We start from the raw sequence: 66801 nt of genomic DNA on the forward strand, positions 1-66801 counted from the left end.
GGATGCTGCTGTCGTCCCGGGGCAGAGAAAGCCGCCGGGAGATTTTAGGCCTGGAGCTGATGGACCCCCAGGGCTTCTTAGCCAACCCCTGGACAGGGGTAGTAGGGGAGAAAAGAAGAGGAGAAGGAAGAGGGGAAATTGGGGACGGGGAGGACAGTTTCAAAGGGAAGAGCTCAAGCCAAACTACAGTGGGGCCCTGTCGACAAAACAGATGAAACCCGCTGTTTGCTCCTCCTTTGTCTTTCCATTCCTTGGATCTAAACCCATTGCTCTCCCTCTCACTCTCTCTGTTACCCATCAGGGAGAGAAAGGCTTGATGACACATGATGTCCTGTATTCCAAAACTAAACCCTCATCTTGCTCCCCCTTAACCCCCTTCTATATGTTCGCAGCAAGCCCCCAGTTCTAGTTTGTGCTACCAAGGGGAGTGGTCTTGGTCGCAGTCTGACATTGAGGATTACAAGTGGCCCAAAGAGTTAGGGCCCAAGGGCTTGAAATTTTCCCTGATACCCTCTTGAGGACTGTAACACCTAGAGGAGGCTATGGAAGGTTGTGCTCACATTTAAAGACCAGGAGGCCCAAATCATATCAGGAAGTCCATGTAGGAGCAGAGACATAGATCAAACACACATGGATGAGTCTTATTGCTCTCCTATTTTCTTTTTCTCCATGCGTGCTTGGGTTCACCGAAGTTGAAAATGCAAAAATAGAAGTATCCAAACTGAAATAGCTATCCATGCCAACAGAAACTGTTTTGGTTTGTTTATGTCTCAGAGGCAGTGCAGCAAGTAAGTGGGGGGAGGCACAGATATGGCAGAATATATCAAGGCGGAAGGAGAGATGGGAAGGGAGTAGGCAGGTCATTTGTTTGGCTGGGCAAGCAGAAAGCGGATCTAATGTCCATCTGTTCTGGCAGACGGAAACAACAGGTCCTACTCACTCCGGCGCAGGAGCTTCTGCTGAGATCAGAGTAAAATGCAAGGTGGCAGAGAGTTCAAGAGTGTGTGTTCATATGTGTATGTTTGTGTGTAAGAGCACTGTCTCAGGTATCCAAGGCATGAATTGGATCATCCTCATCACCTATTCTCATCATATCTATGTATGTATGAAGTAGGAGATAATAAGTGTTGACTGATCAAAGGTGTGTGCCTCTGTCAACTTGGCTTTGAGTGGCAGTGGAATACAAATGGATCTTGACACATTTCAGAGGTTATAGCCTTGCATGAAGTGATATATGAAATTGGTTCTTTTTCTTTCTTTCTATCTCCAGCATTCCTCATTCACTCAAACATGAGAAAAATGAGTATGAAAGAGGAGTCGGTTGGATGGAACTTTAAAAACTCCGAGAGGGGAAACGGTATCGTGGAAACGGGGGCGGCCTTGTGTTGCACCTTTAATTATTGTGCGAACCAGAAAATGATCAGAGATACATAATGAAGCGGACTTCAAGCACACTCCCTGTGACATCACTTCCTCTCAACATGCTTTATAATTTGAGATGAATGGACAAAACCATGGAAGTCAAGGGGGACTTTGACTGCATGACGGAGTAGAATTTAACCAAGATTTTTATCTATATACAGAAGTGTATCAAGATGTCAATGTTGGGTGATTACCATGTGATTTCTATTCCACTATTTTTGTAGAGAAGAGAATAGGCACGTGGAAGTGTTGCCGTTACTTTGTCCCTAAACCTTAACTCATTCGATCTCTTTAACTTATTGTCTAGGACTTTTTGTCTGCCAGTGGCTTCCAGTTTTATAAGGCGGGGTAGAGGAATACAAAACATTTTTTTAAGGTGTGGAGAGAGTAGGAAACAACCAAGCAAAAAATTTCAACAAACTTTGTGCGCTGAAGTGATTGTTCCCTCGGGCACACACACACACGTTTGGAAACACTGGTTCCTCTTGGACTTTTTTCAGATGTTGGAATACCAGGGGACAACCAGAGGAGGGAACAGCCATATTCTCTCAGCACATGAGGATCCTTCTAGCTCAAAGACATTCCTGGATATACACAGGGAACTTTGTTTGCTTTTAGCCTCCTATGCTAAAACCTTGAGTAGAGTAAACCATTTGCTGATCTCTTTGAAAGCTTTAATTTGAGAGTCACACCACGACATATCGATTATTGCCACATTAGCGTTCCTTAGCATGGTTCTGGGATTGCAATACAGGATGCTAATTCTTTAAATGATATCTTGATGCACTCATACCCTCTTCCCCCTCTTCGAACACACATCTGTTGTAGCAACACTTTGACACACCATAGTTTGATATCAAAAGCTGTCGCTGTATCAATGAACAAAACTTTGCATCTTTTAACGCAAATTTATTTTGGCTTTTGCCACTTGATTAATTACTCCATCCAAATAGGAGGTGCCATCTTTAAGACTAATTTCTAGTGGTAGACTGTTTTATCGCCAGGGTTTTGATCATTGCCTTATTCTTTTCTGGAAAACAATGGGGTGATGTGGAAACAAAAACCCTGGAGTTTTACGTTTTTGTTTTTTTTTGTTTGTTTTTTTGTCATGCAAAATCACTCTGACGACTGTCTATGTTTTATCACATGATGTTGGATATCGGTGAGCGATACTAAGGGCAGTTGTGTGTGTATGTGTGTGTTTATGACTTCAGGTGAAGTGATAGCCCTTTTCCTGAAGTGTCTTGTTCGTCAGTGAGGATATCTGAGAATATGGGTTGAGGAGGGAAAATACAAAGCAACCTTGAAGGGCTGTTTTAGCTTCAAAGATATATCCTCCGATCTTTCTGAGACAAATCCTTGTGTCAGTGAACATGGCATCAAAGGTTAAAGCCTGACTACACAGCAATAAATGTTTAATGTGTATGCCCTGAGTAAATGATGTCAATGTGATTTTTATCTCCTCCGAATACAACGTTATTCTTTATTATCTGTTTCTGCTTCTGCCTGTCTGAACTTACAACCAATCGGATAGCACCTCTGCCCTCTTCGAGTCCCTTCTGTAAAGAGACGGGCTGCAATTGGACAAGATGAACAAAGGAGGCTATTTGAACTCAGGTCAGGGGGTAAAAACCACTAGTAAAACCTTTCCAACAGATGGATTTATAAAGACTGATGTAAGACTGTACAATTCACATTTGTACATAACTTTGTATTTTGATCTGCATGTGTGCATTGCTGCCAATGACCATGATTATATCATTAAGGAGTACATGCATTTCATAAAACTGTACAAAGTTAAAGGGAATGCCCTAGTGTTTTTTGACTGCTGCTACAAAACCACTGAAATTAGTCAAATCAGCCATAGCCACAAACAACCTCCCATACCCTCAAATACAGTGTTCACATGGCTGTAAAATTTGAAACACTTGAATCACATTTTGCACTGAGGTAAGTAAAACCGCCATTCAAAGTACACCTTGTGTCTAATAAATCCTTTGAAATCCGTAAGTGTTGGCCATGACAGGAGAGGAGAAGGGGTTGATTCAGGACAGAGTTTAAATAAGAGAAGAACACAGACAGGAGTGGGACAGAGAAAGCAGGCTGCGTAGAGTGGAGGTCGGGATAGCGAAAGCTAATACACAGACTGAGGTGGGGAGCGGCTGCTGGAAAAGGAGACTTTTTACAGACAGCTTGTCATCGTCAGCCTTGCCCAGCGGAGCCACCAGTGCGAGAGCGCATTAAGCATGCACGCTGAACTCTGAGGTGTTGTTTACCTCACACTCCCAAGCAGCCTGCCCCTCCGCCTCACCTCCCCTCTCAAAACCAGCTCTCCCCCAAGCCCTCTGTCCTTCAAATGTCACCGCAGGAGGGTGAAGGGGTGTGTGTTGAGGAGGAGGTGTGTGTATGTCTGCAAGAATGTGTGTGTGTGTGTGTGTGTGTGTTGCGGGAGATAAAGTATGTGTTTGTGTTTCTGTGCAGTGTGTGCGTGTGTCAGTGCCTCAGTAATCTGCAAGGACATTTACATCTTTAAATCGAGTGTCCTGTCATCTGAGTTTTTTGGGCATGAACTCTGCTCTCTCTGTCTTTCTCTCCTGAAGACTGTGTGGTGCCCCTTTTACTTTGACCTAAAAATCTGACTCTACCATCCCGGACTTGAGCTCAGTGTAAATGGGTTAATATTTAACATTTTACTGCCGTGTTCTGAATCTTTCAAGAGTTTCGGATAATTATCAGCTTTGGCTCGCATCAGCAGAGGTCTAAAGAAATCACCCATTAATATGCTACCTGCATAGGTGCAATGTTACAGGACATTCTTTACTTTAAAAGCCTACAGGTAGGCAATCGTACCTCAGTATAACTTTAACCTCTGACAAATTACCAATAAATCACCATGTTTTGGATCAGACTGATTTCTGTTAATATTGTAGCTGTAATAAGAGATCACCAGGGTGAAATGTTGGAGAAAACACGGCATTTCAGTCAGGTTGGAGGATTGCGACACCACTTAACACTGAGGTGAAGTATGCATTCAGGGCTTTTGCTAATGGGAATGTCGCCCACTTTTTTAACTGGGTTATACCTGTTGAAAAAACTCAGTGTAAATCGCTTTTGCTTGGTGTAACAGTGGTGTGATTTCTTCACACAGCACAATGCATCATTTCAAATACTTACAACACAGGTTTTGTTTGGATGATTTTGCAAAGCCACCTTGGGTGCAGGAAAGTTCATTCAGTGTAATCAGAAACCATTTGGTTGTGTCACATCTTTATAGTGCCTCTGTAAAGCAAGATAAAGGCTAGAGGTTTGACAGCTGCAAGGAGAGATCCTAAGGTGTTAAAGCTCACTCTCATTTTTGTACAGTTAAAAATTGCAATCAAACATTTCACTTTCATGAATCAAGGAGGATTTTTCACTCGCAGGAATGAAATTGATTAAAGAAGGAAAGGACAGGCTTCTTTTCAAAGAAACATCATCTCATCTCTGTGTCTGCTGAAGACAGGCCGTCTAAAAAGGTAAAAATAAGGAAGATGGAGAGAGGAAATGATGAATGTTAAGAGAATCCCAACCCAAAAGTTGTGTCAAAACTCTTTCTTGTGATAAACAAGGTCAAGACATATTTGTCTCATTAAGGGGTTCAGCTGTGGACACAAGGGGGAGGAACAGGATACTTTTGACAGGATCGGACTCACTTTCATAAACAGATATGTTCTTTTTATTCTTTCCTCGGGGAAGTGTGGAGCTTTTTATTCAAGAAGCGAGCAAATTAAAGGATGATTTTAGTGAAGTATTTGTCACCTAATGAGTCGCTTAAGCCAGCAGAGTGGCTTTGATCTGCAGAGAGGTGACCCAACTGCCGCTTTAACTAGAGAAGGTGGACCATGAAACAAAGATATCAAACCAATGCTGTCGTCTGAATAGGACACGCTCACAGAAAATGACCCTGAGGGTCACTGAGCTTTATGGAAAATGCTCTCCATTCATTCAGAGCTTCTTGTTTCTTTTGGGAGGGCTGGAGCATGGAGATAGATGACTCATTCTACCTACTAATGCAGTTTTATAAGATTATTAATTTGAAGAATGAAAGTGTTAACATTTTGCTCCCCTCTCTCCTCAGATATTTTCTAATTCTCTTCAACTTTATTGCTCTCACCTCTCATTTTACTGCAACACTTATCGTCTCTCTCTCTCTTTTCCCTCTCCACAAACTCCTTCGTTAATCATGCCCTACTGCAAAACCTTTTTGTGCAGCTCGTACCACCCCACACCTGAGGTTTTACACACACACACACACACACTAGCATCAAGGCTGTGTATGGAAACCTGCTTCTGTCAGTCGCCAAGGCTAGGTGCCCAGGGAGTTGTCCAGACCCATCGATTGTATCGCAGGCTCTGGGGAGAGAAGCAGATAAAGCAGGTCGTGAAGGTGACACAACAAAGGGATGAATGAAGGGCCGGTGAAATGAGAAGACTGCATTTGATTTGAGAAAAAAAAAAAAAAAAAACATGTCTGTCAATCTTCAAAACATATTTAAACTGTCAGCAATCAAAATGTTCCACAGATTTGATTTATTTTCTATTCTTAGTCCTTTCTTAGGCTATACTGCTCTCAACACCCCCCAACTCTGTTTTCTCCCACCTCTTTCCAATTATCAACCCGCACCTATTTCACCTTTCCCCCCTCACTCACACAGGAATGCAGCTCAAATGAGGGTTTAACAGAGGAAGTGATGAATCAGACGACCAGGGCCCCTCCACACAGCTCTCTCTCTCTCTCTCTCTCTCTCTCTCTCTCTCTCTCTCTCGCTCTCTTGCTCTCTGTGCCTTCAGAGGCTGAATTAAGTAGGTGTTCACACACATCTCCTGTCCTCTCTGATCTAATTGAAATAGGCAGCTCTCTGGCCCCTTTGAACTCTCACATCTTTTGGGCACCTGTGTGCTCAGGCACACAAACAGACAAAAATACACACAGAGAGATTCTTTTACCCTCTCTCCATCCTTTGCTTCATGTGTACACACACACACACACACACACACACACACACACACTAATTGGAGAGATCCAGCCCCTAGTAGCAGCCAGTGTGTGCAAGCGAGGGAGTGTGTAATAGCTTGTCGGAGGATCAGTGCTAACGGCTGAAACTCATCTCTCTGCAAACTGCTTTTTTCATCTGCCTTTTTCTTTTCCTCCCTCCCTGCCTCTCCCCCCTCCCTCTCTCCCTCTCTCTCTCTCTCTCTCTCTCTCTCTCTCTCTCTCTCTCTCTCTCTCTCCTGCCTCTGCACGGTAAAGCCATTATTAGTGGAAACAAAACCTGTGACAATTAAAACAATTAGGAGCCTTGCTGACACAGCTAGTTTCAGCCTTGGTGAGCTGTTCTATAGGACGGATGATTGATTGATTGATTGGTTACCTCAGTATCTGACCTGCTGCTTTGTAGGATAAGAGTAAAAAAAAAAAAAATATCCCAGTCCCAAACCCAAAGAAATCACAGTAAATGCTGTCACGTCTCTCACTGTATTTCAGATGGCTCTTCACTTTTTTACTAACACAAAAAACAAATAAAATTCCAAAGGATGACAGGCTCCCTTGACAATTCAAAGACGTCGACCCTCTATATTGCCTGCTGAATGGTTAAAATGAATAGGAGTGTGAAGAAGCGAGGGAAATGTTGCTGTCCTCAATATCATCCTCAAAAAAAAAAAAAAAAGAAAAAAGAAAAAGAAACCTTGAAAAGCTGAAAGATGCACTGCAACCCACCTTATCTTGAAATAGTGGGATGAAATTTGACCACAGTGCAGTTGGCTGTTTGCATTATTTGGCATTTCTCTCATTAGCATGGTAATTGAAGGTTTTCATTAGATGCAATGTCTGTTGCTTTGGTTTTTCTTTGACTTTTGCCCGGGCTTGCCTATCATCTCTCTCTCTCTCTCTCTCTCTCTCTCTCTCTCTCTCTCTCTCTCTCTCTCTCTCTCTCTCTCTCCCTCCCTCTCTCTGTCCAATAGTGCCAATATCCCTAGTTAATAATTGTGCCCAAGCACACAGCACAGATTGAATTACTCAGGCGCAGCATGCAAGAAGGCACACAGGACCTCTAAAGATTCACTGCAATTGTTTACAAAGCAAAAATGGGAGAATTCTTGGAGGGCGGGGGGTAAATCATGCCCTTCAAATAAAAGTCACATAAGGTTACTGGATACCGCCTGATGCAACTTCGCTGAATTCATAACAAAGTTTGCGCTGCAGCGAGAACATGGACTGTAAAGCACAGCTAATCTTTTGTCCTCTAAATCAAAGTGCATGAAGCAACAAGGGGAACGTTTTTTTTTTTTTTTTTTTTTTTTTTTTTTTATTATTATTCATGCAATTATTTGGACCTTTAATTACGGCAACCTTGCGAAAACTCCCTGAAGTGCACTTCAAAGCGTTTTTACATGAAAGTTGTTTCAAAGATGGGCGGTGCACAAAACAGGAAACTGTTGGCTGCAGCTTTGTTGACACTCTAGTCATTTGAGCATGACACACAGTTATAATAAATATATAAGTAAAAAACAGTAAATATATAACAGCGTGCATGGTTCAATAAAATAAATAAATAAATAAATAATAATAGTACATTCTGCATGCCCATGGTACTCAATAAAGAAACAGATGTGAAACACTGGAGAGGCACAGAATGGATTTGATGCTGAAGTGTTTGCCTTTGATGCCTGTTGCATCTTAAAATGCCGTGTTTTTAAGGGTTATGATGTTAAGAGCTTTTGGCTGTATTGTGTCTCTGGTGCACGCTTTGGGATGAGGCCACTGAGAGTGAGAATAAGAGGCAGCATATCAGCCTGAACTCAAAAACATACTGAAATTCAAATTACGCATGACACAAGGTTATAGTGAAGGGCAAACTGGGGAGACACTCATGAATTTCAAAGAGCACAGATTCTCTTGCATGTAGCTTAAGTGGAATACAGTCCTGTTTGTGTGTCTGACATGAGTGAGATGAGGGGCTTCAAAAACGATCAGCAAGTCAGCCACATAACATTCAAATCTGTCACCGAATACCTTATGAAAATGTGTTTATTAGTAGCAATCATCAGCATGCATGACTGCATCATACTCCTAAACCTAATATTCATGTTTTGTTTGACGGATTTAAATCACTATCATCAGGATAATCTTAATCTTTTCCAGTTATCTGGCTAACTTGCTAATCCTGCTTTGTAGAGCATCCCCTTGACCTGACCAAGACTCTTTTATTCAGATGCCTGCATAAGCTGTTTGTAAGACTACAAAGAGACTTAACATGTTTTAGCATTACACAAAATATTGGAATAGTACATAATTAATATTCACTTGTCCAGCATGTCACTTTGTGTGAATGAATATCTCAGTCCCGTTCCCTCTTTTATCCTTTTATCTCCTCCGTTGTCTAAGTTATCTATGTCATTCTGCTCTTGTTTTCCAGCTATCTGCCCAGCTCCCCAATTGTTTATGTGGCTTTTCAGATTTGCCTGGCAAAGCCCTGTGTGTCTGGCTTTCAGTTATAATGTGGGAATATTGAACAGAGGATCAAGGCTTTTTTTTTTTTTTTTTTTTCTTAAATGTTCTATGCTGGATCACACTGATACCAATCTAGGAGGCAAATACAGAGAGAAGGAGAGAGAGAGAGAAATAGAGAGAGAGACATTGGGGGGTGGTAGAACAAAAGGGAGGAAAAACAAAAAAACCCATTAGATTTAATTTAATGCTGTAATATTACATTCAATCATGAAATCGTGGGAGCCTATTAGTTTTTAAATAAGCCTTTTAGTGTTTAAATAGATGGTCTGCAGCGCAGGGATCAATGATAAAGTCCCATAATGCTCTCCAACCTGAGCATAAACATAAGACTGTTCGAGCCTATTATAGATAAAAGTGAAGATTCAGTCTCCTTCACAGTTTGAAGACAATGTCATGCATGGCTGCATTCGGCGTTTTCCCTTTAGGCTGCACAAAGAGGTCACACACACTCGAGGTGTAAAGGAAGAAGGTGAAACTTTCTCTGTCTCCTGCAATGTGGTAGCCTGGTATATATGCTGTCCTTAACATGTGCTGTTTGTGCTCATGTATGTTTGTCTGATTGTGTGTGTGTGTGTACAAATCCATACCACAAGTGAATGCAACATGTGCACATATTGTGGGTGCTTCTGTGAAAGTATGTCTGTTTCTTGAGTGTGTGTGTGTGTGTGTGTGTGGCCCATTAGCAACAATCTCCCTCCCCTGGTTCATGTGAGGCGAGTTCCTAGGAGCCTTGCTCTCCTGTCTCCACTATCTCATATTTATCATTGCAATTAGGCACTCTGCCGAGCGTGGTGTCCCACAGAGGCAAACATTTCTCCTCCACCAGAGTGCCTGCCTGCATCGTTTACCTAAGAGCCTGCTGTGCATGTGTGTGTGTGTGTGTGTGTGTGTGTGTGTGTGTGCACGTGTTTGTAAGACAGAGAGCTATATAAAGAGACTTCGCCACCCTAGCTGCAGTGGACATTCAAGCTCCTGCCTTTTGCTGCAGCCTCAAACAAGACGCCACCAGAGCTTCCTTTGTAGCAGCTGTTGTCTTTTGTCCTCTCTGCGCCTGCACTCATGCTCTGACGATATCACTGACAGACAGAGCTAGCTTAGAGTGGAGAGACAGACAGGGAGAGTTAGAAAGGGGCTGTGGATAAAAGAATGGAAGGAGAGCGGGAGGCAAAGAAAAGGTGGAGAGATGAATGAGCTCAAACCAAATAGAGAAAGCACAAGAGGAAGGAGCCAAGAGCATCCAAGAAAGAATCAAAGAGACAACAAAGCTAGGCAGAGTCAGAGAGGGGGGCTATGCCACACTGCTGCACTACAAACTCCATTGGTGAATGAAAAATGTCCATATTTAGCTTCTGAACATATGCTGTATAGCCACAGGCGCCCAGGAAATGCAGATGAAGCCAATATCTCACACACAGGATGCATCCATAGATGGAGTTACATGCTAACCTGGCTACATTGACCTACACCGGCCAGGAGGACAGAGAAAGACACTCAGTTAAACATAGCAGAGAACCAGGGAGGTGATAGTGGAGTAGAGAGAAGAGGTGAGAGGAGAAAGCAAGGTGAAAGGGTAAGAGAGTAGAGAAATAGAAATTATCGAGGGGCATTAAAAAGGAGAAACGGTGGAGACAAGAAAAGAGATGTAGAGAGAGGGGCTGAAAAGGCTAAAAGAGGAAAGAGCAGAGAGCAGATGAGAGGTGAAACAGTATGTAAGAGAGAGGTAATCATCTGTATGCAAAAGAAGAGAACGGAGAAAAATAAACAGAAACGCGAATGAAATGAAAGGAAAGGAATAAGACTCACAGATAGGGCTGGATAGGCAGCTTGGACTTTGTGACAAATACACACAGTAATTTCCACAAAAGACATATCTCTATGTGAGTGTATTTCAATATATGTATGTAGGTGTCTGCAAAGGATCCGTGTGCTTCTGTGTGCATGAATGTCTTCATGCTAATGAAAGGTAAGTATCTGTGTTTGTGGTCATGTCTCACAGGAGCTGATTCATTTCAATCCTGATGACACACTTGGATCAAATGTATCCCATATTACAAGTGTGTGTGTGTGCGTGCGCATGCGCCTATATGCATTATTTGGTCCCACTGGCATGAATGAAGAGATAAGTGCATTGAAATGAGTGGCTGCGTAACACTTTTGATGTCTATGGCTTTGATGTTGGTGCGCAGGGAGCAGAGGTGAGAGCAGATACTAATAGGTTGAGAGACAGAGAGAGAGAGAAAGAGAGAGAGAAAAGGAAAAGAGGAAAGACACTGATGCAGGGAGGAAGGGACACTTCAAGGGGTTGAAATGATTAAATGATTGGCAGAGAGGCGGAAAGATCAATGATAGAAGCTGCAGCTTGAGCCCTGAGGTGTGTCCACTCCATCTTGGATTACTCAAACCACCTTCAAAGACGGGCAGGGATGGATTGGGCCACATCGCATTTGTAGTGTGAGTGCTGGTGTGTCACAATGTGTTCCCAACAGCTCTCATAGATGGAGCATTTGAAAGAGCAGACTGCTGGCATGAAAATCAAATTTGATTTTATGGTAAGATGGTGTATCCGTCAGGTAATCCAAAAAGTAAAGTGGTTGGGCACAACTGTCATATGAACAGGGAAGAGAGAGGGAATAGGATGGATGGGGAATGTTAGGAAGTTGGTGACAACATGGAATATAGAAGAGAGGAGGAAGAAGGGGCAGGAGGAAAGGAGGAAAGGAAAGAAGTCATTCTGATGCATCTGAGGTAAATTACAAATCTGATCTGATGTGTTCACACATTTGAGATGCACAATAATTCCAGGTGTAAACGGCTATCCTCTTGTGATTGGATCATCCTAGACACTGACAGCCCTGTGGACACCACAGAAAACCAAAACACTAGGAGGAGAAAGGACAAATATCTAAATGACAAAGACTTTATCTCTGGCTCACATCTCTGTTCTTGGCTGTACGGATCAGCAAATAGACCCCGATGTGATCGCAGGGACGTCAAGACAAGGGGGTGGACAGGAGACTATATTTGGTTGGCTAGACCTGGATGAGAATAGGTTGCTAAGGAGCAGGAATACAGGGAGCAGCAGACAAGCGAGGGGGTCAAGGTTCACTGAGTGTGGGACTTCTCCCTGTTCATCTAAACTTTTCTATCAGCACACTGATTTCCCATCCTCTTAACCCAGAGTGCTTGCTTTTTCGGATCCAAAGATGACTGTTGAAATCGATTGAATGTTGTGTAACCTGTGTGTAAAATAGTGAGCACACAAAATGGGCAATCAATTTGGAACTTTTGTCACAGTTGAAGCCCAACCAAAAGTAGTATTCACATCATTTTCACATGATCTTAGGCATTACAGTTCAGTAAATATTTGTGCATATGAATATGTATTGCTCTCTCCAAGAGCAATATGCTGGTGCTAATCTGCAATGCAAATCATGGGCAAAAAAAAAAAAAAAAAAAAAAAAAAAAAACAGAGCCTACACTGATGTTGATTTATGGACTGACTGTGGACTGAAAAAAATGTTTGTTTGAACTTTTATATTTAACTGTAATGTTAAAAATAATATGCCCGTTATTATCCCTGCTACAGTACTCTGGTTAGTGTTCACTGTCACTCTGTCCTCCAGTATCTGCAGAGGCTTAGCTCTACTGTTTCCAACCTTGAGAGATGTCTGTTTCATGGTCAAAAAATAGAACTGAAGACTTGACAAGCAAAGAAATTATATATGATTTTGCATAAAGATGCTTAATTGCCTCCCCTGCAATTCCAAATGATCTCCAGATCCATTTTATGTAAACTGTGCAAATACTGTGCAACAATGAGAGATGAAAATGAGAAAATATAATTTAAAATCTCCCATTTCCTATGCCCATCTGGCATTTGCCAGCTGATATATGATGCCCATATTTTCTTAACTTTTAATGTTCTCACCAGATGTCAGGAAATGAAGTCTTTGTGTGTGTATATGAAGGATTACAGTGTTTACAGTAGCAAGTCAACAGCAAAAGAGCCATTTGGACTCATGAAAAGCACAAACAACAGTGATTTCTAATTATCCATGTTAGGTTAAACAATAGAGGGTAAGTCAGAGAAATCTGTGATAGGAGGTTTAGGAGGCTATTAAACCAAGATAAACAGAAAACACAACATTACTGTAGGTGATAAAGTACCTTCAAATTTATGTTCAGACATTACTGTTGTTGAGGGATCAAATATTCAATAAAGCCAATTTGTTATGTGGCAGAAGAAAAACAATGAAAGCATACTGAAGATGTGTGTATTTTTCACAAATTTGTCACTGCCATAAAATCAGACGCTGGGACTAACTGTACTGCAAATGAGAAGCAATGTGGTCTTCTTAACAAGCTCATTCTAAACTGGGAAGAGCACACTGAGCAAAAGGTGCTGGTTATTTTTCTGTTTTGTTTTTACTTTATTAGCTGGCTGATTTCACGTGACACCACAGTCTAATTTCCTTGGTCTGTAAGTTTTACAGGAACTGAAATTGTGTGGTGAGACCCTGTTCTGCGCTCTCAGGGGAGTGCATCTTGTTGCAAATTCACCGTGCTTTTGTATCTATCCTTCCTGTTGTTGCTGTTTTTTTTTTTTTCCACAGATGTTTTTCTCTCTGGCACATATAAAATGCAGTCAACTAAAAAGAGAAAAGTGCATATTCACTCATTGTTCGCCACTCCCCATTCTCAGAAGATAACATTGGGAATAGAAGGACTTTAGTGCAGTGTCTTCTTTTATGTTTTGATGGGTGTCATCACATATCTCATGACCCTGCAGTTTCACAGTTCACATCAAGAGGGTTTCCGTCACTGAAGGCTGTGCTAGGAATTTATTCCACACTGACTCATAACACATTACAGGGTGTAAATTGTCACACAGGCTATATTCTGATGCTTAACAGACCCACTACAAACCCGTGTAAAGTAAAACAAGCAGTGCTTCAAAGCAAGTGAGTCTGTGGTTTTTAGATGTTTGGAAATGTGAATGAAATGTGAAATGTGAATATGAATGTGCACCAGCTTTTAGGGGGTTGATGCTTGTTTGACTTCTGCTGTAATGCCTGGATATAAGCGCATTGTATTTCTAATATGCAGGGAATGTGCCGTCCACATAGCACATACTATGATTCCTTTAAATCCTAACAAGCACCTCATAATGGCTACAACAAATGTATAAGTAGGGATACCTCCAGTGGGTTAAATTTGGTCCGAAATTAAGTTTGGGGTTGAGTTTGACTCTTTGATTTTAGACATCAAAAGATAATTTAATAACTATTTCCTTCTTTTAAATTACAAGTCCAGACAGGCCATGCGGCAGTCCCCCACTCAGCTGGAGTGTGTGATCTCATTATTTTCACCAGGTTCGCTGCTATAATAATAGGGGGCAGATAGCTGCAGCAGTAAAATATGAAGTTCTGCAGTCTTTACAGGCCCTGCTGCTGCCCTCTTGCTCTTGTCAGACAATATTTCTCATTTACACCATGAAAAAAAAAGAATAAAAAAAACATTAAGCTCAAATCAATACTGCTTCTGCTTCAGCTGTCATGGCTGTCAGCTGATGGAGGTGTCTGTGATGGGAATCTGTGCGTATGTGGATGACAGGTGCAGCAGGAACACTCGGCCACTTACGACACTCCCCAGGTCTCATTTATGAAGCAATTCCAAATAAATTTGCAGAGAACCACTGTGGCTAGGCAATATAAAACAACTCAAAAATAAACCATGAGGCGTCCTGTCTTTATGAACCTTTTTACATGTCATGCTTTGAATTAGTTGCCGCGTGTCAGCATCTTTTGAACAGACAGATTGGTAAATTATGCTAATGGAGTTTATAGTTTAATGCCCCAGTATTAACCAGGCTATTTACAGCAGGTGTCATCAGGGTCGGGCTGAAAACAAAATTCAGCCCTGGTAATTTTCATGTGGACCAGCCCCCCTTTTCCCCACTATACACATTTATGAGCTACATAAAGCAATATCAGGCTATATATAACACAAAGGCTAAGCAACAGATATCAAGTTGGCACTCCAACAACAGGTGTACTTACAGGTTTTCATAAAATAACACAATAAATAAATCTCCAAGAAACAGCCTAAAGAAAAAGCCGGCTTACTTATGAGGCGTACTTATTCGTTTGACAATGGGCAACCCAACTCTCTGTGCACTTATGCTGCAATCCCTAACTTAAATAAAAGACATATTATAAAATCATATGTCATGAATATAATCTATGACAAAATGCATTATTATTATTATACAAAAATTAAATAGCAAAACTCAATTTTCACACTGGACAAAAGCTTTCCTTAATGTAGGCCTGTCCTAATGATGATCTGGAAATGTGTCTGGAGTTGGACATTAATTAACAGCACTCTGTTTGGTCAGTCATCCAACGTTGTGTTCGCAGCTCATCTAATGCAATTCACACATCAGGCTTAACAATCAGGATTTCATGCTACCGACACTATTTAAACAGGTTCATTCACTGTTATCGTCAGGCTATGACAAGCACCCTGCATGCGCCATATTGGAGCAGAGCCAGAGAAACTAATCAGCTGAGCCATAATAACTCTCTCACCTTGACAGCATTTATAAAACAGCAGAGCCCAGCGACCCTAAGTGGCAAACAGAATAGAATAACATATCCAATTATTCAATCAGTGTCCAAAGCCATAAGAATGTCTTTTTCTGTAGCCATAAGCATGAACGCTTCAAGATGCACTTGTGATGTAGTACTCCGTAATCTATTCTGGATTAATTTTAATGAATTTATAGAAAATGTGTAAGCTTAAAACATTTTGCAGTATCAGCCCCAAGACTTTCTCTGTTCCACTTTTATGTTTTTTGGACCTTTATCCATTTCAGGCTAGCTTTATTTGCTTTTACATTCCATTCATTCGCTCTTGATTTGATTATTTTCTATTGACCTCTCATTACATGGATGGACACAACCACTTGAAGAGGTGGGGGGAGGATGAGGGTCACACTTCGTACACCTGCCTTATAGTATGTAGACTACTGACAATGTGTACCATGTAACCCTCAGTCAGATTGGCTGTTCCAGCATCAAGTGGGCAGTGCAGCCGGTAGGTCGAATTCTTTTTTCCCATATTTTTTTTTCTCCCCAACAAAATTTTTTCCCACATTTTTGTCCCCACATTACTTGCTATACAGCATTTTGCAGTCTTTCTATGTATATGCAGTTCCTAGAACAGTGAAATTTGTTCTGACTGGAGGTCATCCTTTAGTTCCCATGCATACGAAAGGTTCATCCTCAAGAATCAATCAAGAGATGATCCTAGAGATGATCCTGCAGCTAAACCCTCCTTCCCTGGGAGACTCTGGGGATGATTTCAGCCTGTGTGCTGTCCCTGCAGGGAAAGGACGGGCCCTCCCCGATTATACACTGGAGATGCATTTCAATAAGCTGTAAACATTTCCTTTTCCCAGAGCATACACAGAGAGAAAAAATATGACACAGACAAATATGTCACTATATCATAGATATAGAAAGACATAAAAGACTGGAGGTACCATGCACATGAGCTAAATTCTGGCTGACGATTTCTTTTTTAACACATACCATGCAGTAGTACATTAATTTAATGGCCCTTTTCCATTAGTATCTACTCGGCTCGACTCGGCTCGACTCTACTCGCCTCGACATGGTTTAGGTGGTTTTCCATTACAACTGAGTAGCACCTCGCCGTGGGTGGAGTTGCCGGCGCACTGTCCAGCTCCCTCTGGATTCTTTGGGCCGCCACAAAGCTCAGAAAAGTCTCCACGTCTTTATTTGACCGCGGTAGCGGTTTGCTTGCCATTTTCCGACTTTGACAACTTCACTGACGATCAATGCGCACGGCCGCTGTTGCCGTCTTTTTTTTTTTTTTTTAAATGTCGGGTTTTGTTTTCGTGCGGGAGTCGCTCTCGTCACTCCCTGTTCAATCAGTTGCCTGCACGGCGTTAACGTCACATTTTCAGCTCGACTCAGCTCGACTCAGCTCGCTTGGAACCCCGGCTGAGTAGGTGCTAAATGGGACCTGCTAGCAGGTACTACGACCTAATGGAAAAGCTCTTAAACCGAGTAGAGTCGAGCCGAGTCGAGCTGAGTAGGTACTAGTGGAAAAGGGGCATAAGTTTCAGTAGAACTGGTCAGCTGGCTAAAGCTACAAGTGAGAATAACAAGTTACTTTACTCCAAAAAAAAAAAAAAAAAAAAAAAAAAACTTTATTTAATTGCTCTAATAAGTAGGTTGCACACAGCACTGCTGCAATACTTCCCAGTCTTTGGTTTGTATCATGGCAAGAATTAACATTAGCATTAACATTAGCATTAGCATTCCTTCTAGCAGCCGCTAACAGTTCAATCTTTTTAACTTCCAATACGATGCATGTTCATAATATTTACAACCTAGTGGAAGACACATCATACATAGTCACACAGTTCAACTCCAGAGACATTCATTGAATCCTGCTAAAGAGACCAAGTGTTGTTGTCTGTTTCTTTCAGTTTCTTTTGACTGTCAAACGTGAGGTGGGAGAGTTCACGGGTCTAAACGGTGTGGACTGAGATACACCATGTTTGAGCCAGTACAGAGCGGTGTTGCTGTAGCGCTGAGGGAAATGCTGTTTAAGGAGCTTAAATAGGTTTGCAATCATGATGTTTCTGTGTCAGGATAGGTATAGTGATATAGTAATGTCTGCAGAAATATTTTGAAATATTGCATGTACTGTTTGATTGATTGATCTTAACTTTGGTTTGTCTTGTAGGAGGGACTTCCAATATAAAGCCAGGGAGCAGAGCCTCCTCTCTGCAGTGCAGCTCGGGCCTGGAAGGGCACAAGTACTAGAAGCCTATAGCCAGGGGCCTAGTGTCTGTTGTTTTCTTACGCATTTGACATAAGTTTGTTTTGATAACTTGAAACCTTGTAAAACTTTGTAAACTTTGCAACCATTTTTGTCATTTTTCTTGCAATATACCTTGCACATTGCACAGCAGTGGTGACAGCAAAGAAAAAAAAGAAAAAAAAAAAAAAAAAAACACCAGGTGAAGATTTTGACTCCCTGTCTCCTTCTTCCACCACTCGGCCACGTCTTACAAACTCGTTAGAGTACATTTAGGATACGAACTTTTCCACAACATTTGACACATTTAAACCTTACATGTTTACAAGACAACAACCAATTCAATGCCAACACATCATGTACCGTTGCTGTGTGAGGCTTTCATTTTAACTTCATGGATATAAATAAAAAGGTAACAAAAGTAATGTTTGCAAAAGTAACAGTAACTGACTGCTGAATTAAAAAAAAAAAAAAAAATGAGTTAAGTTACCAATTGGAAAAAAAAATCTGTAATTTGTTACTTAGAAATTTATTAACCCCAACACTGCTAATAAGAAGGACAACTAATGTGGGCAAAAAACTAGCAGTCTGCATTATGTAAAGTCATTTTTCTTATATAATAATCAAGACTTTCCTGTCAAAGTACAAATGGCATGGATATAGTTGTTTTAACATTGGCATTGTCTGCGCCCGTCCCATTGACTTCAGTATTAGCAGCACCAAAGTTTGGCACCAGCGCAAATTTGAAAAGCTGTTGCTATGACGCAGTGTCCTTTCCTTCTTTAACAGTCCTTGTGCAAAGTTGTACTCTCTCCCAATGTACCCAATGTATGTGAAATGTGTGTGTGTGTGTGTGTGTGTGTGTGTGTGTGTGTCTGTGCACACACATTCACACAAGCGTGTGTGTGTGTGTGTGTGTGTGTGGACCTGCTCCCTGTTCAGAGGTTAGAGTCAGGTGTTTGTCAGACCGCACTGTATTTTCCATCTCAGTACACATCAGTGCAAATGTCAGTACTCATTCTTACACAAGACCATTGACTTCACCCCCCAAAAAACTCACACAGCCACACACTTGCACACATTTTGACATCTGACATATACAACAGACTTCGCGTCTCACATGTACACACACCCACAGACACAAATACTTGAATGAATGTATACTCCAGTAGCATTCAAGAAACAGGAAAGCTCTCAGACATCATTTTGATGGACATGCAGACACACAAACACACAGACGCACACAAACATTCACACACAATTCAACACTGCACCACTTATTCTCAGAAGATTCAGCAGCACGGAAATTCTGCTGTTCATGCACGCATCAAACCGCTTGCCCACACAATCATTTGTCTTGTTTGTGTTTGCCACCCACATTAGGATCTCCCTCTTATGACTGATAATGTCTGTCCATGTGTTCACACCACGTGCCAATAAGCAACATGATAACTGGAGCCCAGCCACTGTCTCACAATATGATTGGACTAAATGGCAGAGCCAGGAAGCAGGTCTGCCAGCTAGCTAATGCAGATGAGTGTCGTATGCTGTATTAAGGGAAATGGGCAATTTTGGACGAGGACAAATTTCCAAATGCATCAGAGTACACAGAGAATAAACATGCACACACATCTACTGTTGTATTGCTTTTTTCATTCACCCCCTCCTCGTGTCATCCTCTGCTTTTTTGGACTGTTCTCATCAGTTCATCTCAATTCTTCAGTCTCTCCTTTCTTCTCTGCCTCTCTATGTCTCTCTCCCTCCCTAGCCCTGTAGTGTCTTTCACAGAGACACCATGAGCAGAGCAGAGCAGAGCAAATCAGGCAGGAGGAGGCTGGCCTCGCTCAGTGTCCGGCCGCCCCTGTAATCTCCTTGCTGGGAACGAACTTGATACTGATTTGCATGATTACACGCCGCTGGCCAGCCAGCCAACCAGCCAGCCAGCCAGCTAGTGCCTCACTACCCACCGCAAAATGCACACAGGATGATTACAGGAAGATGATTGACTACACACACACACAGCACCTACATCGAGGCACACATTTATGAAAGTTCACACAAATATGGCATGCTAATGCCAAGTGACACTGTTTGCAGCTGAGCGATGACAGATGTGCTCACACGCACACAGAGACACACAAACAAATGTTACTGCTTTGAATGCTTGAGTTCAAGACACTTAAATCTTTAAGTGTTTCAAAAGCTATCACTCTCTGCCACATTGTACTGGATTAGTATTAGAGCCTGGCTTGTTAAATCGTGCCATATCACTGACTAGCCAATATAATCTTAGTGTTGGGTGAGCATAAAAGAGCACTTCTGGTCCTATAGAGCATCAGTTGACAGGTACATGGCTGATCTTTGTACAAGGAGAGAGACAGGATCAATAGGGAGCCATTGAATTCCAGGATCGATGAAAGGCCAAAGGATTCACAATGCAGAAGCCGCCTCCCAACAGCCTCCCATTGCTTCAGGGTGTGGGAGCAGTGCATTAAAGCCTGAAGAATGTGTATTTCAGTGTGTGTGTGTGTGTGTGTGTGTGTGTGTGTGTTCGTGCATGTATATGTGTGAGTGTGACAAAGAGAGTGAGAGAGACAAAGAATGCATTCTGTCTGGGCATGAATGTGAGTTAATCATCTTTCATATGGACCTATACACTCCTGTCATATGTATGTATGTGCACTCTTGTCCTGCGTGTCTTTAACTATCTTTGATGTGCCAAGACAGGCCACTTTCACAAGCCCAGCATGGATCAATAACTGCTGCGTGAATTTATTGCATAGACAGCACCTCAGGCAGGGGGATTACGGGTTTGTGGGAGATTTACACCTCTGGGTTCTTGGTGCTAAACATGCCTGGGACATGGTGCGGCATAGAGGGAGAGGGTAATGTAGGCTACACACAGCAGCAACACAAGGCTTGGATTATTATGGCTTAAGTTGATCGTTCCACTGTGGGTTAGCGAGATTGCCATGTTATTGTACAAAGGACAGGAGTGTTAAGAGCCTTTTGTCACAATGAAAATATTCTTTGTGATGTTAAAGTAAGATTGGGCTGCATTTTGGATGTGCAATTCGGGTAATAAGAGAGAGACAGTAAAGTGTTTATGTGTTCACACCATCATGTGTAGATCTGTGTGTATTTATACACAAGCATCCCATGTGTGCACATCCTGTTCTAGCCCACAGCCTTCCAAACTATCCCAACCCCTTCCTTCCAGGTATGTGGAGTCGCTCTTTGAAATCACCAAGGCACGGTGTGTGTTTCTCGCAGCCTCTACTCAACCAGCCATTCCACTTTGAAGTCCAACACGAGGCCTTTATCTTGTTATCTTGTTATTTTGTTGTATCCCCCTGTGCAATGCCATGCAACATCCCGAGGGGTACAACAAATACCCAGGGCCCTCCCTCTCATCCATATCACACAGCAGACAACGATGGCAGAGGGGAGAGAGGGGGTCAAAAAAATCAACGGTCCATTTTATGTTTGAACTGGAACAGAGGGGAATTTCCAGTTGACCGTATACTGTAATGACGGGCCTAATTAATCAGATGCATAATTCATGGGCTAGAAAAGTGTGCTGTGAAACGGGACAGGGGGTGAGAGGAAGAAAAGAGAGGAAAAGACTGCATTGTCAGCCTTTTCTTGGAGAGGAAAAAGATGGGAGAACACTATGCATCATGTGCGTGTGCATGTGTGTGTGTGTGTGTGTGTGCAAAATACACATGGAAGCATGAGCTCAGCAACAAATTGCTCATTTGCCTCCAACAGAAAATATCATTATGGGCAAGGCATGAGTTCCACACGTAAAAAAGGATCAATCAAGAGCCATGCTATGACACAATATGACAAAATGTGCTTTACCCACAGACATTTTTTACTCTAAGTCTACTTGTTAAAGGAAACAAAAGATGAATGATGATGTCATTGAAGGTTACCATAATTGCCCCTTGGCCAACACAAGCACAGATAACTGAATAATCTATAGTGTCCTTAGGTCTGTAACCCATAACAGTTACATCAGTGTTTTCACGGTACATATCCGTGTAAAGAGAATGAATACTTTCATTAGCAATCAACAGCTGCTGCCGACAATGAGCGGCTCATCAATACCAATGAACATGCAGAACAATGACCAGTCATGACTGACAGGGGCACAATAGGATGTCATGAATTTGACTTGTAATGAGCAGCCTTTGGGCACCAGAGTCTGAGATCAATAACTAAACACAGGAGTCATTAATGATCCTGTAATGATGCCACAGCTCATCACAGTCCCTCCCTGGGCTAAAATGTCACCCAGTGTTGATTTTGTAGCACAAATGAAGCACGTACAGTGTGGTGATAGCTTATTGTGACATTCGCTTGATCGTAACCTTTAGCTGTACAAGAAAAGGAGAGACATTCAATTGGTCTGTGGAAATAAGTTTCCTCAAATGATTCTCTTTCCATCCTTGCATATTAATTAACTTATTTGTTCACTTCTCTTGCAGGTTTCTCTCCCCTGCTGGTTGTATAGGGAGACACAAAGGCCAGTCCAATAGTTTGGTGTTTGGACCTGCGACTGTTGGCTGTTATAGGACAAATTAGGTGAGGTCAGCTTGAGGTATTGCTACGGAGCCAGGCTTGCACCAGGGGGATGGATCGGCATCTCTTTGGTATTTAAGTATGTGTGTCTGTCTGTCTACATGTGTATGGCCTAGTATGTGTATTTGTGTTTATGGACATGAGGGGAAACAGACTTCACCCATGTATTAGATCCAGTTATTTACCCATAAATAGAGTCTCTGCCTGAGACTAAAAGCTTTTCAAATCACTTACGCAACCCCCTGCCAGACATTCTCTCTTCACTTATGTCCATTTCTCTCCCTCTGTTTCTTATTTTGTAGTATTTTCATCCATTTATATTCAAATATGCTCTATTAGCATTGGGATGAGTTTGTTTGGCATGAACATAGAAAATTGCGCAATTTACATGATTTTATGCACCTGAATCACTCCCCTTTTTTCTGTTTTGACTCCCCCTCTGGCACTATCTTGTTATCTTTGTCTATCCATTCTATTCTCCAAACACGCTCGAAAACCCGGCTCTCGACGTCCACTCTTCCATTTTGCTCTCATTCTGAGTGCTGTAAATAATTTTCTGGCACATTCTCACTCTCCTGTTTTCATTTTATCTCCCTGTCATGCTCCCTCTGCCACCATCCCTCCTTCAGCTTTCAAGGGTGGAGACAATTAGCACCAGGGACTGGGCTGTGTGCAGTCCAAAGCCCACAAAAGGGCTTTGTTGCTGAGGTGGGAGGACTGAAACTCTCTCTGGCTGCCACCCCGGTTCCTGGCTCTGGGTAGCTCATCTGGGGCCAGGACTACAAACACTGCAGAAAAAAATAAATAAATAAAGAGCAGTATAATAAACGGGGAGAAATGAAAGAACAGATAGAGAGGGAGAAAGACAAAAAGAGAGCTGCTGGGCTGTTACTCCGAGTCGATTTGGAGCCTGTGCAATTCCTGTGGTGGAGCCATCTGCTGAGGGAAGGAGAGAGACAGAATAGAGTGCAGTGCAGACACAAAAGCATTATCCACTCTCCAGTTTCTGCCCATTGCATCCTCACACAAGCTCCAAAGGCACTGCAGGGGAGCACATGCTTTCCCTCCATGCATTACAGCCCAGCTCTGTTGAGTTACAGTTTCACCTGATGTGCTATAAGCCCACTCTATCTCTGTAACTCTGTATCCACCGTCAGATATAATGAAAAGGTTAGAGCGAAAAAGATGTTGGTGGCAATAAAAGACATTATACTATGCAGGGGGCTGTTCGTGCCAAGATAAACCCATCCTGTCCTATTCATCTGTAAGGCATGCATCACTGTATAGGTATACAGTGATGCATGCCTTACAGATGAATAGATTGGTTGTAAAGTTAATTAGATTAGCCAAGGAGCCAGTAGTCAATCTCACATCTCTGTATCTGTGCCCTTTTTTTATTGATTATTTTACATATACCATATGTTGAAAAATGTGATGTTGTATTCAAGTGAAGAAGCTTCAAAAGATCTCCTTCGCTGTGATTTGGGCACTTCTGCAATGCCAATGATATGCACAAGTGCCTCCCAGGCTACCTTGCAGCATCAGTGCCATACTTTTAATCACAGGGAGGAACAGCATCTCAGATGGGCCGTTATTATTACAGCTGTGCAGAGCAGCGGAAATAGGTCTAAGCACAGCACTATTAACAAAAGCCTGACAGGTGACATAAGCTGTGCGTGTGTTTATGTGTCGTTGGAGTTTTGATCATTAATCAGACAGCACAGTGACAGGGCATTACTGTGCTTTCTGTGGCACTGATGAATGGCCTTCTCGAATACATAATCTGTGCTGCTTTCTCTCTCGACCTTCACTTGAGAGTGTGTATGTGTGAAGAAAAGGGAAGAGAGGGGAGAGGACAATCTATCTCCATTATCCTTTTTCACTGGTTATTTAGCCTCACACCCAACTAACTCTCTTCATTTCTCTGCTTGTTTTCCTCTCTGTCTCTTTCTCTTACTCATTCTGTCCTTTCACCCTGGTTTGCTGTCTTTCTCTCTCATTTCTTCCCTCTGTTTTTCCTTTCACCACCACTACTAACCTGGGGAAATACTGTTTGCCTAAAGACATGCAGAAAAACGGCGTGCTGCAGGGAAAATGGCATGTTAATGGTGCCTGTTTAAAGTGACAGCGATGATTATATAGAGATGCTTTTAGGTTTCTACTTCATGCGTGAGTTTGTCTTAGAAAGCATGAACACTGGACACACGACATGCATCCACTTTGGTGGGCAGTTCAGTAAAACGTGGGCACACACTGCCTCCTGCTGTTCAGCTGTACCACAAGCACACTTTGGTATGAGAAAAGGTTACTGCATTACACTGCTAACCAAGCCAGGTGAGCTGCTCTCTAAACCATATGTTATTGTCACACAGTCCTCTGATATCTGTTCCAGTTTCCAACACGAATGTTGTGTTTCACTGAATCGAATATCAGCATAACGCAAAATTAAATACACCTCATCATTCATCCTGCAGCGTCTATCCAGTTATTATCTCAGCTGCTGCCAGTTGCTAATCTATCTCCCTAAATGAGCTCTGTGCCTGGCCCTCAAACCAAGGCTTCCCACCACCACAGATCAGTGTTCCACATCTCTGCCTCTGTCCCAGAAGTTAACAGACTGTCCTCAGCCCACCTGCTTCTTTGTTCCTCTGGGACGGGAAGGGAGGAGATGGGCACCATACTTTCACAGTGAGCGAATCCAGGGCCAAAAAGCCGAGGCAAGGATTCAAAGACTGAGCTGTCACCAGAGAGAGGCCGGCTAGCGCAGGGGTCACAGCTGGGCTTTCCTGTCCGCCTAACCAGGCTTGATGATTTATAATTGATGAGCAATTTACTTGTTGGGTACAAAGAAGCCTGAAAAAGAGGCATGTGGTTGTGGCAAACACTATATTACAATGATATATTAATCTAGACACTCCAGCAGGAAATGAACAACATGCAAGACAGAATCCACATAAAAAGTTAATTGGTGTGGCTAAGCTCCAAAATTTATTACAAGTAAGATATTTGCCAGCATTGCAGCATTATTTTCCCCTTTTCCCCATTGACAGCAGGACTAAAATGGGAAATGAAGACAGTCTTTTTTTTTTTTTCTTCTTTCAAGCCTTTGCTGCATAAGAAAACTAGAACGTGTTAATCGTATCAGCTCAGCAGTGCTCTATTACTGTATTTCTGATCATTCTCTATGCCTGGGAAGCAGCTTTGATGTGGCTGGCAATTCATTCAGTAATGAGGGTGGTTTTGCTCTTACTGTCAGCTGTGCCCTCATTTATTTATTTGTTTCAATCCAGCAATTGCAGGTCACTTTATTGATCACACTAGCCTGCCCCTGACATTTCTGAACACAAAGTGCTACCACTGTTTGTACCACTTTACAATAAAACTACCCTTATAAAGAGTTTATGAATTGTTTATGAATGTTATTAATTAGGTTGCAAACACTTTATAAATGATTGTTATATTATATAAGGATGATTTATAGTGTGTATAATCTAACTTATAACCTAATTAAAAACCATTCATAACCCTTTATACCCTTTCTAAAGGTAGTTTTATTGTAATGTGGTACCTGGTCCTTAACGTAAGTCTAGATCTTCAAGGCTGAAGCATTATAGATCTTTTCCGCAACCCATGCTCTTATTCTTATCTCACACACACCCTTTGACTGTGGCCATACTGTGACTGCTGAAACCTTAAACATGACCTTGGACTCTTGTTACATCAACTCAAGTGATTATCAAGGGACGGAGGTGCTTTTAGCGGGGACTGGAACAAGGCCTAAGTGCTCTTTCTTTGGTGTTCCTCTTTTGGCTTGATTCCAGACAGTGGTCTTTAGTGAAGCAGCAGGGAGCTTGTTGTAAATCCTTGTTGTACACCAGCCCGGGCGCTCAGTGGCTATTAATTACACTCCCAATGATGAGATCTGAAAAACACCCAGCGCCTTCTCCCCAGGAGTCTGGTCTGGAAAAGGTCAGCACCATGGCAAAACGTCAGGCTTTGTATGTGGGCAGTGTGGGTTGTGTGAGAGGTAGGGGAGAGTGGGGTAAATAGTGCCAATTTTTACTTAAAGTGCCTTTAAAGTGAGGGGATTACAGTAATGTCTCCAACTAAAATATGCACATATAGTTTAAGATGTTGTGCATCCCTGGGAACAATCACTTTGGATCTTATATAAACTGTTTGAGAAATATAGCTTTTGAAAAAAAAGTGGTTTTGTGGCACAACTTGCCCCCGGTGCGGGGTAAATTGTGCCATTAGAGAGAATACACTGGGGTAAATTGTGCCATTGATAATTGAAGTAAAACAGATCATTTTAATCTCACAAATGATAATGCTATATAAAAGCAAAACAAATTCAATACAAAATTATTTATTAAACATTTATTTATTATTTTAACAAGATCACAGGCCACTTTTCTATAACGAGGCCTAGCGTCACATGAACACATACCCAGAACAAAATAAAAATTCCAAAATGAGCACCTGCAAATCATCTTCATCTGATTCTGAATAGTTTTAGTCATCAAAGGTAAGAAGACAATGTACAATAACAATAAAATACAATTAAGTAATATATAGTATATAATCACAAGTTGTGCCACTGGCACAACTTACCCCAATGCCCTTTGGCACAAATTACCCCAAGCCCACCATTTTGAAAAAAATGCATCCCCCAGCTGTTTTGAGCTAACATCATGCTAACTGTATAGACTCATGGTGTAGCTTACTAAAGTACTAAAACCTGTGTGAACTGTTTTCAGAGTTTTCTATAATTGTTCAAACACAGCTATCAAAAAACCTTGATCATAGAAATTTTATTTTGGAGGGCAAAAAAATGTTTTTTGAACTTAAATGTGCTTTCCTCTCAAGCTATGTGTCTCCCTTCTTTGTAGGATGAGTGAAATGGATGCCTCTTCAAAAATATGTGGTCACATGACCAACTTCTTCTATGGTTTTCTAGATAACAGGGGTGGCACTACTTGCCCCTTGGCACAAATTACCCCACTCTCCCTTACATAGCCTAAGTATGAGACTGAGGAGGAACAATTTGCGTGTGGCATTAAAAGCCGTGTATGAATGTGAGCGTGCATGTCGAGAAACCATTCCTGCCAACAGTGTTGCATAAATCGACCTTATGGTGGTTGTGGTTTGTTCCCAATAGCTCCCATAGGACTCCCACACCTCCTTAATGAACCGAGGGCATTGGATTATGTTGGTCACCATTTCCTTTATTCATTGTCCACTGACATACATCAGTGTGAAATTAGATTAGTAAACAGAAAATAATCCCTTTTCAAGACTACAAAGCAGTACATTTTTAATAATACACACTCAAACCAAGTGAACAGGTGAATAATACTATTGTGAAGTGGTATTCCTTTAACTTTTAATCAAGGCAATTTGTATAGCTGCATCTATATCACTGTGCCGTGACAACAAGCGTTTGAATTAGTGTGTTAACGAGCAGGATGCCTTTGCCATCCCCCATTAATGGAACTTTCAGACCTTTGTCCTCAGAGCCAGGTGGCTGGCAGCCAAGACAGCCATCACCATTTACATCTGTTTTGCTTACTAGCGAGGCATTAACAGGGTACCAGGGTAATGGATTCTCACTTTATTACAGGTAAAGGAGAAGCAGAGGCTGTCAGGATGGAAAACCTTTGGTTTTAATGTGAGCATATCCATAGTCTTTTAAGTCTTAGCCTCGGGTCTTAACACAAGGGGAGCTGAGGTTAGCTCAGCAAGATGAAGATGTCAGACAGAAGTGGCTACTTTTTAAGTCCACTCAGTGGTTGCTGTTTGAATGTTTGCAGCTGACAGCGTGTTAGGGCTGCAAAACAAGATTTATCTGCTACCAGCTGTCAACAGTTTGCATTTCCCACCATACTTAACACCAGAGTTTCCCTCATTAAATGCACTTCTTAAGGCTAGAAGGTGCATCTTCAGTCCATCAGTTCATAAATATTCAAGAATCGCATACCTTTAAAGCTATAAAATATTGTTGATAATGTAGTGGCACACAAATTTAATGATGTGGTGTACTATAACTTCTCTCTCAAAACATAATTATGATAAGGTGGTCCTGCAAGTACCCATAAAGAAAGCATCCTCAGCTAATCTTTTTGATGGGGGAGTCTCCCACTTGTTAAAAGCCCAAGAACAGACCGGAGTCAGTCTTCCATTTTCTGATGCAACATTTATTATGGTCACATATAAAGCAAGGCAGCGCTGGTCTCAGTGTGACAGAGCTCCCGCAGGAACTCAGTCAGAGTGAGTCTCGATATCAGGAAATGATACACATTTATGTTCTTGGGCTTGGGCCTGCCCCGTACATAGGTTGGACTTAAACGCAACCGAGAATAATTGGCCAGTTACCCGGACATGGACAGGGCAACCACTGTCCATGCCTTGTTTCTGGAATGTGTGATGCTATGTGTGTGAATGTTGACTGGGCGTGTATCTAATGCAACAGACCTAACTAACAAGATAGAGAAAGTACATCTGGCTCCTGCTGTGTCTGTCCTCTGCTTAGCAGCCAAGCTGCCCTGAACTATGTAATACATTGGATAATGCAAGAAACATTGAACTATACGGCCAATTGTAACACACTCACTATGCCATCCTGCATTTTGCTTAAGATTCAGGGCATGACTCAGACAACGCTCCATTTTCAGTGTGTCTATTACACTGCAAAAACTCAAAATCTTACCAAGATTACTTGTCTTATTTCAAGTCAAAAATGTCTTATTCCTAGTCAAAATATCTCATTACACTTAAAATAAGACATGATCAGCTCAGAAGTAACTTGTTTTTAGACAATTGTCTCTTGTTTCAAGTTAAAATTTGCTTGAAACAAGTGAAAATTTGCTTGTTTCATTGGCAAAATTTGTTTCTTGTTTCTAGCTAATTTTCACTTATTTCAAGTGAAGTTTCACTTTTTCCACTGGCAAATTTTGCCAATGAAACAAGCAAATTTTCACTTGTTTCAAGTGAATTTTCACTTGAAACAAGTGAAAATTGTCTAAAAACAATTTACTTCTGAGGTGATCATGTCTTATTTTAAGTGTAATGAGATATTTTGACTAGAAATAAGACATTTTTGACTTGAAATAAGACAAATAATCTTGGTAAGATTTTGCGTTTTTGCAGTGTATGTAGCAGAAAGTAATAATTGCAGGCTGACACAACGTTCAAGTTATGACTTTTTTTTATTCATCAAGACAAACATGGGCATTAAAATCAGAGCAAAATGAAAACAACCTTTCAGTCAGTCCTCAAAATCTTTTCATCAAAAATTAACTGATAATATTTTACAGTAAGGGGACAAGAGCAATCAAATGTGAGCTCTAAGTGGAGAAGAAAAAGAGACACGCCCTAACATCAGACTAACATTGTACATACGCTTTCAATTGACTTTTCAAGAAGAAACAAGGTCAAGAAGTGCAGTGGAACCTGACAAACCAAAACAAGCCACAAGAACTGTTTTTAATTCATTGTCACTAAATGCCAAGAAATAAGAAGAATGTGTAAAAAAAAAAAAAAAAAAAAGGGAAAAAAAAACAATAATGAACTTGCTCTACGTTTGGTATTTAGGGTCATGTCTAGTTGATCATTAGACCAAGTTAAGATATACATCAGATGAACCACAACTAGACCCATCCAGCCAAAAGATAAAACAAGTGAAGGAACATGAAAATTGATGTTTTTTTTTCCTTTCCTCATTTACATAATTGTGTTCATGTTTTTAAATAAGCCACTACTACTTGTGGTTCACCTTGTTTTTAAGCAGCGAAGTGTCAGGTTCAGGGTAAGGGTGAGGTGCACTCTTCCAATTCTTCCTCCTCCAGAAATCCCAGCTTCCCCTGTTAAGCAAAAATGTTAACAAAATGCCATATTAGTAATGGAGCTCAAACAAGTGTTTGTAGCAACAAATGCTGCTACTGGTACTACAATATCATTTACATAAAGACTTCTAGTCAAATATATCCTTCAATGAAAGGGGAAAGTTTATATTATTTTAACAGAGACACTTATCTTAACTTATAAATGCCATTTATCTACTGATACAATGGACGTCAGAAGTCTTGCATTTCAGCCAGAAAATCCTGGCATTTGTTGCTATTTTTTCAAATTATTTATAATAGTATGATTTTTTATTTCATTTCTATTGGTCAACACTGAAGGTCAACATAAGATCCAGTCACTACCTTAGACCTAAATTTTTCAAATTAGTGCCAACCCGTTTGATATTCCTATGATCATAGTGACAGTGTCACGCAACATGATGTACTAGATCAATCAACTGTCATTTACAGTCACCCACACACAGACACACACACACACAAACATACAGACAGGATCTTGTCAACTAACAAAACCTACATGAAATTAATAAACACTTTCTACTGAAACTGTTACACTATGTAAATGTTTCCATGTTGGTGACAACTTCAGTTCTTGATAAGGGTATATCAAGCGGGATGACCATGCAAATCAACAGTTTCAGCATGTCTGTCAGTGTCTCAAGTTTACATTGCACAAGTATCTTTTTTCAAAAAGATGTTGAAGAATAACAAAAAGGGAAAAAAGAATGACAATACAAATAAAACTATAAACAATCAAGCTTTCAAGTTCATGTTCTGGAGAAGTACTTTTTTTGACAGGCAACAGCATTCAGAAATGGATGTGGGTAGAGAAAGGAGTACCTGGGGTGAGTACCTGCACAGTTTGAGAGTCAGAGTATCCATGATTTTTAATTTGCCTTTTTCTCATGTGGTCTCGCTCACAACACCAACGCTGTGTGAGGTATGGAAGTCAGCTGCAATTCATTCGATAAACCCTACCCTCCAGTTAGTAAGTTACGTTAGGCCCCCGGTGCTATAAAACCCCCCAAACACACACTGCATGGCATTATCAGGCACAGTGAGCTGGACAACAAATCCATGGCATTTGGGAGAAAAGTTATGATTACGTCAAAATAGTTGGAAAATAAAAACCGCTCGTCTTCACATATACCTGAGACGTTATGTCTAAAAGGATGTGTGTTTATATATGAGGATAATAAATCCCCAAACTATATATACACAGAGACACACACTAGTTGTAATTTGCTCCATATATGGAATATAATATACTGTAATACAAATGTTATCACATATTCCTACTTCCAAATTTAAAAAAAAACAAAAACAAAACAAAAACAAGTAAATACAGGCAGGAAAAAAATTATTGGACTGATTTATACTTTTTTCTGCCATTTTGTCCACAGAGACAAATATACAGCTATATGTGTCATAAAACCGATACAAAACGAGGGGTACCTCCGGGTATGTTTGCTCAGGGCTACACTGGCCTTTCCCTCTTGGCTTTGTGTGAATGTTTTCTACCTTCTTCTCATTCATCGGGCCTAGTCCTTCATCTTCAGTGCATACTTATGATGCACTATTCAAAAACAGGATAAAGATATATGCATACAGTACATAAGACAAAATCATAGGCATTGAACTGAACGTAAACGGAGTGGGAGAGGCAGGGTTAGAGGGCGGGTAGGGGAGATGGGAGAGCTGGGGTGTGGGAGAAGGGAAGGAGGGGGGAGGGCAGAGGGTGGCAGGTTGGGTTGAGAGCCAGGGGGGAGCGAGGAGGAGGGCGCACTTACCTGAGCCTGATCTGAGGTCCTATCAGATCAGTTTTAATTGGACTGAGTGTCACCTTCAGAATGGAGGAGCTCTTGCTGGCCGTTTAGCAGGGGGGAGGAGGCAGAGCCAGCAGGCTCTGTCTCCATGGGTTCTGCTTCCGACGAGGCCTTGGTGGCGGCCGTGTCGCCGTCATCAGAGTGCTTGTCTTTCTTAGAGCTGCTGCTGCTGCTCCTCTCCTCTGTCGCCTTACGGTCTGGAAAAGACAATGCATACACACCTTGATCAAAACATAACTTTCTCTTTCCTGCTGAATTGATACAACTGTTCCAAATAAAATGTGTTACAAAAATAGTGGTAGCTATCAATTAAAAATTGCTGCAACACACCACTGAAGTTTAGCTCAAATTTCAAGCCCAATCCGCCCTTTGCCCGAAAAAGCTGTCCATGCCCAAGTCAAACCTGAAAGATAAGTTTTCATTCTCACCTTTGTCTCTAGATGATCGCTCTCTGTCCCTGTCTCTCTCCTTGTCCCTGTCCCTGCTGCGGCTCCGATGGCGGTGGGATTTGCGCTCCGAGCTGCGTGACCTCTTCCTCTCACGGCTGCGGGAGCGACGCTTTCTGTCAGAACGCTCGCGGCTGCGCCTCCTCTCTCTGTCCCTATCCCGGCTCCTAGAGAAAGGAAGAAGAGAATATGTCATCATCAAGGCTTTCTTTTAGGATGCTTTTCAGCCGAGAAATGCAGACTTCATCCGGCAGTTTTACAAGGCTGCATGAAACATATCCTTTCCAGCAGTACATATCCCACAATCTCATGTGAACACAGGAAGTGGCATTCAATTTAAAATAAATACATTTTTAAAATGCATGATGTCACTGGAGTGAGGCTTTAATATAAACATACTTTCATGTTTTTTACTTTGTCAGTTAAGCCTTAAGTGGTCCCACAATATATGGAATAATTTTCCTGGCCATAACTGATCAAATTCCTCTCATGCTCACATTTTTCATGACACAACACTATTTGGATATGTCCATATGCTGGACATATTCTATATTTCTTCAATTACTGAATTATCTTTCATGTCCAACAATAGGGAAGTCATTAGCACTACAGGAAACACTGAAAACGACTACCAAGCACTACCAAGACATTTTCACTGAATCTGAAGGATAAACAAACTTTTTTCCATATTTTTAAGTGACTGGTATATTTTATGTCTTTGATGTAGGTAATCAGCAATACCTGCTGCGTTTGCGTTCACGTTCCCGCTCCCTGTCCCTGCTCCTGGACCTCCGGCGATCACGAGATCTGCTCCTCTTCCTGTCTGATGTCCGGCTTGAGTGGCGGCTGTTGGAGTGGCTCCGCCGTGCTCTCCTCTCCCTCTCTCTGTCTCTGTCTCTATCTCTGTCTCTGTCTCTTTCTCTGTCCCGGTCCCGTTCTCTGTCTCTCTCCCTCTCCCGCTCCCGCTCCCGTTCTCTCTCCCTCTCCTTCTCACGTTCTTTCTCCCGCTCTCGCTCCTTCTCTTTCTCCTTCTCCTCCTCCTCCCTGCGCCTCTTCTCCCTTTCCTCCCTCTCACGCTCGCGGTCTTCTCTGTCTCTCCTCGCTGGGTTTTCTCCCAGTGGGTCCTCTGAGCGTCGACGCAGTTTTTCCTAAGGGCAGACAAGCATAAGCCGTTCATGGATAAATTGACTTAATATGTTAAATACAAACATGGCACAGCCCCCCACCCTCTAATTCCAGTTCAGCAGATGTGGGACAAAACACATTTGCTGACAGCGGCAAAAAGAGAGAGGGGGAAAAAAGAATATAACAGCCATCTGGTGACTGATCGGATCATGAAGGATCACATTTGACATACTCACTATCTGAATTTCCTGCGGGATGAATAAAGTATCTATCTATCTATCTATCTATCTATCTGACACTCTTTTTTTGTTTTTAAATACTTTTATCGCTATCCCAGCAAAAAAAAAAAAAAAAAAAAAGTTTTCCAAAACATTGTACTCAATCATACAGATTTATCTTTTTAACTTTGATTCTGAAATTAGTTATTAACTATAACTCATCAGCCTGTGTGGGCTTCATCTCATGTGATCCTGTTACCTTGAGCTCCTCCACAGTGGATTTGATCTTAGCATAGCCCATGTGCTGTTTGCCCATCAGGTGGTCATCCACACGGGACTGGGCATCACCTACGATGAGGAACGCCCCACACACTTCACACACCTCCATCTGCTTCTCCTGGGCTGCAAAGCTCTCAATGGTCTAGGATAAAGTGCACATCCCAACAGGATTAACAGTAAACCCAAACACATCATAATGACATCTTATTATAAGTAATCAAGTTTGAGAGGATTAACCTCTCTGAAGCTGCGTGACTCACTGAGGGGGTGGAGCTGAGCAGCTCCCTCTCCTCCTTCAGCTGCTCCACCAGCTTCATCATGCCCTGAGCCTCCTCCACACGGCCCTCCGAACCCAGCTCCTCAATCTGTGACAAAGGGACAGAAAGAAAGGGAGACCAAAATGGTCATACTTTACCCCTATGCAAAGTTATGTCCTGAGTTTATTTCACTGTATTTTTTTTTTTTATAAACACTATTGACATTTATATTCTGTGTCATATTTATGGTAAATTTAGATTTATATTAACCTTTATTCATCCCCAAAGGGGAAATTCAAACTGACACAGCAGCAGTGGCAGAGATACAATAAAAAATGTAGGAATAGGAAAATAAGACCATGTAAATAGGATATGTTAAGAGATGGAGATTACAGCGTGCCCTAATTCCAGTTAATTGTTTAAGTGGTCGGAGAGCAATGTGTTTCACATTTTCACAAACCTGTACAACTAGGTCTTCTATCTTCTCAGTCAGAACCTGAATCTTCTCTTCATTCTTTCCTGATGGACCAGGACCCTACAGAAATAACAAGAACACATTGTGGTCTGGAGGGTAAGCAAGTGAGGTCTGAGACAAAATCAGTTCATTCTTAAATGAGCTCAGGACAGGGGACACTGTGCCATACATTATCCTGATCACTCAAATAAAGGTTTGCCTAAAATCTTTAGTTCTACCTTCTGAGTATGATTTTCAAAAGCATCGCAATGAAATGTCCCTGCAGCCTGAGAGGAAATTGAGACTATTTGGTACCTACCCCTGCATTCTGCTGAGCCTGGGAGAGGGCCAGGCGGGCATGCCCTCTCCGAATCCTCCTCTCAACCTCAGCAAGGAGAGACTGCAGGTACCGCAAGAAATCCCGCTCATATCCCTCCTTCATGAAGCGAGAGCTCTTCTCATACCTGGTAAGCATGGGATAGACACAGATGACTGATAGGAACATAAATAAACACATACACAAAGCTTCTACAACCATAAGCAGAACTTACATCTTCCTAAGGTTTTCATCATGGATCTTCTCACAAGGACCTGAAAAAAGCGATATAACATTAAGTTCAAGGTATTATGAATATATTGGAATTTATATATTGGTTACTTATGTATTTGGCAGCAAATTAGCCCACTCAAAATAATCACACGCTCAAGTTCTTGACTTACCCAAGTCCGAGCGGGTGTTTGTGAACAGCTCGGCTGGACAGAAGCCACACAGATAGTACCGACAGACCTGTCTCAGGAGAAAGGTTATATTTTAAATTAAAGTTCATAGTCAGCAGATGTCTATCCTCTTGAGAGATTCTGCTACAGCATCTCAATTTCTGCATTTGCCTCCCGCTGACCGGAGAGGTCAGTCGACCCCACGCCTCAGAGCATGAGGTTGCGCGTTTCAAACTGTTTGACAAGGGGTGCATTTCTGCATATGAAGCCTACCACTTGACTCCACACAAACAAAGCGACATGATGTTAGTTTGTTACCATAACTGGAAGGTCTGTGCAGTTAGCAACATAGCATGACTCGTGGTACTGGCCTTGCGTCGCTAAGCGTTAGCAAACTCCCTAGCTAGCTACCGTTGACTGTCTTTAGCTTGCAAAGACGACTCTGTAAAAAAAAAAAAAAAAAAAAAAAATGACGGATATCTATCCCGTATGAAGATCCTAACGATTCTCTGTGTTACCGCTGAAAGTCAAACTATTGAAGGGTTTAAATACCAGCTCCACTGTTAAATAATGCATTTGCTAAAGCATGTAGGTTACGTTAGCTTCTCAAGTAAGCTAGGCTAGAGAGCTAACTTACGGTCTCGTGGTCCCATCGTACGTTGCAGCGCTTCTCGTCGGGGGCCAGGTTTCTGTCCCGGCCCATCAACTCATCGAGTAACTGGGCTGCCGAAAGCATTTTCGCCTTAAAAACTCTATCTTAGAGTATCCTGACCTCTCCTCTGAATGTGGATCACACCATCTAGTGCGCGCTAAAGTATTTCTGATCAAAATGGCAGCTTCCAAACGCTCCAACAACAAGCAGCCAGTTCCCCCAGCTTCTGAACCGGAAGTGGAATATCAGTTTGGCTGTGGTCAGAGCCTCCAACAGCCAATCACAGAGCTCTGGGGTGACTGGCATATTCTAAATGCAAGATACAACAGTTCTGTGTTACATTGAAAATGATGTTGCATAACAAACTAAATGCACTTCATTATGCACTTCACTAGTCTACTTTTGTAATGATAGCATACATATACACCTCTTTCTCTCCCCATATTTGTATATGTTTTACACAGATAGATAGAGAGATCCATAGACACATAAATATGAAAAAGCTGTGAATAGTGGTGTCCGAGTAGGATTTGAATTTCTCTGTCACTGAATGTTATAATATACTTTAACATGGGTGGGGATTATAATAAAGCAGGGCACTTGAATAAGTAAAAATCAAAATCAATATTTTCAAGTTTTTTTTTTTGTTTGTTTGTTTTTTTAAATCCCATATCCTATTTTGTTATTGCAAGCAAAGAATCTTGCCATTTCAATCTTGCCAACATTTCCCAAATCTATGTCTTAACATATGACAGCTGGTAGTCACTTTCCTAGACTAGAAACGGGTTTGTCATTCAAGAAGAAACCTCTTGATGGGATCCTCCTCAGTTTCCTTGCTCAGAGGTTCCTAGAAGGAGAGTCTGAAGCTGCCTCATTTGTTTCCTACTGTACTGGGACAGCCTGCAAGACGCTGACATCAAAATCAGTTTCCAGGTCATGAAGCAAAGGAGGAGGTAAGGAAGGAAAAAAAAAAAGAGGGGGTAGGGAGGAAAAGTAGGAGGCATTTTAAGGGTAACAGGGTGCATCCCCGGGACTTATCGAGTTTAATTCTCCCCATTGTTATCTCAGTAACTGAACAGACAACGATACAGCTCTGCAAAACAATCATTCTAATCCAAAATATCCTCTGTTAAGTTATCCTCTGTTATCAAATGAGGGTCAGTGGCCTATACATAGGGTGGGGGTGGGGGGCATAATTAGTCTGGGAACCCTGCAGATAGGATATTATTTTCTTTCGTGCTCTATAGCCTACTCCTTATGTATGTGTATGCTGTGATTGATGCAATGTACACCATTTTTCCTTGAACCAAACTGGCCCTTGGTAATAAATTAAGTGCTTTGAATACTAATTTGAATTTGCATTTGCTTATGTTGACTAAATACACATCACTCGGTAAATATAGAGCACTGTTCAACACTGAATTCCCCACCATGTCAGCCTTTATCTGTGCTACCCCGCTCCAGAAACTGAAACATTTGCCAGCAAAAATCAAAAGACCCAAGAGTGTGTCCTATATTTCAAAAATCATTGCTCCTCTCTTCATTACCCTGATTTTTTTATTTATTTATTTATTTATTTATTTATTTTTAAATCTCCTGGCAAAATCTAGCAACTAAAGTTCATAGGAAGTATTACACATATTCCCACATAGCTCCTAAACAGTGAGGGAAATGCACTTAAAAAGATACTTATTACATGATTATGGAAAGTCATGGAATAATTATCGTGATTTAAGGTATTTTAAGATACTTATTCCATGATTATTTGTATAACAAACAACAACTGACATCACTTCATGGTAAGAGATGAGTGGCAGTGAGGGAGCGGACAATAACAACAGAGGCTTTGGATTACAGGCCATGTGTTCACCAGGCCAAGGACATCCCATTTATCACAAATTATGACATGCATATGATTCTGCATATGATTCAATGGACAAAAACAATTCAGGAGAGCAAATGCATCCTGGTTGCATAATGGTGTCCCTAATCGCTACTTCACTGCTCACCAAAATAGCAAGCAACTGTGGGGAAATGAACCCAGGACTTCATACAAGAAGAGCACACATACTCCGGCCCAGGGGTTTCCAAACATTTTCAGGTTCCAGACCTCCAAGTTGACTTTCGTTAAGTCACCAACTCAAATTAGAAAGGATTTTGTCCAACAGGGAACCTAATTAAACTAACCTAGGTGTGATAACTGAAGAATGTCAAATTCAAATTGATTCAAAGTGGTGAGACTAAAACACAATGTGAGAGATAATGTATTTTGGTTTCCAGTGAACAATTTCTAGTAAACTGAATTACAGTGAAATTAACCTATGCTTCATTTACCATTTGATTAATATTCTCCCAATAACCGGTTATCCTGCTTATTCCACTGGATGGCGACAGATACCCCAGCAACACGTGTTTGTATGCCCACAGAAATCTGACTTTTCATTTCAACAACTTAAAAAAAAAAACAACAACAACATAAAAACAAGTTGATTGGACAGTGTCACATGCTTTTACACAAAGTTAATGAATCCTACCCAGACTCATGTGAGACTGATTTCCCAGCCCAGAGCGCTCAGATGGGAACTAAGAGTTGCGCCCGGCGTTGTTACATCTAAAGATGCCCCCCGATGAGGCGGCGGTGTTTTTGGCAGCCCACCGATGGAGCACTGACACCATTGAATGATTTCGGGTTTGCGTAAATTGTGGAGAGCTGGACCGCCGGCAGCGCATTTGCGTGTTGTCATACTAACCACTGAATTAAACAGCAAAGGCGGATTAGCCAGCCACTTGCAGCGGCGTCGAGGGCTCCGACCGTCAACAAGAAGTTGCATTAGCCGAGGCGTTTAGCTGCCATACGCTAGCAGACTGTCAAGCTAGGTAGCCCGGTAGCTAATGTGGACTGACGACTTGCTAGTTGCTATTTTTAACTCGGTGTCATCATTAGGAAACTCGTTAGGCGATTAGTATTGGCGACTGAAACAGAAAAGGTGTTTGTGTCTCCTATGGTCTCGCCACGCTAGGGGTCTACATCAAAATGTCCACTACTTCGTTGGATAAGGAATTGCAGGAGCGACTGAGAGAGGCGTCTGCTATCGGGGATATTGACGAAGTGCGGAGATTGGTGGAGAGTGGAGTAAATATCAATTCACAGAACGAAATCAATGGATGGTAAGCCTTTTAACCAGCGATTCCATCTTTTACTGTCCCCAGCGCAAGCCAACAAGTGTTAGTTGGCCTCGGAGTTTGGTGATTATGTTACTTTTTTGACCGAGATATTTACACCGGTGTGTGAAACCTGCTGACTGAGAGCTATGCTTTCATTACTTGCCAAGCGCAGTGTCGCAGGGATTTAAACTGGTCTGTTATCCTGTTACTCAGGAGCAGGCTTGTTTATTCGCCTGTCGTGCAACTTTCATGTTGCTTATGCAAGTGCTGAATTAGTCCCATTTTAATGCTTGGCGCTAAATGCCGGGTCCGAGGAAAGTGCTGATATTCATAATATCCCTGTAACCATGGGGTGAAATTTACTGTAACGAAATCAGAGTTGCACGTGGCCACTGGTGCTGTGAAACTGACTTATCAAGGCTAGATCTGGATCTAATAGTTTAGTGGTTATTTGATCCATTATTGTCACATTCCTCATGTGCATTTTTTCCCCACTACCCAGGACATGCCTGCACTGGGCATGCAAGAGGAATCATAAGCACATAGTGTCCTACTTACTCAACTCTGGAGCAGACAAAGAGATCCTCACGGCTAAGGACGAGTTGGCCTCCCAGCTCACATCCAAGGCAGAGATCAAACGGCTGTTAGGAGGTAAATTACGTATTTTTCTGTGCTTTTTTCCCCCTCAGGTTCCTATAAATTATGAATTCAGGACATGGTTGTTAGTGTATTGTGCGTTCATAACAAATGTATGGCAGTAATATACTGTACTTATGTGTAACTTCTGAAGCCTCAGGTATGGATTGCATAAGTAGATCTAGAGCTTTTAATGCCTCTGATGTAAGTGAAAGCTAACTAGGTTAGTTTTGTAAATGTTTTTTTTTTCTTTCTATTTTTAATCTCAGAAGTGAAACTCTTTTTGCTTCACAGTCGACGTGGAGGAAGTGCCTGAGGTCAAGGAGCCTGAGTTGCCAATCATTCCCAACTACCTGTCTAACCCGCCCTTCATGTACAGCAAGATGGATAGCAAGGCAGAAGCCATGCTGACACAGCACCTTACACAGAATGGCTCCGGGGATCATGCTGAGGACACACAAAGTGATTCAGCCTCCCTTTCCCCTACCCATGAGCCTCAGCAGCCGCAGAGCCTGGCCCCTGACACCCCCACCACAAACCCCAGCACCCTCAGCCAAGGTCAGGTGGGGGCTTTCATCCCTGTGGCTGAGCAGAATGGTGTGGCACCTGGCCCGGCCTCCTCTCACCACCACCCTGCTGTTAACTGCGCGTTGCCCATGGACCTGTCAGTCGAGCCTCACCTAGTCAACCATGCCGACTACCCTCATGCAGTGGCCCACAATGGGACGGTGTGCTCGCCTCCGTTGGCCTCGCCCAGCCCCAGCTGTGCCAGCAGCGGCGGGAGCCAGGTCCAGGCCCCGGTGGCCAGCGCTAACCCTAGTGTGAGCCGGCAGCAGTCCATCCCACAGCAGCTGAGCTATGGCCAGGCTGGTGGGCCTTTGCCAGCCTTCCAGCCTTTCTTCTTCACTAGCACCTTTCCTGTCAACGTGCAAGGTGAGAGAGAAAGCGTGTGTTTTGTTCAATCTAAAGCTGATGGTACACCGGGAGGCACGGTGGAGGGTGGGGTGTGTTCAGTTGGAACTGTAGAACCCCAGACCAAATTTCTGCATCTCTGCAAAGGGATGATGGATGAAACCTAACTTTAGCTTTAGGCTCTAGGCTTAACAAATGTTTTTGGCAATGGGACCAATTTTGTGGTGTATTCATCTGTGTTGTCCTGCTGGATTTATAACATGAATATCTGGCTACGCCTACTCAGATTAGTGAGTAAGAACACAGCAGGCATGACAACATGCCGGTGCGCCTGTATGGATAGAAACAACAGACATGTCAAACCGAAAAAAGATCATTTGTGGTTGGATGCAGCCTCATCACTCAATATAATCACTGAACAGGCAGGAACAAGCATACTCTCTCAATCTGAGCATTGTGAGTCTATGGGGAGGGTGTGGTGTATATATGTCGCAGGCTGCACAAATATAAGGAATGTTCCTCTTCAGTATCACCAGTTATGCCATTTTTTGTGCATACACAACTGAAATACTATTACTTCCCCATCCGCATTAACTTCCTGTGAATGCAAAATTAGCTGTAACAGAATGATTTAGATATACACAAGGCAATAAATTGTCAAAAATGCTGAATAAAACTGGTTAGAAAGCATTTTTGCAACCTTTTTTTGGGGGGGTTGATGATTGAAGACGTATTTGAGCTTTGAGTTTCCCCTTTTTGAAAAGGGGAAACTCTCAGGGGTTTTGAGGCTGGTGCCCAGTTGGACTGTGTTGAAGGCTAGCGAGAATCTGCAACAGAGTGGTAAGTTTCTTTTCACCAAAGCTAGTGGTGAGGTTGTGATATGTGCAGGTATAAATGATGGCTATTAACATTTTAACACAGCTTAGGTTCAGCATTACCAGACCTGTGCTTTAATGTTAATTCTTGATGGAAATAGTGTCTTGCACAGTGTTCATCATCTAGACTAAATCTAAAAATATGCTTGTGAATAGAGAGGTGTAACACTCTGGCCTCTCTCTACAGAGTTGGTACTGAAGGTGCGCATCCAGAACCCCAACGCACGGGAGAACGACTTCATTGAGGTAGAGCTCGACCGCCAGGAGCTCACCTACCGCTCCCTACTGAGGGTCTGTTGCCGCGAGTTGGACATCAGCGCCGAGCATGTGGAGAAGATCCGCAAGTTGCCCAACACCATGCTAAGAAAGGTCAGAGGACGAGCGCCTGCACACACTCATGCAGAAACTATACACAAGTTGCAGTAGTTGTGCAGTGTTATGCTCATGCAGGGGAATACTTTGTATAGCCTACATAGCAGCACCTTACACACTCACACACTCAGACACATAGCTCACCAGCATCCAACAGCATCCTTAGTGTATAGCTGTTAGACACTTCATCCTTCAGCTTTTATCAACTTGTTTTCTCATTAATTTTCCACATCAGCATTCATTTTTAGACAGTGGCATGTACATTTTGGCTAGTTCACCACAAATGTTGAACACTTGAGCAGCTTCTCTGTCTGACGCATGCACACAGAACATACATTACCACTTTCTCCTGACCATATTTCCGGAGTCTCTAATTGGGTTGTTTTTGATTCGCTTTACTCTCCCAGTGAAACCTCCCTTACCCCATGTGTGCTTTTCGTGTCATCGTTACTCACTGCTTCTGACAAATAATTATGCTGAAAATAGTGCCTGGTCCTTAAAACAGTGGGAAATAAATGGGAAGCACAAGCTGTTAGGTTATACGTCTCACTCTCAGACCCAGTGCTAATTAATGCCTGAATTCCTCTTCTCTACCTTATGCAGTATGGATGTTGTTCAAGGTAGACTGCTCATTATTCACACATTGTCTTTTGAACTCATGCTGGGAACCCCTTTCGGTGTAGTAATTACTGTGTTTTCCAACATTCCCAGTTGCTGTGCAATGTATAATTTAAAATAACTATTCCCCATAGTATTTCCATAACTAAATTACTTGGTATAGCTGTATCTATATCAGCTGTGAAGCTTATGTAAATGTGGTTTCCCTTTCCTGTGCAGGACAAGGATGTGGCGCGACTGCAGGACTTCCAGGAGCTGGAGGTCGTGTTGGAGAAGGCTGAGGGCCTGTCTCTTTTCTCTGGGGCCGGGGGCCTCACTGACAGACCCTGCTACAACATGAAGGCCTCACGCCTCACGTACTAGAGCCACCACAGAGCCTGTAGTCGCCCTTGTCATAACAGGTTTCTCTAGCTACCGCCAAGAAATCATCAAGGGTTGCCCTTCCAGGCCCCTCATAGAAGTTCTGTTTGGCTTTGGTGTTTTGCCAGTTTCTTAATCGGGGTTCGTTTTCCAAGTTCTGTAGCTATTGTCCTCCTCCTCCTGTCCTACTTTGACCCTCTTGCCGCTCTAGTGTACCCAACCAGCGCTAAGCGATTACTCATGCATGGTGTCCTCAGTTATGTGCAAAAGTATTTGGGCCTCTATTTCCCTTCCTCCCCCCTCTCTCTTTTTCTCTTTCTCCCCTCCCACTGCACTTTGTGCCAAGGCTCCAGTGGGAAGTTAGAGGGGGGCAGTGGCTGGTCTTCCTTGTTTGACTGGACTTGAATGGGACTCTGCAATAGCCTTACATGGACACATCCCTGTACTAGCCATGGACTGTGGTCAAGGACAAGACTGGTCTGATAAGACCAAGAGGAGAGGATGACAGGAAGGATTTGCATAACACGTACTGTTAAGTTCATCATGGGTCCGCAGCATAGGACTAAGCTGGACAGTGGACTTGCACACAGTAACTTGTATTACTAGAAAACTGAACTATAGAACGTTATCAGATATTCCAGCTGACGTCCGCATTCATTCATACATGCTGTAGGCAGAAACCTTGGTGTCTTTTCCTGCAGAGGTTATACATTATTGGCCTAGTTGTAGGGGAAGGGGTGGAGGTACCCCCTACTAAATGAAGTTTAAGTGTCTTTGGACCTATGTTACTACTTTCTGCTGACCGTACATATACTTTAATTTGTATCTACGTAAAGATGGACAAATTTAAGTAGATATTTTGGTTGATCCACAGATTCAAATCAGTCCTACACTGTGGAAAAGAAATAATTGGTACTATTTTTTTTGGGGTTTTTTTGTCTTTTCATGTAAAATTACTTCATAATTAAGATTAAAAGATCCAAGACTACTAACTTTTATCCTAGAGGTAAAAATACAGCGACTTGGAGCAGGATCAATCCTATCATTTTCTACAGTGCATCATCACTTACGCTTTGCAGGATGTGCTGTTCTGGTCAGTCAGCAAAACACTTACTGAAACATCTGTCAACTGTGAATTAAATTTTAGTTGTATTGATACTTATTTATATACAGTGAGACCCTTCAATGCACTTTAGGGTGACTAGGCTTGAGTCGCAGAAAAGTGGTGGAGTAGTTTCCCTTTTAATTCATCATTAAAAAAAAATTAGCCTTCCCCCCTAACATTCTCAGTTGCTATACTTCTGTATGACTGTGATTAGAATCCAAACCAAATATTAATCTAGCCAGCAAAGATAGGTTGTGCAGAATAAGCTATCAGTGGTTTAGAAAAACACAACTTTGTTTTCATGTAAAAGGAAAAGAAGGAAGCTACCGCAAAGAAAATCATGGTTGATGTTTAATTAGTTTGTGACACTTGGTTTGATGATTGAGTGCTTCCTTGAACTTCCTGTAACAATGATCTCTGTTGCACTGTGTGTCCACTCTTCTTAAATCTAGGCCATCTGTATTGTGATGAGAATGCTTGAATGGCAAAAGCAGCACAAATTCTTAATATGTACTCCCATCAGTTTGGTTTATTGGTCCAATCAAGTACTTACTCTAATACTTACTTTTGTGAGCAAAATTTCACAAAATCACTGTTTGCTTTGCCACAAAGTTTTCTGTTATGTAGCTTAATTGATATTGCCACTGTCTATTGTAGAATGGAGAAGGGATACACAAAACAGCCATTGACACTGACATCAAAGGATTCATTGACATTCTTGTATACTGAGACTGTAACTGGTGCATGACAGATTGAGGCACAGCCATTCTGTGTCGGCTGGAAATGCTTTTTACGCTGCTTTTTATGTCAACACAGTTGACCCCTAAGGAAGCCTAAGACCTTAATATGTTCCTTTAATTCTCAATGCTGGCTCTTTTAATTTAAGCAGTGCAGTAGGCGACCACTACACACATTCTACAATCAACAGTTTCTAACCCAGTGGTAATTGTTTACTGTTGAAACGTATACCTTAAGCTTTTACTGTATTCATATGTTTTATGATATATTTTTTATTAATTTGTATATTTTTTAACAAGCTAGGTCTGTTGTGTATGTGTCAAAAGTCAGCTATCATGTGTGCGAGAGTTCAGAGATGGGAAAGAAAAGTAACGATACACTGCAGCTGAAGCCACGTGCACGGCGGGGGATAAAAAAAGAAAGTGATTCCAGAGAGTTTGCTGTGAGAACAGTGTCAAAACGGACTATCAGGAGTGCTTATTTCATGTTGTCAACCATGTTAAATGCTTTATCAAGTGAAGTCGTGCCACATTTGAAAGGAAGGAGCTTGTTTGAGAATGTGGAACAATGTGGTAGAAAACACCTCTGGCCATTTTTTTGCCCTGAATGACTGAGAGCAGCATGTGTGGTATTGGGTTTTCTATGGGATCCTCTTTGATTCTGTGGAAAGGAGATGACTTATGTTGTATTTGTTGGGTTGCATACTGTTCTAGAAGAAGCAGAATACAGTTTGACTTAACCTATGCATTCAGAGTCTGATATTTTTATATATACGTCTTGTGTAGAGATAACCTTAGGCATTGTTAAACCTGTGTTTTTGGTTCTGGAGACCTGTATCTGTACTTTGATAAAGCATGGTGAATTACTTGATCACTTCCCTCTTTTTCTCTGAAACTGACCTCATGTCTTAAGGATATGGACTTCTGACTGAGCCACCGGAACTGATGTGTTGTCATGTAATTCACAAGTATAACAGAGGTTTTCAGGTAACATTAGTAATGTTAATTCACAATTTAAATGAAGACCAATAACATGTATTGATCATCTTTTCAGGTTTTCCTTTGTGTGCATGCAAGCAGAGGTAAAGGTAATGGGGTGTGTATGTGTGTGAATTAACCCTGTATCAAAATATGTTTCAGCTTGCAGCCACTAGAGGGAGTTGAAGAGCAAATATTGAGAGTGAGCCTCATACCAAAGAGTCTTTCTTTGTGTTATAATGCAAGATCGGTCATTTTTGTCATCACAAAAATGTCATTTCTCAGATGAAGACAGGACCAAAAAAAAAAGCTTTCAGTATGTCAAATTTCAAGGTGACCTGGAAGACAGTTGATTTTTCTGTTTGGATTAAGTTGTGCTGATGCAGATGTTGGCTTGAGGAGATTGCTTCTGTTCTACAGATGTTGGCCCATGCCATCTCAGTGCTGAAATGTATTTTAAAATGCTTTATTGATGGATGATAAATGGATGGATGAACTTGACACAGTGATAGGTTCCCTGGTGTAATGAAGCCCACATGGCCAGTGAGATTTTTTTGCAGTCTTTGTATGAAAAAGATTGGCAAAATACAGTGGTGGAAAAAAGTTTTCGGACACCCCATTTTACACAATCTCAAATATTATGAAATATTTGTGGAAAAATCTTTTTTTTGTTTGTTTGTTTCAAAAGGTGTGGCTGCATTAGACAGATACAAACAAATCCTTTTTTTTTTTTTTTTTGTTTATTGTTTACAAGAAAAACTAACAAAACTAAATTCTTGACAAATTCTTCTGACCACAGAATCTTCTTCCAGTTCCTGGCTGTCCAGTTCTTGTGTGCCTGGGCCCAACGACGCCGGGCTAACCTCTGTCTCTCATTGATCAGGGGCTTCTTGATAGCCTTGTAGGACCTTAAGCCATGATCTAAAAGTCGGCCATGTACAGTGCGGGTGGAACACTGGACACCAGTTTGGTTTGACCACTGCTGCTGAAGCTCCTGTGATGTCATTCGGCGGTTTTGCCTGCACATGCGGATCAGGATGCGGTCATTTCTTGCTGAAGAAACCCTTGGATGCCCAGATCTTGGTTTGTCTTCCAAGCTGTTGGTTCGTCTATATTTCTGCAGAGTGGATCCGACTGTTGAAGGACTGCATCTGCACTTCCTGGCTATCTGGCGGCAGCTGTACCCTTCCTGGCTGAGAATCTTTATCTTCAGGCGTGTTTCCTGCGTTAGGGTCCTTGTTTTAGCCATTTTTGTGTCTGAAGAACTTTCAAATGTGCTGGCTTTATATAGACACCAAGCTTGGCAACAAAAATTGTGTCTTTTAATAAACAGAACGACCTTCATCACTGGTACCAAAATGACCCAATACTCAAAATTTCTTATGTATTTTTATGGAACCAATCAATTTTAAGTTTTTAATGGCTTTTTTAGGATTTGTTTAGTATTTTGGCTGTGACTGTACTAAAAGAAATTGCACTTGAAGACCTAAGACTGATTCTTAATGCAATATTTCACAAATACATGGGGTGTCCGAAAACTTTTTTTCACCACTGTAGCTTTTTTTCATCTGCGAGCTCCAGTAAATGTTCTTGCTTAACAAATAACCTTGATTCATGACCAAAACTACAGTTCCTATCTCATAATTATTTGAATATCTGGTGTTCTCTTTATTATTTAAATACCTAATGTGAGATCAGCAATCCTATACTGAGATACTTCACAAACTTATGCCCAAGTCAAATATATATTTTATACTCTTACTGAGGTACATTATTTCTATTTACTTGGCACAGATTATGTAAGTGATTCATTTAGAAGTCCCTTTACAATTTTAAGCTAAAAAAGTCACTTTACCACAGCTTGTTGACCATATTAGGAATGCTAATAAAAGGAGAGGGGGAAAAAAAATTGAAAGCATTACTGGAAATGTTCCATCTGTCATCAAAACTGAATAGTGTAGTGCAGTCCAGCTGTGGCTGTGACTTCAGCCCGTCCATTCACTTTTGACCTGTGTCTGCACAGCAAGTCGGTGTTGTGTGTGTGTGTGCTGTTATGAAATGTACCGGAGAGTCCTGTGCAAGACAGCGGCGGAAGTTTTTGTTTTGTTCCCCTCCTGATTTAAAGAACATAAACAACCGTAACTTATGGTCTCACGCTCAGCAAAGAGTTTACGTGTGAAATCCTTAACCTTTTCTGTGAAATGAAGACAATAGTGTCCATGTGGTGAGCAGATGTTCTGAAGTCACAATCCAGTGTCAAATATTGCATAATACCAGCAGCATGGTGTTTAGAAAGTTAATTGTTATGTCTACCAAATGTGTGTGAATCTCGATATAGGATTGCATTAATTATTGGCAGTCAAGGTATGGTTGTTTCCCTAAATGTGCCCTTGTGTGTCTGCACATCTATCAATTCAGCATATTTTGCTGTGTGTCTAGACCCTTTCTCTTTCCTGAACCAGGGTTGAGGAATCAGCTTAGGACCCTGCTGTGGCTGGGCGCGTCTCTCTCCTTTGTTCTGGTGTCAGACACTCATAATAAGCTTAGTATGAACAGTCATAACACCTTCATTGTTTTGAACCGGCCCCACCAGCTTCCCAGGCATCAAACATGGGCGAGAGAAGCTGTGGACCTGCGTAGCCAAGGACCCCTAAGAGCATTTTAGAGATGGAGGCAGAGGGCGACGTTACTCACAGGTACGTGCCTCGGTCGATGTGCTTGGACTGTGGCCCATGGTACGATTCGTGCCCCTCTCCAACAGGGATCATGCACAAAGCCAATATACAGAGCTACTTATTTGCTACACAAATGCATGACACTCTAAAGCCACTGAAAGAGCTATGGGGAAATTGTTGGGGTAAAATGTCGCTTTTATGCATTTGTCCGAGCAATTTATGAGACCCTGATTGAGTGAGGCCTTTTTTTTTTTTTATCAGGTTTGCTGTTCAGCCATGGATTCACTGTATTATTTTTTTAATCAGCCCCACAGTGGAGTGATTTATCCTTGAAATAACATTATTGTCCCAGACTTGGCTTACTGATGTAAGGTGTAACGTTCAGAAGAATATATGTGAATGTCACACTGCATTAACAATGGTCATCCATCTCACTCAGATTTGCTCTAGCTGTTCTGAGATCACAACACTTAAGGACAGACTTTATCGATCCCTGCAGGGAAATTCTCTTTTTGCTTGTGTCCTTCGACAGAGGTCAGTGTGCACGGTCAGCTAGACGCCAACACTCCTGCTGCTGGTAGGGATTCAGTGTCTTGCTGAAGCACACATCAGCAGGGCAGATGCTTATCAGCACAGTGACCCAAGTGCTGTGGTTGGTCTACAGCTGCCACACTTACTATGCCACCTTGCTGTCCTCCAGTCCCAATTTCACCCAGTCTCACAGCAAATGCTGGAAAGACCTGACTATGTGTCAAAACAAAACACAGTAGCACAACAACAACGCTAATTTCTGAGCATGGTAAAATCAGATGAAAAGATCAAATGCCCACACACTATCTTCACTTGCATGCAATGTTTGGCCATCGTCAGGCACTGAATGACCACAGCATTCTGACACGAGCAAATGGAGACAGTGTGTGGGTATTTTTAATCGTTTCAGCCAATATTATCCATGTTTTACCCAGGCACCCGTCACTGAGCTGTGATTCAGGTGTGGTATAGATTTACTGACTTGACCACGGTGACGTAAAGCCCCATTGTAGGTGAAGAGATGGTGGCAGCTTTGCTCAACAGAATTTCTGGCGATGGTGGCGCATTCACACGTATAGTGGTCCGATGTGGTGTGCCACACTAAACAAACCTTGTGACATTGATTAGGACCTGTGAGACAGATTAGGTCGTGGCCTCCTCACGTCATTGTTGTCGGGCCCTCTCCCTAAGCCCGTGAGGCATTTCTTCCAGTATGCGAGGCCGACAGCCGCAGGAGGGCCCAATCAAACTAAGCCCACTAAGCCTAGTGCTCCTTGAGGAAGTTCAAAATCATAAAAATCTTTCCTCAAAGTTGGGTTTTTGAGAAATTAACGTATCTGAGATGTCTTCAAAGATTTTGAATTCAGTGACTTTCATGCAGCACACTAGACTGTGCTTAACGATATCACTTAGCTTATCACTTAAAAGCATGGCTTCTCAAACCCTGTTGCTTAGATACTTTGAAAACCCACAAATTACTTGATACTGTGGCCATTCTGGTCTCTTTTCTGAGAAGTTAAAATACATGATAGATCTGAGTGTTGATTTCTGTGTGAAATGGTACTCACAAACAGGAACTAATAAATCAAGCATTCAATCATGCAACTGTTTTAATATCATTTCAGATACTGATCACATCACACTGCAAGTGAGTGTGTCATTTACTCCACTTGATACCTTGTTACCTTTATTGCGCTTTACAGTAATCTTGTCTTTGTGATTTAGAGAACGAGCCCATGCACTGGAGAGAGTGGCATGGTGTAGGCACCTAAAGTGAAACAACATACTGTTCCACTTTGCATAATAGGTTAAAAAAATCTCTAATACTATGACAGGAGCTTAATATAGTGGGCAAAGACAATTTGTCATGACACAAATGCTAAAACTTTGAAACACTGTCAAAAGTACTTAGTTTCAATAGTTTACATCCTTTTCATCTCTGATTTTTTTTTTTTTTTTTTACAGTGTCAATGTCTTGTTCTAGAACCAAAGATAAAGAAAACATTAAAAAGCACAAATTTATTGTGTTACAGTCTGATTGTTCTTATTCAAATTTTTCTTCCTGTCCCAGTGGACGCACTGAGAAATGTAGAAGCATTTTGCTTACGTTTAATAAAGATAGCTCCAAACTGCAAGTCAATTAAAGCTGAACGTTAACTAAGACATCACAAGAGTGACAAACTTGTTTTGGACCGTGCTCAGAAAGATGGCAAAAGCGCACAGTGAAGGTCAAAGTCAAGGCCTGCTTGCAGACAAAGCATGTGCTCGAGGCAAATAGACTGTTGGAGTTCCCTGGCGGGGGTTCTTCATGTGGCTTTATTCAATCTGTGGCATTCCCCGTCACCCCTCCAGTGCTGGCTATGCTGGGAATGCAGGGTCTTGAGGGGTGAAGGTTAGGGGTACAGGGCCTGAGGGAGTTAGCGGGAAAGGAGACACTGAAAACACAGCATGACTATATTGGTGCATATGCATGCATTTATGAGCTCACACACTTGTTGCATGTGTGTGTATGCATGTGTTGATGCACAAACAGTAATAGACAATTAACCTATACTTAATTATTTAATATAGTTAAGTTCTTGTGAAATATGAGCTGGACGGACATTGAATTGCAAATTGAATTGTGTTTGCAACATTTACTGCATGCTCATGCTTTTTTTTTTTTTAACCTTTGTCTGCACATGTATGAACTTTGCGTGTGTGTGTTTGTCTGCGCGCGCTTGTGTGCGCATATGTGTGTGTGTGTGTGCATGCGTCTATGTGTTTGTAGTCAGTGAGGGCTCACAGACAGCAGGCCAGACTGAGGGGGTTAGGGCTGGAGAGCACTGGGCCTCTTTTGGCTCAGTGGGGGCTCAGCTTGGGAAGCACAGACTGTGACGGAACCCACTTAAACATTCTCTCTCTCTTTTTCTCTCTCTTTCTCTTTATCTCTCTCTCTCTCTTTCTCTCTCTCTCTCTCAGAACTGCCAAGCCATAATGACACCACACACACTGGCTGAAAATCAGTTATTGAACTGCACCGAAGAAAGGTTTTTGTTTTGTTTTGTTTTATTCTATTTTATTTTATTCTCAATTTACTTAATGTAACACTGTTGGGTTGTAGTTTCTTATATAAAAAATAAAGTACTGAAATGAGCCTTGTGAGGGACAGCAAAAACTGTTTTGTATATGAGATTTAGTCAAGTCAGTGTATTGATAGAGCATCAGTTAAAGTGCTGTACGGTTATTGAATCCATGAAACAAAGCATAAAATAACAAACCAAAACAAACACAGAGCAAATATAGACCTTATGTGGAATTATAAGCGAGGGAGAAAAGATGGGATTCGAGTCTGGATTTGAAGGTGTCAGTGGAGGGTGCAGACCTGATGGACCTGGCAGTTTGCTCCACAACCTTGGGGCGGCCACAGAGAAAGCCCACTCACCCTTCAGCTTTGACTGAGACCACTGAGCACAAATCAGCAAATGAACTGTGTTCTTAAACCACTGTTACTATCGTCTCCGTCACTGCTTGATAAGAGGTGTTGCAAAATCCTTATTTTCCGTACACACAGCCGTAGAGGGGCCATGAGCCCGTTATTTTGGTTTAAGCCCCCCCACCCCTTTCTTTCTTTTTTTTTTAACAACTTCCTAGAATTGACATTTTCAGAAAAACCCCATTTCTCACAACATGACACCAAGATGTTTGTACTACATGTGACTTCTCATATGTCAATATTGTGACAGCATTTTGACCGCCTTAAGGCCAATGTTGTTTCCATTGTAAATTTCCACAAATCTTGCCTAGAGTTTTCCATAACCATTTTATCTTTCTTATGAAAAGTAACCTTCAGAACACTGTAAATAACCATGGTGCAAAGTAATAAACAGCATGAACCACAAATGATCATACTGTAAATACCTGCCTTGTGTATCTTTATCTACTTGAGCAACTTTAAAACCTAAACTTTACCCTTGAGTTGCTTTAAGATGCATAAATCATTGATATACCAGATTATGTGTTTTCCCTCTTTCTACCATCAGGAGGGAAATGTTGTGGACATTTAGTGTACAAACCAAATAAGATCAGGATGCACATCCTAAGAGAGGCTATGAGGATTGATTACTGGGTTTGGTGCCATCTTCTGGAGACTGCCACTCTGTTCAAATGCACAGGAGAGATACAGTATTATCTTAACTACAGAACTGGATTTTAATCTGCCATGGAGCAGAAGATATGATTTTACAGTAAACATCTCCAAAGCCTCTTAGGTGAAATACTACTCACTGCTAACCCCATTTTATTTGGCTTGAAATGAAATGCTATACAGTTGTAGTCCATTAACAATATTACATGAGAATAAGCATGGGGCTGTGTGCCAGTAGTTTAGGTTACAGTAGGTATGTAATACCAAAATCCAGTACAGTATTATTTTACCACAGGACTGGATTTTAATCTGCCACAGGGCAGAAGATGTGATTTTACAGTAAACATCTCCAAAGCCTCTTAGGGAAATACTACTCACTACTATCCCCATTTTATTTAGCTTTATATACAGTTATAGTCCATTAACATTTTACACGAGAACAAACGTTTGCCAGCGGTGTAGGCTCCAGTGTGCATATAATAAAAGTAGTATCGCACGAGGTGGTATAGCAGCAGCACAACTCGTTTAAAAATGAAGATGGGGACTAAAAGAAATAGTTTTGTAAGATGTAGTTATATTTAATTATCATTTGGTGCGTGTATTGATCTTTCTCTTTACAGAGTTTGCAAACTAAGGGTTAAGGTGGCTAAGCGCCTTTACGCACAGGTGTCTCGCCAGTGCTCTGCGCGAAACAGCAGCCTGCAGACTATTGGAGAACTTTTTTTCTTTAATTAAGTTCATCATAACTGTAACTCAGCTGGGATTTGCCGTCGGGGTAGACAAGCCACTGTAATTCATGTAGTTAGATCTTAAGTAATAAGGTTTGCATACCGCAACCCTAATCTCCTAGTACTATTAAACGTGGAGCGAATAACCTGGAGAGCTCTCCACTCGAGACTGGCGCTGCACGCACCGACTTTTTTGCTATTTTTTGGGTGCCGCATCAGATTTTCCACGACTGCAGCGGGTTGAAAATCTATCAGTGAATATCTAAAGAACATTTTTCACGTCATATCAAAGTTAAGTTTTTTTGTTTTTTTTTTTCGGGATCTCTGGTGGCCGTTCCATTACGCGCCGGACATGTGGTGGATGCTTTTTCCACGATGGATTTGGTTTCTTGTGGGACAGTGTTACATTTTGATCCTGTACACAGGCAACTATCGTGTGAGGGCTATGCCAATGTCTGTGGCAAAAGTGGTGTACTCACATGCAGGTATGTGCCCGAACGAGATGAACCCCAACCTGTGGGTGGATGCCATGAGCACTTGCATGCGCGAGTGTGAATCTGACCAGGTGAGTTTTTTTAGTCCGCTGCTGCCTATTGAAGCTGATGGATGGGTTCAGTGCTCACAGCTCTGGCACTTGGTGCAGAGAGTAAACTGCCAGAAAAGCATCTTAAAAAGTCGTTACTCAGCCTTCTCCCTCAAACAAGTAACATAAATTGCCAATTGGATGCCATAAAATCACTTTTTTCCGATGCAGTTTCGTGGGGCTTAATATCTAGAATAAAGGGAGAATATGGCAGATCGCTCCACTTGTATTATTTAGATGTCACTTGACTCGATAAAGAAGAATTGAGTTGCACCAGGGTTCGGTTGCAGCCATGTGATAATGTCTCTCTGTTCGAAATTTTCTTTCAAATGTTAAATATGTAGTATTTTAAGTACAGCGCCATACCAAACAATTTGAAAACGATGGATTTTTGTTTGTGCGTTTGTTTCGTTGTTTGCTTGTTTTTTGTTTTTTGTTTTTTTTTTTTGCAGCGTCTCTGACAGCCGTCTAATGACACTTGCGCCGCATAACGTGCTGTGTGCATCAGTTTAGACAGTTCGTGAGCTTTTTATAATACCAGATTATAAACTGTCACATTGTCAATGATGTCTTACTGTTTAAGGTCAAATAGGCTTATTTTTTCAACCCAATGTAAATACACTGTAGAAGATTAAAGTACTTGTGAAAGTTGTTCTTGCATATTACGTGATAGTGCAAGGCAAGTGGAAATTGTGAGGCAAAATTTCTATGAACTTTTGGATCACTGAACAGAGTATGTTCAGTATCCATTCACTTGTTAAGATTAAACAAGAGATATAAACAACAGAAGTATTGAACCAAAAGCCTATTGCGTGCTCAAAAGAGATTATTATTGCAAATCATTCAGATTGTGACATTTATGATGTTCAACTATTTACAACAGTCTTTATTTTGAATGCATTTCTATGGATGAACTTGGAACTTTATAGGTTCTTTCTTCCAATGTATGTGTACATGATGGACTTGAAATACCTGTATGATAAAGTTCAAACAGTAAATTTATCATTAACTGTCTGTCTGAAACAGTTCCTGCTCAGAGATCAAAGAAAAGCAGGCAGTGGAAATGCAGCCTTTAAAAAAATTAGACTATGTTATATGTAACAGCAAATTATGTCCAAAACTTGAACCTGGAACTTGACTTTCAAAGAGGCTTGAAAGAGAAATACATGATCTATATGAACCACAATTTTGTCAAATCTAAGCAGGATTTCACCAAACATCTTAACACTTTACGTTTTCTAATTGTTTTTCAACTTTCTTGGCCTTTTGTCTCGTTTTACAAATGTCTGTAATTCTAGAGGGCACTGTATCATTTAGTTAATAGTTAATAGTTATTTGTCATTCACTCTTGATAAATTATCAATTTCACTTGAAAGATACTAGTACATGCTTGGATAAACTCTTCACACTGAGTATTTTGACCGACACATCTGACTTGTGCAGAACAACGTCATGATTGTGGTCCAAGTGTTTTGTTTCTCTTCCAAAATCTAGGACTGTGAGGCATTTGAGAAGTGCTGCCCAAATGTGTGTGGTAACAAGAGCTGTGTGGCGGCGCGGTACATGGACATCAAGGGCAACAAGGGTCCCATTGGAATGCCGAAGGGCGCCACCTGTGACAAGTTCATGTGTTCTCAGCAAGGGTCAGAGTGCGACATCTGGGATGGCCAGCCTGTCTGTAAGTGCCGGGACCGTTGTGAGAGAGAGCCCCACTTCACCTGTGCATCTGACGGCATGACCTACTATAACAAGTGCTACATGGATGCAGAGGCCTGTTCCAAGGGTATCTCTATCTCTGTGGTCACCTGCAGGTAACATGTTAAGTATTTAAAATCTCTACCATTTGTTTGTTGCTGTGATGAGGTAAAGTGATCTTGTTTCAGTGCTCAATATACAGACATTTTAAAAAATACATAATTGTCTACAAAGTTTTGGTTTATGCAAAGTTTTTGTGTTGGTTGTCCATATATAGCACAGAACATGTACATCAACTGTATGTGTATCTGCATGATATGTAACAAAAGAGCTCCTTTGATAATCCTGTTTAGCCAGGCCTCCATAACAAGCCAATTCAAGCAGAACAGTTTTAACTGTGATTAGCCCACAAGGCCATTTTTCTTACAAAGTGGGTCAAATCAATAAAACTGAGTATTGTCCACTAACAACAGTAAACTTGCTCAGTGTTGTCTCTGCTAATAGTATTTTATTAGCAGATTGCAACGTTGAGCCAAATATAGAATATGGAAGTGCTGGTTAGATACCTGGACAGAAAAGCAAGCCAGATGAGCCATTTCTGGCTGCCTCTAGCTGCCAAGGTCTCGTTATCCAACATTTGATGAATGAGAATTTCTCTGTGAGCTTGAGATGGGTGCCTAAATATGCGAGATAACATCAGTGACAGCTATTTAACCGCGTCATAACACTGACTGATTCTTTTTGTTATTCAATTTACCTACAGGTACCACCTGACCTGGCCAAACACCAGCCCAATTCCCATAGAAACCACCCTTCGCCCCACTACTGCCCTCCAGACCACCCTTCCAGCTGACATCCATCCCCCTACCATGCTGAGTGGTCCCACCCAACAAGCTGTGTTTGTGGGTGAGACAGCTAGCTTCCTGTGTGAGGTGTCTGGGAAGCCACATCCGGAAATCACCTGGGAGAAACAACTGGAAGGCAAAGAGAACACCATAATGAGACCTAATCATGTCAGAGGAAATGTCGTGGTCACAAACATCGGCCAGTTGGTCATATACAATGCTCAACTGCAGGATGCCGGCATTTATACTTGCACAGCCAGAAATGTTGGTGGAGCCGTGTCATCACACTTTCCCTTGCTAGTAATCAGGAGAGAACCAAGAGGTAAGAATGCACAGGGGAATAGCACCAACTTGCCCTTTCCAGCCGCGGAGTGCCTTAAGAGTCCAGACACAGATGACTGCGGTGAAGAGAGCATGAGCTGGTACTACGAATCAAAGAGGAACAATTGTTTTACCTTCACCTATAGCCAGTGCAATAAAAACCAGAACCATTTTGATACCTATGAAGCCTGCATGCTGTCTTGCGGGGCAGAGCTGGCTGCCCCCTGTAGCCTGCCGAGCCTTCAAGGACCTTGCAAGGCCTATGAACCTCGATGGGCCTATAGCAACAGCCTGAAAAAGTGCCAGTCCTTTGTCTATGGAGGCTGTGGTGGCAATGAGAACAACTTTGAGTCCAAAGAGGCCTGTGAAGAGATGTGCCCCTTTCCCAAGCACCACAACTGCAAAATGTGTAAACCACGGGGCAAGATGGTGACCAGTTTCTGCAAGAGTGACTTTGTGATCCTAGGGCGTGTGACTGAGCTGACTGAGGAGCAAGAGTCAGGTCATGCTTTGGTGACAGTCGAGGAGATCTTGAAGGATGAGAAGATGGGTCTCAAATTCTTTGGACAGGAACCGTTGGAGGTAACTCTGCTGAATATGGACTGGAACTGCCCCTGCCCCAACATCACTACAGCTGAGGGACAGCTGATCATCATGGGAGATGTTCACAATGGTATGGCTGTCCTGCAGCCTGACAGCTTTGTAGGATCCTCCAGTGCCCGGAGGGTCAGGAAGCTTCGAGAGGTTATTCACAAGAAGACCTGCGATTTTCTTAAAGAGTTCTCCACCATCCAATAGAGTCGTTCAAGATCTCACTTCCTGTAGGACAAATGGACATTTAAGTAATTCTGGGTTCCAAGTTCCAGTGACCTCACCAGCCTGATTGACTGTCAACGCCACAAAACTAGTTCACTGTCTTTAACCTGGCGTTTTGCTGTCTGTTTTCCTCCTTACTCATATGTACCATGAAAGCTTGTGACCTTCTCATGGTTCAACACTGATATTGTTTTCAGTTTCTCTGATTCACTCATTTTGGACTGTTACTTCATCCAAACTGTCAAATAGCTGGAGGTCATTTTAAATTAGTCATGCTTAGACTGCTGTTGATGTCAGTTTTTGAGGTGTGCTCTCTGAAAAAAAAGCAAGTAGTATAGTAATAGTGACAAGCATTAGCTTGTACAAAATATTTAATCTATGTAACGCTGAAGTAAAACTAAAATGCCCTTATAAGTTAAGTTTTCATCTCTAAATTTTATCTTGAATACACTAATTCCGTTTATATAGCAGTATGCCTTAATGCAATTGGATATTTTGCTTTATGTTGTGTGGGGTATCCCAAAATATATATTCTGTTACAAGCACTTAAGCTCTCAATAACACAGTTTGAAGCCTCATTTTATCTACCAGAATCAAATAAGCTCTTTGGTTCCACTTTATGTGGAATCCATTTTGAAATGAATTAATTTACATTATGGAATATATATGAATATATATGGACTTCTGTACTTAACTTCATATTTATTTTTTGATCCTTTCTTTATAGGGTTTTCAGAGTAAATACGTACACACACACACACACACACACACACATTGCAGTAGGGCTAAGCGATATATATTGATATTGTGATATGAGACTTGATATTGTCTGGGATTTTGAATATCGTAATACCTTGATCTGACATAAGTTGTTGTTTTGTCCTGGTTTTAAAGACTGCAACACAGCAAAGAGATAACTTTTGTTAAACTTATTAGACTTTTGTAGGTCTTACATTATTTTTGGTCATCATATCCAGATTACTGATGACTGTCTATAAAAAATGTCTTGTGTTTAAATATCTGATGAATACATCATTTGTCATCCCTACAATATCAGCACAATATTGACATCAGGGTATTTGGTCAAACATATCATGATATTTGATTTTGTCTGTATCACCCAGCCCTAATAGGCAGTATGTACTTGTGTGAATCTATTTAGAAAGAGAGTAGGATATGCTTATGTTATCTATGATATTAATTTTCACTACAATGTTAATGGTATATGATGATAAACAAATAAAGATGATTTAGAAAGTATTTATCACTGATGTCCCTGTTCTGTGATGTTGCTTTGCTGTCCCTTTGCTGCAGCAGAAATACCTGACACACAGCTTATCAAAAGGCTCATGAAGGCAAGCATGCATGTTCTGTTTTGTAGTTGACATCCCTCCATCCATGTCCTCCCCCTTCCACTTCTTTTTCACACACAGAGCCTCGTCTGGCATTAAAATCTGGAGCAGGTCACATTCCAGCCCAGCTGTGGAGGCCTGCAGAGCTCTGTGTGTTGTGTTGTGTCTGGGTCTGGGTTTGGGGCCCTCGCATAGCACACACCCCACCAGCCATCCATTGGCCCTCTGCGGCCCCTTTCATGTGCAGGAGGCCGGGGCGAAGGGGAAGAAGAGGAGGAGAGGGATGTTGGCGGACTCTCTCCCTTTCTTCTTCTCCTTTTCTCTCTCTTTCTCTCATTCACTCTCTTGGCTGGCCACATCTGTGTTAGAGGGGCATAATGGAGCAAAGAGAAGGGAGAGGCAGGACGCTGAAGGCAAATAGTGGCTGGAGGGGGAGGGAAAATAAGTGGGGTTAAATGCAATAGAATGTATATTTCTCTCTCCCTCTTTGATACACACTCTAATTTTTTGGATTGTGGTAGTGGTAGTGGCAAGTTCACAGACACTTCTTGTTTGAAACAGACTTTGAACTTTTGACTCAGCTAGCTGGAAGACTGCCCTGTTGGTGCTGAAGCTGGATGGGGCTTAAGCCATAAGCAGGAGCTTAATGACAGGTTTTGATATACTCATTCTATGACTGAACAGGAGGGAGATGATCAGTGAGCATACCTCCGGGTATAAATAAAGTTACCTTACCTTAGAATAGAACTGGAGCCAGATGCCTTGATTTGGGCAAGCTGCAATACAAAATGCACCTTACTTGATTAGGTATTCAAAGAATACCAGGATTAGAAAATATCAAACACATCTTGCTGCAACTATCAAGACTCAATAATTGCTAACATTTTTATTAGAATCACCTCTTTAATCTGTAGAAGCATGTTGCCAAGCATCTAGGACTGAATAGGTTTGGACTGTACTGATCAGATTTTAAAGACACTGGGGCCGTATGACAGCCCATCACATGGCTAATCCCTGACTGGTAATGACAAAGGTTGGAGACCAGGGCAGTGGAGAACCTCAGAAATAAATGTGCCCATATCTGAAAAACCACAGTTCAGCATCAGGGGGGGTCAACAGAGTGTTTGTAAAACTGAGAGATGAAAAATGCTAGAGCTATTGGACATCTGAAAACTGAAATTCACCTGCAGGACCACCAAGATATGGCTAAGGAAAAGGAAACAAAAGATAAAGAGCCAACTAGCCCCCATACGGTTTCCCCCCTTCCTATTCAACCTCTATATCCCCTCCTCGAACCCCTTTCCTCGCCCCTCTTCCTCTCCCGTCTACCCACTCAGACCGACAGACACCCAGCCTTGGGAGGTGACCCCTGACCCAACTAATGAAAAAGGGGCCTCTGAGGAAAAGGACATTAAAGAGCTGTTGACAAGTGTTAAGTAACTGGCTGAGTTCCAGACTAGCTCCACACAGCCACCTTACTGCCCTGAATGCTGCAGCCAGCTGCCGATTTCAGGATCAAGTTCACTTAGAGACCACCAGCCAGCCAGCCTGCCAGACAGACCATAATAATAAGCCAGACAGCTACAGGTAGGAGATGAAGGAGGAGCATGGTGGCCTCATTGACACAGCGTCAGTGAAAAACTGGTTGGTTTTCAGAGAGATGGTTTATCAATGTGGGAAAATGTATACACAAAAATATGATTTTGAACAGTAATCTCAAATACAGAAGTGCCATTATCACAAATTCTTCCCTCAGATCATCACCTATTCAGTAAAATGAGCATGGTTTCACAGGGCATGTAACAGGCATGTAAATCCAGCCAGTGTCCATGCTGTAAACAAAACTGTACAAAGAAGCTAAGGGGAAAAAAAGTCGTCCTTTTTGATTTGCCATGATTTCTGGATCAAACCTTTGAGAAAGATGTGAGTTTCGTCATGTGATCTGTGGCACAACAACAAAATCTGTCCAATTTTGTAAATGAGCCAGGTTACAGCATTTGAATGTGAATCTATTTGATGTTGCAGTGGGTCAGTCTCTCAAACACACATACACACAAACACAGAATTGTCTGATAGGAACACCCGCAGTCTGTGAGCAATCTGTACAATGTGACAGATATTATTTTGCGAGGTAGTTCTGGTGTAGCTGATATTCAAATGAGAAGGAGAGAGAAAATTAAGATAGAAAGCCAAATGGGAAAAGAACAAGAGAGAGAGAGAGAGAGAGAGAGACAAAGAGGGAGAGACAATGAGACAGAAAGCATGACCTACTTTATATGCAGGTGGTTCATCTTGGCTAGTGGTGTGTGCACACAGTGGGGAAAATTATAAACATACATTCACACACGTGCATGCACATCCACACACGCTTGTCTATGAACACACACATGCCCACACACCAACACAGAACTTATATTTTCCTATGGTTTTCTTAAAAGTCTTTCTTACAAGGACTGAAAAAATACCCTCAGTCTCATAGAAATGTGCATTCATTAGCAACTAATGTGCAGAAAACAAATTCCTCAACAAATTTATGCTCAGGTTCTTGACTTACTGAAGTCATGGTGGGTGGATGAGCAGTTCAGCTGGGCAGAGGTGACACACATAGTGTTGGCAGACCTAGAAGAGGAGAGAGGCTGTTGTTTCAATAAAAATTCATGACACATTATCAGCCTGCAAACTTATCTGTGACAAATGGGATACAGGAGATAGCTAGTATCTACTCTGAAAGCCAGAGGAAACAGTGTGGGCCTCTGCATCACAAATGTGCAAGCATTAATCCACTGAGCATCCATCTTACAGAAATTAAGGTACCAATGTGCTCAACTCAGGTCTGGCAGTCCCACAAAATCATTACAATTTCAATACTGTAGCCAAAAACTGAGAAAGTGTTGTGTACATTGTATGTATAGTTATTTACAGCACTTGTGTTACAGTAGTTTTGGTGTGAATTATCATGCATGAAATGTGTATGAGACTTCAGTGCCTTTAAGCCAGTATAGGGGAATGAAACATAAGACAAGAATGTAGCAACAGATATAAAAGAGATATAAGAGAAATTCCCAATACCCAAACCCAATAGGGACATATGAGCACGATTATACCAGTCACTGTGAGGCTCTTGTCTGCTTTTACCCATGGCAGGACAACTTTTCACTTGTGTTTAGGCAAATGACTGTGACAGCTCCACACTACGACTAGAGATGATTGAGGCTGTTGCAGAATCACTTTTGGAGCCTGTCTTTCTCGGTCACCATAGCAGTAGAAGAAGCAAGGCACAGCTTTCCCTAAGCTTCAAGCTCTAAGCAGTGACGTGGCATCTTATTTTCTTGATTTCACGTATTTCCTTTTGAAACAGGATGTTGGGCTAGGAAATAAAACAGGAAAAGATCATCCACACATTTAAACCAATGGGATACCAATTAGCAAGAGGAACCCAGTTTAATTTGACAGAAGTGATGGAGGTGCAGGACTTTTCAAAAGTCTGCAATGCTTTTATCAGTTGCAATTTGAATTTACACCTAATAAGCTTTGTACCAGAAGCACACTAAATGCTCATATTAAACAAATTTTGAATGTGTAATGTGTTCACACTGTAAAGGTATGCAAATGTATCATACTCAAGAATGTTAATCTATATACTCAATTAGCATAGTATTTTGAGTGTGCATTGTACAAATTATTGTCCCACAAACCATTGGTGAACGGGAGGGACCACTCAGGGGGCAACAGTAAAAAGGAAAGTTCATAAAAAACACAAAATAAGTGAAATATCTGTTTTGTTTTGCATTTGTGCACAAGCTGTTTCTCAAATATGAAGATGTTCAGTTCATGTTTCGGTCATTCAGGCGTGAAAGTGCAGAGCAATACAGCCCATTAACTTGCAGGTCTGTATAGATGTTTATGTACAGCAGTGCTTATTCCACAATCACTGCTTTCTTGATTCTTTATTTAGGACCAATGCACCTTTATGTTTTAGCCATACAACAGATTTATGGGTCACTCCCCTTTGTTGACTGTTGTTTTTGTGAAGCTAAGACAGAAATGCTCCACCAACACTTACTTGAGGATCTCCTGGGTGTTGATATCTTGACCTGCAGCCACTGCCTGATTGCACTGGAACTGCTGGACATTATAGGATGTCCAGGATGGTATTTTTATCAACAATCCCAGGGCTGAAATGTCTTTGCCGTTGGGCGTAGCTGGTCCAGGGCCATATTCCTCAGCAGGTGGAAGTCAGTCTGGGAGGATGCCAGATCATTAGCTGTGCCTCCCCGATAAGTAAACAAAAAAGGTGAAGAACCCATATCCACTCTGGCTCACCCACGAGATGTCCAGGAGTGTCTTTTGTTCACTGGGGAGGAATCATAAAGTACACCAGCTCTTTCATACAGAGGAAACCCTGTCACTAGCACAGCAAGACTTTTCACCCTAGTGAAAACTCTCAGAGTGCCTTAGAGACAATTTGGACCAGTGTAACCTATGTTTAGAGAAAATCACCGCACTCACCACTGAGAACTCTGGACTGAAAAAGAAGGGTTCTGCTCAAAGAGGTCCTTGCAAGATTCTTAAATACAAATGCCAAGTTTTCAGAAGACCTTCATCAAAGCAGACTACACAGTGGGCTAGGTCCACAATTATCCATATCAATGCAATTAGTTGTGTAAATTATACCTTTGTCTCAGTCAAGTTTGCATGTGGTGTAATTTGGTCAATATCTGGGTATTGATGTTGGTTAGTGGTGTGGTTACGGTTCCTCATCTTTGAGATTGTCTGCTGGAGTGGAATAAATAAAAGAGCCACAGGTCCTCTTCTAAAATAAATTATATATTCATCACCAACAAAACTCCACTCTTGTCAGTTATGGTTTTGCAGGCTTTCTCCGTTTTTTTTTTTGTTTTTTTTTTAGAGATGTAGTAACCTTAAGAAGCATCTTCAGTTGTTTTTTCCCTCTCAACTATAGCAACATCAATTGACGGTTCATTGGACTCTTTTACTTTGTAGCTGGTTACCTTTTCAAGCTGTACAGTGACTCAGGTGCAATCCCATTGGACTGTTCTCCAAGCTTCATAAGATGAGTGCTCACCTTGAAGGCTTATGGGAGGATTTCTACTTCAATGGAAAAAAGAATGAGACTTTTACTGGCTCTGGATAATAATAGAGAAATACCCACACAGCATTGCTCTGCTCTGTAATCCAGGTGGATATGAAGTTCTTCAATTAGGATTTCTGCCTCAAACTGTTATGATGCTTCTACCTTCAGGATGCAAGTTCATGAGTTCACCTCAAAAAAAAAAAAAAGAAAAAAAAAATGTCATTATCTATACACCTCTTATCAGTCGAGACCTTTGTATAAGTTTGCAGAACCACCAAACACAGTGAGTTAACCACTGTAGCAACTCTAAAATAGCAGAAAATGTCCATCAAAGTTGTTCAAATACCTTGTCCAGTATAATCTGAGTGTTTTGAAGCCAAATCAACTCACGCTGGGTTTAAAAGGTCAACACTTAGCTCATAATACTGAATATTTTCCACATTCACAATGCCCTAGCCATACACACCTCCTACTTGCTACATATTCTGAGTGAATGGCCATTTTGTTTTCTACCTCATAATTGCAGCAAGAGCCTCAGGGGCTGGTGCCAGGCAAACACCCAACAGCACACTGGCAGAAGACCCTGCCTGCCTCTGTAGGGTGTGACCAGGTGGTGTACGAAATAACAAAGCGTTGACTGTTACATATGGATGACAAATAGTGACAAAATATATGTTCAGGTCTGCCAGATGCTTCTTATTTCACTGTTTACCTTTCTGTCTTTATTAACTAAGATATGCTATCATTGGGCGACAGCGCAGGCCCTGGTTTATGTTGTACTGCACAGCATTTTGATCCTTTGTGCCTTGTGCCATATGTTATAATGATGTCCCACAATTTGATTGCTATTTAGCTCTCAAAATATTGCAGAACCAGCTCTTTCCCATGTGTCTGTGTCTGTGTCCTGGCTTGCATCAAGTGGCTTGGGTGAGCAACGAAGGCACTGGCCTGCATTGGTTGTCAGTCAGACTCTGCACATGTGGGGTCAAGTGAAAACCTCTGCTGTTACTCTGCAGCAAAAAGAAACCCACACTAAGCTGCAGTGGATACAGCAGCTACAGTGGATACAACTAAAAAGAAAAGAAGATGTAGTGCCTATAACTATTCCACCAGGATCTGTCTGGTAGGGGACCGTTCTTGATGTTGGTTTAGTTATCAACACTTCTGTATTAATACAAATTAATTTGCATTCAGAAGGCCTATAGCATGGTTGTGATGCTCCGTTCATTTTTCGATAGCTGTTGAATGACAAACAGCCCTGCACTCTTTATGTCTATCGGATAATAAAAAGCCCAGTATTTTACTTACATAGCCCATTATGCACTGCTGAATTAACAAAACAATAAAAAAAAATATGTATGACCCAATTTGAAATGCTTCTTGATAGACATTAGATAGGCAGAGATGGTAGCATAAGAAAAATATGCCCCACATTATCCTGGACAAACCTACTCTTTGCCCCACATTTGGACCTTTTTGCATCTGGTCACCTTCTGCAGAACTGCCTATCATGCAGTTAGTTATATTGTCCACTAGGTGGCAGTATGATAATTTGGCAAATAAGGACATTTCTGGTAGGAGGTTGGACTCTCCTACTAATATAACTTATTTGCCCTTTGATATGGCTCATGAACTGATTCTTTTTCAGGGTTTTAATTCATGTACAATTATTTACTTAAGTATGGGACCATTCGAGTCATTTTTTCAGAGGGTGCATTGCAGTCAGTTATCTATATCCTGCTAAATACAGACATCCTTCAGTATTCTTTTGAGAGGCTAATTAATCTGAGGTTATGATGTTTGCACAATACTACATTTTGCAATACTTTGTCTCTCAAAGACACTGACGATATGAAGACATATCGTCTTGGCAGACATCCTTGCAGTATAGGTCTCTCTCCAAAATTCCTCTCTTCCACTGCAGAGTCATCACCCAATCAGCTGCTTTGATCCTGTCCATGAAGTAAGTCTGGCTTGTGATTGGCTGTGAAGGATCAAGGACACATCTGCTGGACTTGAACCTGTTTCCTCTGTTTCCAGGCACTGACAGTATGACTAGGCAGCACACGTCTATTCAATAATTACATTAACAGAGAGACTTGGGGAGTTGTTGATGGATCTGAAAGTCCAAAATATTTCATTACTGTCTGTTTCTTGAGTTTTCATTGTGTTCCCTTCTCTGTTTTTTCATGTTATATATGTCACAATACCTCTATTATGCTTGTCTTCATCTTGTAATTTTAGTCCATTATCTGTCCAGTTTTTTATTATACACACACTTTCTCTTCTCTTCTCTTCTCTTCTCTTCTCTTCTCTCTTCTTCTCTTCTCCTTTGAATTCCTTTCTTACATCTTATATTGTTTTATTTAGCTTTCCTTAGAGCGAAGAGAGAGAGAGAGAGTGCAAGAGCAAGTGCGAGAGCAGTAGCAAGAGCGAGAGAGAGAGAGATAGAGAGATAGAGAGATGGACAAATAAATGGACAAATAAATGAAGAAACACACACACACACGCACACATACAC

The 66801-nt window shown here is 41.6% G+C and overlaps 4 protein-coding genes across 5 annotated transcripts in view; 3 read left to right on the forward strand and 1 right to left on the reverse strand.

The window, feature by feature from the left end:
- LOC115364085 (voltage-dependent T-type calcium channel subunit alpha-1I-like) overlaps positions 1 to 1336 on the forward strand; it is a 170393-nt gene extending 169057 nt beyond the window's left edge. The window contains exon 36 of the mRNA XM_030058506.1: positions 1 to 1336. This exon is cut by the window's left edge and continues 517 nt beyond it. Within this exon, the coding sequence (XP_029914366.1) occupies positions 1 to 215 (215 nt within the window). The 3' untranslated portion in view covers positions 216 to 1336.
- A 28270-nt stretch (positions 1337 to 29606) lies between these two features.
- On the reverse strand, positions 29607 to 36491 carry luc7l3 (LUC7-like 3 pre-mRNA splicing factor). 2 transcript variants are annotated; one of them, XR_003928610.1, is made up of 12 exons: positions 36242 to 36491; positions 35608 to 35674; positions 35439 to 35478; positions 35207 to 35351; positions 34894 to 34968; positions 34437 to 34541; positions 34157 to 34318; positions 33296 to 33702; positions 32537 to 32721; positions 32073 to 32305; positions 30192 to 30279; positions 29607 to 29869 (listed from the first exon to the last, which is right to left on the reverse strand). XR_003928610.1 is itself a non-coding variant. In XM_030058100.1 (11 exons), the coding sequence occupies exons 1-10, from the start codon at positions 36338 to 36340 to the stop codon at positions 32106 to 32108; spliced, it is 1485 nt and encodes a 494-aa protein (XP_029913960.1). In that variant the 5' UTR covers positions 36341 to 36491; the 3' UTR covers positions 29607 to 30279; positions 32073 to 32105. The 2 variants fall into 2 exon arrangements, 1 of the variants encoding a protein (XP_029913960.1); XM_030058100.1 differs by having other exon boundaries at positions 29607 to 30279.
- Positions 36492 to 38816: 2325 nt separating this feature from the next.
- ankrd40 (ankyrin repeat domain 40) lies at positions 38817 to 45907 on the forward strand. Its single transcript, XM_030058107.1, has 5 exons — positions 38817 to 39424; positions 39924 to 40072; positions 40352 to 40990; positions 42032 to 42213; positions 43054 to 45907. The coding sequence occupies exons 1-5, from the start codon at positions 39291 to 39293 to the stop codon at positions 43195 to 43197; spliced, it is 1248 nt and encodes a 415-aa protein (XP_029913967.1). The 5' UTR covers positions 38817 to 39290; the 3' UTR covers positions 43198 to 45907.
- Positions 45908 to 53925: 8018 nt separating this feature from the next.
- wfikkn2a (info WAP, follistatin/kazal, immunoglobulin, kunitz and netrin domain containing 2a) lies at positions 53926 to 59093 on the forward strand. The gene is made up of 3 exons (XM_030058984.1): positions 53926 to 54138; positions 55651 to 55967; positions 56615 to 59093. The coding sequence occupies exons 1-3, from the start codon at positions 53926 to 53928 to the stop codon at positions 57813 to 57815; spliced, it is 1731 nt and encodes a 576-aa protein (XP_029914844.1). The 3' UTR covers positions 57816 to 59093.
- Positions 59094 to 66801: the final 7708 nt, after the last annotated feature.

The sequence above is a fragment of the Myripristis murdjan genome, chromosome 8, assembly GCF_902150065.1.
Source record: "Myripristis murdjan chromosome 8, fMyrMur1.1, whole genome shotgun sequence".
NCBI classification, from domain to species: domain Eukaryota; kingdom Metazoa; phylum Chordata; class Actinopteri; order Holocentriformes; family Holocentridae; genus Myripristis; species Myripristis murdjan.

Excerpts from the sequence above, each read along its gene's own strand:
- wfikkn2a (XM_030058984.1), top strand. The coding sequence starts at position 53,926 with ATGTGGTGGATGCTTTTTCCACGATGGATTTGGTTTCTTGTGGGACAG. Across the intron at positions 54,139-55,650 it reads GCGAGTGTGAATCTGACCAG|GACTGTGAGGCATTTGAGAA; the intron begins GTGAGTTTTTTT and ends TCCAAAATCTAG. Across the intron at positions 55,968-56,614 it reads ATCTCTGTGGTCACCTGCAG|GTACCACCTGACCTGGCCAA; the intron begins GTAACATGTTAA and ends ATTTACCTACAG.
- luc7l3 (XM_030058100.1), bottom strand. The coding sequence starts at position 36,340 with ATGCTTTCGGCAGCCCAGTTACTCGATGAGTTGATGGGCCGGGACAGA. Across the intron at positions 33,703-34,156 it reads CCACTGTGGAGGAGCTCAAG|GAAAAACTGCGTCGACGCTC; the intron begins GTAACAGGATCA and ends GTCTGCCCTTAG. Across the intron at positions 32,722-33,295 it reads CGTGAACGCAAACGCAGCAG|GAGCCGGGATAGGGACAGAG; the intron begins GTATTGCTGATT and ends TCCTTTCTCTAG.
- ankrd40 (XM_030058107.1), top strand. The coding sequence starts at position 39,291 with ATGTCCACTACTTCGTTGGATAAGGAATTGCAGGAGCGACTGAGAGAG. Across the intron at positions 40,991-42,031 it reads CTTTCCTGTCAACGTGCAAG|AGTTGGTACTGAAGGTGCGC; the intron begins GTGAGAGAGAAA and ends CTCTCTCTACAG. Across the intron at positions 42,214-43,053 it reads CCAACACCATGCTAAGAAAG|GACAAGGATGTGGCGCGACT; the intron begins GTCAGAGGACGA and ends TTTCCTGTGCAG.